The sequence below is a fragment of the Pleurodeles waltl genome, chromosome 1_2 (genome assembly GCF_031143425.1).
Source record: "Pleurodeles waltl isolate 20211129_DDA chromosome 1_2, aPleWal1.hap1.20221129, whole genome shotgun sequence".
NCBI classification, from domain to species: domain Eukaryota; kingdom Metazoa; phylum Chordata; class Amphibia; order Caudata; family Salamandridae; genus Pleurodeles; species Pleurodeles waltl.
In genome coordinates, this window is record NC_090437.1 from 1,210,619,903 (window position 1) to 1,210,691,991 (window position 72,089).

Genomic DNA, 72,089 nt, shown 5'->3' on the forward strand with positions numbered 1-72,089 from the left:
CAATTGTTAGTTTCTACTAAGTTCTTCATATTTTACTCTAAAGATGGCGCCCGCATTGAGGTTTTAGTCCTCTTTTACTTTCAAGTTTTAATAGCGTCAGAGAGGACGCTATAAAAAATGGTCTTCCCAGGCAGCCGATGCTCGTTCTGTCTACTGGATACGGGAGTGCCGCGGAAGTATAAGAACACAGTCTTCAGATTTTTCTGCACTGATAGGTGAGCGATTGTTTCTGTGTTCAGCTAATATAATTAGCTTTGAGCCTAGCGTGTAGCTTGAGACTTTATTAACGTTATCTCATTCCTCTTTTTTTAGTGGACTTTACACACTACGATGTGAATATTTCAGTGGATTATTGGGACGGCACAATATAGGGTATGTTAGGCCTTAGGGCTGCTTAATTTTCAGAGATTATTTACGGAATTACTGACCTTCACGTTTGTTGTGTTAACAAGTGGAGCTTCATGTGGGTTATAATTTTTCTAGATATTCAGATATATTCCGATTGCTTTGGTGATTCAAGTACTTTGAACTATTGTGGAAGGTATGTCTTGAGACACTTCAGGTTATTTTTTATGGTACTGCGGTAGGGATTGGCACTCGGGGTATATTGGCAGCGTTTTCGTCTTTTTCACTTCCTAATTTTACTTGGATATTTGGACACACTTACTTATCGTTTTCCTTTCATGGGAGGACATGCACGCTGGTGTCATGACTATTGATCACATTAAACTTGCTTATTTGTTTTTTCCTAGTTTCAATTTAAGGTGTCACCCTCTTTTGTGAGTTTTTAATACAATATATTTTCTAGGTATTTTGTTGTATGTTATGGACCACAAGTTTGTACAATGGTGGCCTTCTGTTTATGTTTATTTTTATTTTGTGAGTTAACCATTATGTCACGCAAAGTCACAATTTGCGTTAGCTGTCTTGTCACAAAAGTCACGGGGACAAGGGTTGAATTGTACAATGGGATGAATTTACAATACAAATCATAGATACCATTTATTATTTCTTACAGCCCTGATGAAGTCTTTGAGAATATATATCTCATAGGACGAAACACTTGTTGGCTGTTGTTGCATTATGGATATTGTTTCCAAGGATGGCTTTTATTGCCCTGATGGACTTTTCGTTTCAAGATTAAACTGGACCTTAGCTCACTAATCCCGGTTCGATTTATATTTTTTGATTTTGAACCAAACATCAATGCTCTGACAAAAATATACGTGAAGGATTGAGCCTTGATTCACGAGTGCCCTGACATTTGTTTGTTACTGTTTGGTTTCCTTTCGGAAACATTAGAGGAAGGAGGAAGATCTTCTTGCCAGGAGCACCGTGCTATAATAATGTTCTAACTTTGATGTGATGATTCACTGTGAGAGCTGTTTTTCCTATGACTTTCTTCCTTCTTGCATTTTCCTTGTTTCTTCATTGTCCTAGTTATTGCAATCCATACTTTATTATCTAAGATGCAGTTACTTCAATAAAACCTTATTGAACTATACTCTGCCTCTGATTGTCCCGGCATATGTGAGACTAATGTAACTGAGAGAAACGGATGAGATCTGAGTGACCACAATTTCCCTGAGGGGTCAATTGTGTCATGCGCTCGGTTGCCCATTCATCCCTGCTCTTGGGTGGAGATGAGGCAGTGCTAGTTAACCGGAACAAAACCCGGATTAGGCCGACAAGTGTCACCTGTAGTGGGTTCAGACTCAGTCCCCCACAGTGCAAGTGATTCTGCCGCCCAAATCCAATAGTCTCATTAGGATACATCACCATGTACCCCTGTCTAAGGTTGACGAGTCAGAGTACAAAATAATCCAGCTAGCAATTGTCACCACAATAGTTTGTAAACAGTTCAACACCTAGGCACTTGCCCACATCAGGCCTTTTCAACAAAAATATGCTTCTTATAAAAACTCAGTACACGCCAAGGGACAACTGGGAGATCATTCCAGCCAGGATTCCATCCACGCTGCCATTTAATTGCTGACCTCAGCCCTGTCTCTACAACCAACCACCAGAGATGGCAGACCTTCAGGTAATGGAGGTGGCTGCTCCTCTCATGGGCTAAATGCAGACAGATTGGGCTATCACCACTATGCTTCCACTTAGGAGTTAGGGGCTAGGTCAAATTCATCTATGTATGTTATTCCAATATGTTGGGACTGTTTATTTTCTTCTCGGTGGTCACCACCATCCTAATACTGTTATGCCTCATTGCCCTAATAATTGCAGCTCATATATTGTATCATAGATTGAAGTATTTTCAATAAATATATTGAAAACCATCCTGCATCTCCTTCTTTGCCTATATGTGTGTATGAGACATTTTGCTAACCAGAGAAAGGGATTTGTCGAACACAGCTTCCCCTGAGAGGTCACAGAATGGCATGTTTCAGGCTGCCACACATTACCTTCTGTTTCAGGCTTTGGTGAGGTGCTACTAGATAGCCAAAGGAGTTGGGCCGACAGCTGCCAAGACGATGTGTGATTGACTCAGTCACCCACAAACGGTGTTGCTGCCGCCCCTAATCCAGCAGTTTTGTTCTAACAACGGGAGTCTTACGACTCTGATTTCACTAGGAACTTTTAACTTGCTAATGTTTTTGGATCAGGAACTTAAATATATTTATGTCCAGATTTATGTCAGGGTTGCATCATTTTTTTGGTGCAGGCCTAGATGCAAAATCATTTTTGTTATTTACAAAGTTGTGCAAATGTTGCATTGCGCTGCCTTCCTTTACTTTGCGTCAGGTAATCGTTCCATGACTGGTGCATAGGTGTTCACCTCATCCACCCATGGATTTTGACATAAACCCATTTTTGCATAGACACAAATATACAAAGATTTTTTGTCTAGGTTGCGTCACGTTTCTAACATAGCATTACTCAAAATCCTGACGGCTTGCTGTCAAACCTTTCGAAAGTTTTTTATGTTTGAAAAACAAACTTCCAAAGCAGGGGTTTATTTTTGAAAAAAAAAGAATGACCACCACACCAGTTTTCACCAGTGGATTGGAGGTCATTTTTTTTTTTTTTTCCTTTAACGCCAAGGTATGTTCAGTAAAAAAAGAAAAAGCCATCTGAACCATCCACTATAGAAAAGGTAGCAGTCAGTTGGCTTACTTCCGTTGACACCTACTTCTTCGGACCTTCAAAGGATGTTTTACACTGACAGAGTAAATTATACTCTATCAGAGTAAAATTTATGGCCGCATGACTCAAAATCGGGTGAGCGGACCTTGAGTTTGGCAGACAGGGTACTCCATTACCATTGTAACAAAGTGTGCCAAACTCTAAATCAGCCCCAGAGGCCCATCTAATGCAAATCAGTCCTGACACTGCTCCTCATGGGAACAGTGCATCGCAAACCTTGGTCACCTCACACATTCACTCTGTGGCTCACTGCTTTTTAGGTCTTGCCCAAGACAGCATAAACATTTGCTGCATCCCAATTGGCCAGCTCATGCCAGTTTTTCTTCCTCATCTTTATTGTAGGAACTAACTCATGATTTCTTCATTTTGATTAGTGGTATCTGCTTGCACAGCTATTTCTTGCTGTCCATCTCGGATCTTCTGTACTGCTTTTTCCCTCCCACTCTCTATTGTCCGTGTTGCTTCTTCACTCCTACCCCTTTGTCTGTGTTGCCCATTCCTTACCAACTACTCCTGCCATAGAAAACAGACACCTGCAGTGTCCCCTTCATAGTGCTTTTGTCTAGCTTTTAGCCATGCCACACAGCATGGCAAAAAGACATTGACAAAGCAAATAGCTCTTGCATAGGAGAACATTGCTGGCTTTGCCAATGCTTGTTTAATTGAGTATTTTGAAATTCACACCCCCAAATCTCAGTGACTAAGCTATGTCCACGGGTACCTTATAATTAAGTGAGCGTGCAGTAGACATTGGTTCTTGTATTTCAAAGGGCAGTGGCAAAACTTGTATCAAGGATTACCCAACTCACTCATTTCCACACTGGTAATTTATTCCTGATAAGTGCAGGAACAAACCTGTTTCTAAGCTGTGAAGTAAACTGGAAAACCACCAAATTTGATGGAGTGTAAGATAAGACGTTTTCACTGGGCAAGGGTAACAGATAGAGTGTTGGGTAGGAAGTTTTTCAATGGGGAAAATGTTCCTGCACAAAGAGCCATTGTATGAATATGATAAATACAATGGCATTTCCTCAAACACAATTGTATATTATTGCGCACACCTGACCATGTGAAAGTGCATCTGTCTAGTTGCTAATGATAATTCACATCTATTTTCGAAAGTACACCTGGAAATGTTTGACTGTTTCAATACTGTATCACAACAGCACCCTCGGAATGCGCACTGTCTGCAAAGCAGACGGTGCACATTCCAAGGGGGCTGGCAGGGGACCCCTGCACTAAGTTTCTTCTAGCCTTTTCATGACGGGGTCCCCGCCATGAAAAGGCTGGCAGAAACTGGACTTCTGATCAGGACGGCGGCACTGAATTCAGTGATGCCGTGGCTGACCTCAACTTTAACTGCCATCAGCCAGTCAGGAACCATGTTCCTGGCGGGGACGATGGTCCCCTGGTGGTCCGACCGCTACTACGACATTGGCGGTCCTCAGAACGCCAATGTCAAAATGAAGCCCATAGTCCAGAAAAGGATACTTACACATGGCATTACTATTATTGCACACCATTGTAACGTAGGCACTAGTATTACTACGATCACAAACCATTCCTAATGAGGAGGTGTGCTGTGGTAGCAAAGGATAATTTCCATGAAACATCATTTGCAGGCTCGTTTTAAATCTGGGCCAGGTGCTTCACATTTTTGGCACTCAGGAATGGGGTGGATGCTCACATAAGTACTTTTATGCTTGCATGCTATATGACACTGTTTGAAAAACAATCATATATAAAATCCATCTTTTAACATCAAAGAATTTTGTAAACAAAAAGATTAGTGTGTGATTTTTGTACTGCCACATCAGAAAATGCCAAACAATAAACATATATTTATTCAGAACCAACTGATAATTATGGGATAAGCCCACAATATTCTAACACAACATTATTCCTTTCATCATTACACACCATCTCAATGTAGATATTAACATTACACACCATTATCAGAGAGTAGTTGCGGTCCACTACTTATGCTGAAGAGCATTAATCTAACTAATCTAATCCTGGCATTGAAACTGACAACACTGTGTGATTCTTGACACATCAATTATTACCCTACGAGTCAGTTTACTTATCACTTATCAAGTACCTTTCTGTGAACATGATAAGGAAGACGTACCCCTAAGATGTTCAGCAATTCATATATGAATAGACAATCAAAATATATGATAAAGCATTTTAAAATACAAAAGTAGCTACATGCCAATGAATGTATCAAGTCACATCTGAAAATTGTGGAGAAAGCACCCAAAAGGATGGTAATGCAAGATCATGTCCTCAGAAGTGTGGTTCTGTGCATGCGATAAAAAAAGATATATTTGCAAATTTAAAGCAGGATTGTATAGCATTAATTTTTTCTTTACATTTTTCTGGCATTCATACATTTTAATAAGATTTGGAAAACTGTCTGTGCACCCACAAAGGAGGTGTACAGATATAATCCCCACAAGAATGATAAGAATGATAACAATTGTGATTTGGGGGGAAAGATGTGTGACATAACATGCCCAAAAAGATTGCAATGCAACATTGTGGAAAAACATTGAGGTAAAAAATATCTGTGTTTTATACTCTTAGTACAGTAATATGGACTACAAAAATATTGTTGATTAAAATAACCATGTTACATAGGTAAGCATAGCTTTAAAATACATTTAACATTATTGAAACTCTAAAAAACTTATATTTAAAATCTTTATTTAAAAATGTAAAGTATTTTTTTATAAAATGGATAATATAAAAAGTACAAAATAATGTAATCACATGCATAAAAATGTCATTCATACAATTAACACAAACAACAAATTATAAAGTTATAAAGAAGGACATATTACATGTCAATATAATTATTAAATGAAACATACTGTAACTAATTCATAATAAAACAAAATACTAGCATAGATGTACTTATTCAATAAAAAATACAAAATTAAAATATACTATACCATTATTAAGTAATAAAAATCAAAGTTAAAAACATTTTACAAAAACCAAAATTTTGGACCACACCCTAAACCAGATAGTTTATCAATGCCTCTGTCATGCCTGGTGTTGCCCTATACTTATATTCTTGCTGTTACGTGGTGCACAAAATACATGTTTCCCTAGTAACTAAATACTATGATCTGTCCGAGAGTGAAAGGTCATGTAAATTAATTTCTAAAGATTATCCCCATAGAGCTGATTTTATGGATGTTAGCATTTGATTCTACTGGCAAAGTAGGGTGATGTACACAACTTTGAATTTTGCAAAATATATACTTAGAACATCTTTTCCTGATGACCAAATTTTCCCAAGAAACATGAAGTAAGAATAGGTGACGCTTGATAACTTTGTCAATCTGTAATTTTACCTTTCGCTGGTAGTGGGCATTGAGACATTAAACCGAACACAATTATTACATTGTTCCGTGATTATTATAAAACATATTTTGTTATCACTAAACTGTAATGAGTAAGTATGCATGAAAATAAGAACACCCAAATAGCATACATTACTGTGAGTAGTTTCTAATGTGTAGTTAACACAGCCACTGCCTTAAGCGCTCTACCTGAGTAGCTCTCCTGTGTCCAGCCCAGTCTACGAGTATAGAAGCTTTTGCCTTGTTCAATTATTATTTGTATAACAAATGTAAAAAAAACATGTATTTGAGATTTTCAGAACTCACAAGCTGATGTTTGGAGAAAATGGCAAAATTTACAAAATTAATTTAAAGCTATTATTTGAATTGGAGAGAGTTATTACTCATATTGTTACCTTGTTGCCACAGGTACTGCAGCTATGTCTGTTATGTACTACCCACGTAAATGTATTCAAAATAGATAGCACTTTTTTCACTTTACTGCTGTGTGATCACTGTTTACAATCTTGGGTGGGGTAGTTACTGTCATACCACTGTGATTAGTAGCTCTGGATGATCTTTATTGAACATAAGTAGGTCTTATAACAGAAAAGGTTGGAGACCTTTGATCTAAACCCCACAAAAGAAACATCTTAAGGTTCTGAATATTGTCGGTGAGTTTATTTAGCCGTTGCTGCTTCCCGTGCTGACTGCCGCCCGTCACCAGGGCAGGGATCTGTGTTCCAGAGAACCTCTTCCTGCCCTCGCCGGTTGCTCATCCAAGCTCGGGTGTAAGTGGAGGGGGCAACGTCCTCTGTCAAGAAACAGCTGTTTGTTTACATTTAGAGTGACCACTGACCTGTTTTAAGGTTGGGATTCACTCCACACGCCACGCAGCTCCACCAGACTGCGCCCGTGCCCTCTACCCCGCCCTCGCTGCTGCTGCGAGTTCGAGGTCCTCCACCACCCGCAGGCACCCGCCTTGCGCCTCATCCCTAGTGTCTAGTGGTTGCCGTAAGTATTGTGTGTCTGTCTTGTAACTGTCTTTCTTTTGTGCCTTTTCTCTGCTTTATCTCCGTTTTTAGCCTCTTTCCTTCTCTGTTAGCCTTTTTTGCCTTTTCGCTCTTATTCCGCCTGTTTTTGGCTTCTCCTAAGCCATTCTTTCTGCTTGCCCTTTCCCGCCGCTGCGTCCCTGCGTCCCCGCCCCCTCGCACCACAATTCGCCCACTGCTCCCGCCTCCCAGCTGCTCCTCCCTCCCACCTCCCCTTCTTAATGGCGGCTGCTGTGTGGTGCAGAGAGTGACCCCTGACCTGTTTTAAGGTCGGAATTCGCTCCACACGCCACGCAGCTCCACCAGACTGCGCCTGTGCCCTCTACCCCGCCCTCGCTGCTGCTGTGAGTTCAAGGCCCTCCACCACCCGCAGGCACCGACTTTGCGCCTCATCCCTGGTGTCTAGTGGTTGCCGTAAGTACTGTGTGTCTGTCTTGTAACTGTCTTTCTTTTGTGCCTTTTCTCAGCTTTATCTTCGTTTTTTAGCCTCTTTCGTTCTCTGTTAGCCTTTTTTTGCCTTTTTGCTCTTATTCCGCCCGTTTTTGGCTTCTCCTAAGCCATTCTTTATGTTCGCCCTTTCCTGCCGCTGCGTCCCGCGGCTCCGCCCCCCCTTGCGCCACTATTCGCCTACTGCTCCCGCCTCCCAGCTGCTCCTCTCTCCCACCTCCCCTTCGTAATGGCGGCTGCTGTGCGGTGCAGAGAGTGACCCCTGACCTGTTTTAAGGTCGGGATTCGCTCCACGCGCTGCGCAGCTCCACCAGACTGCACCCATGCCCTCTACCCCGCCCTCGCTGCTGCTGTGAGTTTGAGGCCCTCCACTAGCCGCAGGCACTCGCCTGCGCCTCATCCCTGGTGTCTAGTGGTTGCCATAAGTATTGTGTGTCTGTCTTGTAACTGTCTTTCTTTTGTGCCTCTTCTCTGCTTTATCTCCGTTTTTTAGCCTTTTGACTTCTCTGTTAGCCTTTTTTGCTTTTTCGCTCCTATTCCGCCCGTTTTCGGCTTTTCCTAAGTCATTCTTTCTGCTCGCGGTGCAGAGAGTGACCCCTGACCTGTTTTAAGGTCGTGATTCGCTCCACACGCCGTACACCTCCACCAGACTGTGCCCGTGCCCTCTACCCTGCCCTAGCTGCTGCTGCAAGTTCGAGGCCCTCCACCACCCGCAGGCACCCGCCTGCGCCTCATCCCTGGTGTCTAGTGGTTGCCTTAAGTATTGTGTGTCTGTCTTGTAACTTTTTTTCTTTTGTGCCTTTTCTCTGCTTTATCTCTGTTTTTTAGGCTATTTCCTTCTCTGTTAGCCTTTTTTGCTTTTTTGCCTTTTTGTCCTTATTCCGCCCGATTTTGGCTTCTCCTAAGCCGTTCTTTCTGCTCGCCCTTTCCCGCTGCTGCGTCCCTGTGGCCCCGCCCCCCTCACACCCCCTTCGCCCACCGCTACCGCCTCCCAGCTGCTCCTCCCTCCCGTCCGCGCCTGGACCGTGCCCAGTACCAGACCCCCTGCCCCCCGCGTTCCCCACGCCGCCCGACACTGCTACAATGCCAACGACCTCAATGCCCTCGACACAGGCTGCTCTGCCTCCTACTTCCAAGCCACCCCGAAGCTCACCCACGGACCCTTCTCCTGCCGGAACTGCAGCTTCACCTGCCCCCAAGCCACCAAGCATCACGCCAGAACCAAACACAACCACCTCAGCTGCATCCTCCTCAACACCCGCTCCATCCACAAGCACGCCGTTGAACTCTGGGACCTACTCACCTCATCATCCCTGGACGTCGCCTTCCTCACCGAAACTTGGATGAACCCCTCCTCGGAACCCGACATCGCCATAGCCCCCACCATGTCTTCAACAAAGCAAGCCCCATCATCGCCCCCCAACTCCGTATGATCATCAACAGTTTCTTCGAGACCGCAACCTTCACGGAGAGTTGGAAGCACACTGAAGTCAACGCCCTGCCAAAGAACTCCAAAGTGGACCCCGGAGATCTCAAGAACTCCCGGCCCATTTCCCTCCTCCCCTTCCCGGAGAAGGTCATCGAGAAGATCGCCAACAGCCAACTGACCCCCTTCCTGGAAGACAACAACACACTGGGCACCTCTCAATCTGGATTCTGTAGCAACCACAGCACCGGGTCCGCCATCATTGCCGCAACCGACGACATCAGGACCATGCTCGACAAAGGCGACCCTCAACCTCCTAGACCTCTCGGCTGCCTTCGACACTGTCTGTCACCACAACCTTCGCACATGCCTCCATGACGCAGGGACTGGATCACATCCTTCCTCTCCGGCAGAACCCAGAGAGTCTGCCTCCCTCCCTTCCTTTCTGAATCCACCAAGACCATCTGCGACGTTCCCCAAGGATCCTCACTCAGCCCAACCCTTTTTAACATCTACATGGCACTGCTCGCCAACATCGTCCGATCCCACAGCCTCAATGCGCTCGACACAGGCCGCTCTGCCACCTGCTTCCAAGCCACCCCGAAGCTCACCCACGGACCCTTCTCCATCCTCAACATCATCTCCTACGCTGAAGACACCCAGCTGATTCTCTCACTCACCAAGGACCCCGCCACCACCAAAACCAACCTCCACGACAGAATACAGGCCATCGCCAACTGGATGGAGAGGAGCCACCTAAAACTGAACTCAGACAAGACAGAGATCCTCCTCCTCGGCTCCAACTGCTCCGCATGGGACGACTCCTGGTGGCCGGCCAACCTAGGAACCGCACCAACGTCCACCAACCACGCATGCAACTTAAGTTTCATCCTAGACTCAGTGCTCACCATGACCCAGCAAGTCAACGCCGTCTCATCTTCCTGCTTCAACACCCACCGCATGTTCTGAAAGATCTTCAGATGGATCCCCACCGAAACCTGAAGGACGGTCACCCACGCCCTCGTCAGCAGCAGACTGGACTACGGCAACGCTCTCTACGAGGGAACCATGGCCAAGCTCCAGAAAAAACTGCAACGTATACAGAACGCCTCTGCACTCCTCATCCTGAACATCCCACACCGCAACCACCTAAGAGACCTACACTGGCTCCCTGTCAACAAGATGATCACCTTTAAACTCCTCATCCACGCTCACAAAGCACTCCACAACGCTGGCCCTGCCTACCTCAACGAGTGACTCACCTTCCACACTCCCAACTGTCAACTCCGCTCTGCCAACCTCACCCTTGCCACCGCCCCTCGCATCCACCGAACTACAGCCGGCAGCAGATCTTTCTCCCACCTCGCCGCCAAGACCTGGAACTCCCTTCCCGTCCACCTACGACAGACTCAGGACCTGCTGACCTTCAGGAAACACCTTAAAACCTGGCTTTTCAAGCAGTACCACTTTCCCCGCCCCCCCATCAGCGCCTTGAGACCCTAGCGGGTGAGTAGCGCACTCTACAAGTGACTGATTGATCGATTGATTTCTTGAGAAATATAAAGTAACTGAGAGTTCCAAAGCTAGATCTCCAGTAACTCATTATCAGACTTCTACATGTAGACAGCTTAAGGAGCTTCCTCAGCATGAGAAGATTATTCGCCAACCAGAATCATTTGAACGATTCATTGAGTATGAGTTTAGATTGCAGCCAGGCAGTGACAGGTCCTAGCTATTATTTTACATTAATATATAGGCATTTAAATACCACACTGTCACTTCAGAAGCCAGCAGAGAGCCTCTCTTGTAACATGAATACAATCTTCCTTACAAATGTCCCACATATAACTGACAACATAGTTCTGGGCTCTTTGGAGTTAGAGATTTATGATTCTGGAAATATCAAATTGACGACAATCTCACAGTCCAGCCATGAGTTTATAGTGGCCCCAGTGGACGTAGTACAGCTGGTGACTGGAAAAGTTATGTTTTTCAACTGAAACTAAATTAAACCAGGTTAGCCAGTGACATTAGCTTGGTCTCCACTCAACTGTAGACAGCTAACATTCATCCATGCTTTTTCTCTATTCATGGTGGCTAATGGCAGAAAAACCTTTGTCTGAAAGATGATGTATTTTGGCAAATTGTACATACCATCGGCATAGGGATAGAGAACTTAGTTGATAATCATGAATGATGCCCAATAATAGCTAATTACCCACAGATAATCTTGATTACTCCTAGTCCTGTGAGTCCTCATCGTATTCATTACTAATGAGTTGATTTACCTCTCAGTACAGAACCACAAACAGTAAATGCTGCTTGCATGGCCCCTCCCACTTACTGGATGTCGTAAGGACTGACATACCTAGCATTCCTCGTGTCATACCAAGCCATAACATTAAAGTTCAGAACAGGGAGGGTGGGATACAGTTTATGAATTGGACAAGGACACATTGGACTGGGGTAATGAAGATTGCAGTGTGTAATTAGCCACTACGTTCACGTCCTGGGCCCTTGTTCCTCTCATTACTAATGAGTCATGCCAAAGTTCTTGAGCTTGTGATAAGACCATCATTTCCTCCAGATATTCATCATTGCAAACCAGTCTTTATGCTTCACCACAGTTATTTATTTAAAGAGTACCCAAGTGTTATTTGAAGCAATAGAGAATTTAAGACACTCACACTAAAATGTTTTCCTTCATTAAAAACATTTTGCAGTCTGTAATGCTTGACAAAGGCATTCTGATCTGCCAAGGTTACAGCCCTGCACATCATAGACAAAATAATTCATTGACCTCTGCACAAGAGGCTGAGATGGCTCTTGTTGAACATATCTGAAAATCCTCACTCATGGTTACATCTGCTAGAGACTAGTCTAATGCTATTAAAGATCTAATCCATCTACTGATGGACACTGCGGACGCCTTCTTTCCTTGTTCTGAAGAACCAAATATGACAACTAGTCTTTCCGACTTCCTGAAAGCTGAAACTCTCACTAGATTAATTACAAAAGCCCTAGTAAAATCCAATATGTACCACCTGGCTCCTGACAGGGAATAGAAAACAAGATAAAATACTGGAAGAATAACATCCTTCTCTTTACTAAAGTATGTGGACATTTTTTGGAATGTATATATCTAACCTAAGACCTACCCCATCTTCCTTAATAACCAGAAAGGATTCTCCAGTGAGAAGGCCTCAAGTTCCTTAATTACTCTGACTGAGCCACCAAAAACCACTTTCATGGTGAAAAATGTGATGTCTTCTGACGAACTTGGCTGATATGGGGGACCGGTTAAGGATCTCAAAACTAAGGGTGTATCCCATAAAGGAAATTAACTTTTGACTACTTGATATGCTAAGGATAAGCTTTTTAGTGACCTTTTTAATAAATCATCTTCATCATTCTCCCAAGCTCTGACTGCTGCCCACTAGGCTCTTAAAGTCAATATTGAAAGCTTTTGTTCAAACCCATCCCACAAGAACTAGAGAACTGCAACTAGATCCCATTCTAAAGGAAATAATGAATGATCAGTGCACCATGTTGTAAAGTTTCTCCAATGTCTTATTTACAACTTTATTGTCAATGGCCGATGAGACTCTTATATTGCAATAGCTAACCTCAGAATTCTTTTGTTCTGAAACCCCCCCCCCCACTCTCAATTTCCAAACCCGAAAGGTGGACCCTCTTTGGTATTAGAATTAATGAGGTTGTCAATGAAGATGGAGGCAGAGGAATAATCCAACAGAATTTGTCGGTAAATCACTTGAGAATGGAGAACTATGACCTCCTGGGGTAGAATGGAAACACTAAAATTACTTCCTTGCCCTCTTTTTGCAATCTTGCCATCATCCTGGGCTTTAAGGGGAAGGGAGGGAATGCATTACGAGGTTTGTGAGGCCATGGTCCTGAATGAGCACCCACTGCCAATGCCCCTTTCTCCACATTCCTGGAGCAGGACCTGGGAACATGAGCATTGACATATGAGGGAAAGAGATCCAGGGATGGTTTCCAGAACCTTCTGCACATCATTTGGATTGCTTCCTTGGATAGATGCAAATTCCTCAGAAGAAAGAAATATACAACTAAGATTGTCTGCCAGGTCGTTGTCACTTTCTCTTATATGAATAACAGCTTTGGAGAGGAAATTAATTTCTATGAGACTTAGAAGTTGACAAACTACTGAGTTCAGTGTGCCCTCTTGATTGTTTACGTACGCTATTGACACTATATTGTCTGATTTGACTTTGAGATTATGCCCTGCAATCAAATTCTGAAGATGCAGCATTGCTATCTAAGCAGAAGTCAGTTCTCTCTAGATGGATGTTCAGCGTCTTTCTGGAATCAACCATCTTTCTTGGAAAAACTACATACCCAGTGTCAGTACTCACCCAAAGAAGCTTGATTAGGACTAATGTAGGTTTTGGCTACAACTGATTCCCCTGGAACAGAGACTTTGGCTTCAATCACCAGAGGAGCTCCTGCCTTAACATATGAGACATTGTAGCCAGTAGTTTAAAATCTAGAGATGTCAGATCCCAGTGTGCATGAAAGTGATACTAGAGTGGATGCAGAAGAAGTCTTGCCCATGGTACAATAAACTCTGCCACTACCCTATGGCTATAGACTCTCAGCCACTCTCTCCCTGGTTATGATTGCTTGTGAATGATGGTGAATAAAACCTTGCTCAGAAAATCCACTCTTGATGGAGAAAAACTCTGTTGAGATCTGAGCAGAATCTTGTTTCGATAAAAGTTAGGTCCAGATAGGGTTGTAACTGACATTCTGGACTATTCAACATCAAGCAATGATGCCTGAAAGACTTGCACATTGCATTAACTCGATCTTTTGATGGTGTGTGGGGCAGCCAATCATTGAAAAAGGGGTACACATTCCACCTTTGCAGATTAAATGAAGCCACCTGTTTTATATATATATATTGTCATATATAGGCTCACATAGTTATAGTTAGGCTCACATTTTAAACATACAAAACCATAGAAATTCACCTGTCATAGTTAGAGTTATCTCAAGTAACTATAACTCATGCCGTAAGGTAACTATAACTTGCGCCACAGCCATGCACAGTTTTTTCTTAAAAATTACTGCAAATATTACACTGATATTATCAATGATGTTATCAAAGTTGCCATGAGTGCCGTAGTTTGTGGGATAAATGGCAGTGCATGGCAAGTTATATTTACCTTAGTTACCTTAGTTCTATGGTTTTGTATGTTTAAATTAACTATAACGTTCCCGTAACCCTTGTTTTTCTAAGTGAATTTCTATTTTTTTTAACTTAAATTTCCTAAATATAATGTCCCTGTAGCCTTTGTTTTTTTCAGTAAATTTCGATGTTTTTTTTAATGTAAAGTAATTTTTATCACTATACGTTAATCCAAACACTGACATGCATGGTCTTCAGCCACAGTGCACAGCGGCAGTTGGCCGCAGGGCCTGGCCTGTGACCAGGCCTGGCAGCCAAACCCTATAACCACCCAATCTTGCCTTCCTTTGGCTGTGCACACCATGCCTTTGGACATCCACAGTGGGGTTGGCTGCAGGGACTGGCCGTCAGCTAACACCCCTAACCACAAAGCTTCTCCCTGGGCACAGCCTTTGTCCATGCGCAGTGGGAGTTGGCTGCAGGACTGCATGACCCTCCTCCCCTGGCCAATGTTGGCCCCAGGGACCCCTTTGCCTCGGGGCCCAGCCCTCTAAATTTTTTGGGGGAAAATGGGGCCACAAGGCCCCCTACCCCAATATTGGCCCCAGGATCCCATCACTTGGGGCCCAGCATTAATATATTTTTTTTGGGGGGGAAGGGGAACTCTTGGCCCCCCCTCCCAGGCCAATCTTGGCCCCAGGCACCCCATCCGCCTGAGACTGGCCTTCTAAAATGTTTGTTGTTTTGGGGAGGAGGGCCACACAGCCCACCTCCCCTGGCCTTTTTCCGTCCCAGGGACCCCATTTAATGGGGCCTAGGGTTAATATATATAGCAAGCCCCCTTCTCAGGGCCGATCTCAACCCGGGGACCCCTTTTACCAAGGGCCTAAACATTTTATTTTTTGGGAGTCAGGGGGCCATTATCAGCTTCACGAAGGAGGCCGTGCTACCCCCTACAACATTAAAATTAGCCCCAGGTAGGAGGTGGTCTCTGGGGCTGTGGGGGGTTCGGGCCGCTCTCCCACATTTAAATCTATGGAGGGCCCTGGGGAGGTGGCAGTTCACGAGGCTGCAGGGGGGCCGAGTGGCCCCCACATTTAAATCTATCTGAGGCCCCATGGAGGTGGCAGTCACTGAGGCTGGCCCCCGCATTTCATTGTATATGTGGCCCGGGAGGTGGTGATCTCTGGGGCTGTGAGGGGCCAGACAGACCCCCGCATTTAATTCTATGTTTGCCCCAGGGAGGTGGTGGTCACCGGGGTGCAGACCCCCACATGCAATTTAATAATTGCCCCAGGCAGGTGGTGGTCCCCGGGACGTCAGTAAGCCCAAGAGGGGGGCCCCGTGCGCCCCATCGTTATTGTTAACATGTGCATGTCATGACCTGGACCCACCCTGGGGCTTCATTTAAAGAGGCGTGGGAGCCCGCATTTGTTTTTTGTTTTTAATTTTCGCCAGGTCCGCTACAGCCCCGGCTGAAAATTTAAAAAGAAATGTTTTTTTGCTCTGGAGGTGTCCCTCTGGGACTCCAGCACCAGAGCTAAGGGATCAGGGTGTCCCTACCCTCGCCCCCTTTTTTTAATTTAAGCTTTTTCTTCTGGGACTCGGCTGAAACCGAGTTCCAAGATGGCTGCCAACACTTCCTTGCAGAAGTGTTGGCAGCCGATCTAGCACAAGATCAGAACAGTTCATGGAGCTTTCTCGTCCACAGATGCACACATTTGTTTTTTCTTTAATTTCTCAAAAATTGCTTAATGGGTTTACACCAAATAACAAAAAGGGTGCTTTCTGGACCAAGAGCTACCTTCCTGCCAAATTTGGTGTAATTCTGTACAGTGGTTTGGACGCTATTCCTGTTAAAAATCCCTTTGTAAAAAATGTATGGGGATAAAGCATTTTGGGACCCCCCCCTTTTCTAGGCCCCCGCTTGACAAATCACCCCAAATCTTTGCAGCCAGCAGCTGAAGTGAGTGTCATATTTTGTGGAAAAAGTTGTGAAGATTCATCAAACGGCGCCAAAGTTATTAGCAAACTAAGTCCTAACTATAATTAACTAGTAGCGACTGCCACTAGGTAATATATATATATATATATATATATATATTTATATATATATATATATATATATATATATATATATATAGTTAATGATGCACAGTATCATTAAAGACGTTGTACAGTATCATTAAAGGCTTCATACGCCGATGCACACGGCTGCCCATCAGGATATTGACAAAACCGATATGCACTGTATCTTTAAAAGCTGTGAACTCCAGTGCGCATGCTCGCGCATAATCAAAATCTAAAAGGATTCATTGGGAAAAATATCTTTATTCAAGAAAAAAGGAGGAGAAAGAATGTTTGACATTTATGCAGATACATCGTGGACAGCTATTGCATTATTGTGCTTTAAGGTGACTATGGCCCTCATTACGACCCTGGCATACGGGGGAGAAGTGGCGGTAATACCGCCAATAGGCCGGCGGGAAAAAAAACTGGAATTATGACCATGGCGGTTACCGCCATGGTCATCTTCCACTTTTCCACTCTGACCGCCAGGGCGGTGACAACCGCTGTGCTGGAGACTTCGGTTTCCAGCTCGGCGGCTGTCACCAGACTGCCGGCGGTATCAGGACCCTAAATACGGCATGGATTTCGGGTGGTTTGGAAACGCCATAAAATCCATGGCGGTAGGCACTATCCCTGGCACTGATAGGGGTCTCCCCCACCCCCCTGCTACCCCCCAAAGGTCCAAAGGTGGCAGGACCCCCTCCCACCCCTGCCCCCAACATGCACATACACACACCCCTCCCCACCTCCACCCCCAACATGCACATACACACACCCCTACACGCACACATACACTACAACAACACATACCACACACATACAAACAGACATGCACACAGACCGACCTGCTCACATTTCCCATACACACAACACACCCCCCGCATGCATACACCCACTCACACACCTCCACTACATACTCACACGCACACCCTCATGCACGCACACAACAGACAACACCCCCTCACCCCCCTCCCCTAACGGACGATCAACTTACCTTGTCCGTTGATCCTTCGGGAGGGGACGGGATCCATGGGGGCTGCTCCACCGCCAGCACCCCGGCACCAGCACACTGCCACACCGAATCATGGGACGTGAGGGTTGCCAGCAGTCATAATATGCTGCGCGGAAAACCGCCTGCACTGGCGGTCTTCTGCACGGTGGTACCTTGGCGGTCTTTAAAAAAGACCGCTGAGGTCGTAATGAGGGCCTATGTTTTCTGTTACACTTACAAGCCATGCGATTTGAACCTCCTAATATGTTTTTAAAAAGCAATGGTGATCCTCCCATACGTAAGGCACAATGGAAGGAGGAATTTGTAACATGTATGAAGGCCATTGATGGGGAGAAGGTGGGTTCTGAAAGAAAAAAAATCATTTTACTTCATTGTTTAGGCTCAGAAGGGCAACTGACTTTTAGGACTTTACCTCAAGCAGACTCTCAGGGAGAAGGGGATTTTAATGCATTTCAGGAAGCCTTATTGCGAATGGAACAGACGTTTGAACCTGCTTCCAGTGTAGCCTTGAATCGTACCACAAAAAAGTGTAAAAAAAAACAAAAAGGGCCAGGGTAGAGTCACCCTGACCCCTTGGTTCTGGCGATGGAGTCCCAGAGGGTCCCCCAGAGCAAAAACGTTTTTTTTTTTTAAATTATCACCGTGATTCACGGCAGATCCGGGGGCAGAATGTAAAAAAAACAGCACACATTCATTGCTATTCTCAAGCACCCAAGTGGGTCAAGTCCCAGAGGCATCGGTAATTTGAATGTGGGGGGCCGCCCGCCCCCCCACAACTCTGGGGACTGCCACCTCCCCGGGGCTTAAATGCAATGTAAACCTTTGTTTTTTTCAGAGAATTTCTATGTTTTTTTTTAATGGATAACAATTTTCATTAATAACAGTTAATCCAACCACTGTCGTGCACAGCCAGGCCTTGATGGCAACCCCCTAAAAGCACCTAACTATGCACTGTGCATGGTCTTAGCCTGTGCACAGTAGGAGTTTCCTGCAAGGGCTGGCCTCCAGCAAGTTTCTGCGGCCAACCTCCCTAACCACCCAACACCATGCTGTGCATGCTGGGGATGAGAGTGGCTGTGACAGTGTCTGTCTGTGTGTGAGAGTGCGTACATCATTGTTTTAGTTGGTGCGTCAGTGTGTGCGCAGGCCTGTGAGTGGGTGTGTGAGAGTCTGCGTGGGTCTTTGAGTGGGTGCGTGAATGTCTGAGTGGGTCTCTCAGTGGGTGTGTGAGGGTCTGACTGTGGCTGTGAGTGGATGCACAGTGGTCTCAGTGAGTCTGTGAGAGGGTGCATGAGTGTCTGAGTAGGTTTGTGAGTGGATGGGTAAGTGTCTCAATGGGTGTGTAAGTAGGAGAAAGAGAATGTAAGAGAGGAAGAGAGAGAAAGAGAGTGAGAGAGAGATAGAGACTTTTTTAGGCTTTGATGTATGATATACTTAGAATTACATATTTCTCTTAATTTAAAAATGATAATGCAATTCTTATTTTTTTTATTTTTATAAAATCACCTTTTATCTTATATTTAAACATTTGTAGTGTGAAAAAATATAATAAAATAAAAAAAAGGGAAAGGAGTCCAGCTGGACTCGAACCCTCAGTACTTTTTTTTGGTTTCTGCTTGGTTTTTTAGCCCTCATGGGCTCCCCCGCAGTCCCTACATATATATATATATATATATTTTTAAACAAAGCCCTTTATGGGCTATCAGGAACCTCAAAGGAAGCCTCAAAGCCTCCCACACAGTCCCATTGCTTCAGCAATCACGGAGCTGCTATAACAGTAGCTCCCTGCTTGCTGAAGCAAACCTTTCATCTCTGTCACCTCTGCGTGCAGAGCACATAGATGAACGGTCCAGTTTTTGACAGTGTTTGACACCTGTCATGCAGGTCCTGCTGTCATAAAACAGACTGTTTGCTGTGGCTTGGCTGCAGCTGGGCACTCTGGAACGTAGCAGGAGCTACCCCTGGAGGTTGGCGGTCCCCAGGACCATCATTGGCTCCATGAGGGGAGCCACTTGGCCCCCCTCCAACGAATGCATAGTCCCAGGAGGTGGTGATCCCCAGTGCTAATGGGAGTCCAAAACGGGCCCCCTTTACATTATTGAGTATGTGCCCTGGGAAGGTGGTGGTCCCAGAGTGCGGGGAGGGGGCAGCGTGGACCCCTGCTCATATTTCATTGTCGCCCCGGGAAGGTTGTGGTCCCCAGTGCTATTGGGGCAGCCATCAGGCCTCCCCCACATAAGAAAAACACTTTTGCTCTGGGGGTATTTCTTTAATTTCTTTAAAACCACAGAACGGAATTGCACCAAAACATAAAAAAGGTTGCTTTCTGGAAGAAGACTTCCCTTTCTATCAAATTTGGGTGCATGAATGTCTGAGTGGGTCTGTGAGTGGGTCCTAACCATAACTACCTAGTGGCGACTGCCACTAGGTAATTAATATATATATATAGATATATATACAATTACAAAAAAAGGTGTGCTACTTTAAGGAATTGTTTTGTTCCAAATCCCTGTCTCATGCTAGAGCTGATATATACTGGAATGGTGAAGAAGTTGGGATCTGATAGCCTTGACTGTAGGCAGCTACTGTGCAGTTCATGAATACATATTTCAAATACATCTACATGGACTCTTAATATTTCATATTTTACACCACCACTGGTGTAAACATGAGAGGCAGATTTGAAACCAAAAAGAAAGTCTTTGAATTGAAAATGTTCCTCCTGGATGCAGAACATGAGATATCTCTGATGTTCAATGGAAACTGGTACACAGCAATAGGCATACTGTAAATCAACAGTTATTATATAGCTCCCCCTCTGGAATGAGAGGAATTATCTTCAGCAAAGTCTCCATCTTGAAGGGGATGATTGTCTGGCAGAGACGTTCCCTAATCCTCTCATTCTTTTTCTGCAGACCTAGCATTTTCTCCTTCTTATTCCAGATAGGTTATCAATAATAAGTCTCTTTAACCCCATCATTTCAGCTCTTACCTGAAAGGGAAGAGGACAAATTAGTCGAAGTGGAAGATTCCATATGGTGCAATGTCCTAGAGTGTTTACCCATGCTGCTTGCACTCTAATTGCAACACATAGCAGCAATCTCCGACTGGTATAACACTCCCACCACTTACATGCTCATACTATGTCTCTCTCCTGAGTCCCTGCATTGAGCCGGGTGTGAAGCAGACCTCAAACTTTAATACATGCTCTAAAACTAGAACCATCCACATTGTTATGTTATGAGCAGTCTCAGATAGTCCAGACGGTAAATCTAATTAATCCATTGGAAAGCACCAATTTATTAAAACAAACACCAAATTCTTTCAAGCCCTGCAAAAAACAACTACATTTGATCACTCTGTTGTTGCTGATCCAAGCCTGGCAGAGAACCCAATCAGTTACCCATAAGTCTCCATAAACAGGAAAACACAACAAGAAGAACACTAAGTAGGTCAGTCCTTATGACACCCAGTTAGTGGAAAGGACCATCTTCACAGAATGTCTAGTTTTCCTTCTGGTACTCTGAGGTGAATCACCTTGGCAAGTGAAAGTCAGTTTTGACACACTTCTCCGATTGGTGGCCCAAAAGAGTGTGGCTCTTTTCACCAATGATCACTGAGAGATTAAAAGGATCACTATCCACATTCGACTTTTATTTATTAATCATGTCTTGTAAACTGTCCACCACATACAGCCGGGCTGCTTCACTGTGATCTTTAATTCCTGCTTCATACTTAACTCAGATCTTTCAAATGACATGATATATCATCCTCTGAAACCAGACTTTGGCGGTCATTCTGACCGCGGCGGTCGGCGGTCGCCGCCCGCCAAGCGGTTCCCGCCGAAAGACCGCTCTGCGGTCAAAAGACCACGGCGGCCATTCCGGCTTTCCCGCTGGGCCGGCGGGCGACCGCCAGAAGACCGCCGGCCGCCCCTGCGGGAAAGCCCCTTCAACAATGAAGCCGGCTCCGAATGGACCTGGCGGAGTTGCAGGGGTGCGACGGGTGCAGTGGTGCAGACAGTGAAAATCTTTGTGGGGCCCCACGGCACCCGTTCCCGCCATCCTGGTTCTGGTGGTGGACAGCGCCAGAAACAGGCTGGCGGGAAGGGGGACGGAATCCCCATGGCGGTGCTGCAAGCAGCGCCGCCATGGCGGATTCCCTGGGCCAGCGGGAAACCGGCGGGAAACCGCCGGCTCCCCTTTTCTGACCACGGCTTTACCGCCGCGGTCAGAATCGCCCAGAAAGCACCGCCAGCCTGTTGGCGGTGCTTCCGCTGCCCTACGCCATGGCGGTCATGGACCGCCAGGGTCAGAATGACCCCCTTTATGTCTATGAGGAATATCAAAAACTGGTCTATGTTGCAGAAGCTGTACGAAAGAGGAGATGTTGACATAACAGGTTTTTAGTCACCTGGATTATTTATTTCATCATGAAATTAAGTAACTTCAAAGAACGCCTGAGAAGAAAAAGCAAAGATAAAAAGCCTTTGGATTGTAAAGGAGATTGTGTTGGGTGAAACTTTGATTTGGCAGAGTCTTGTGTGCAGCTGATCTGTGAATGTTAAAATTATTATTTCTGTTGTTTATGTAAATATGATTTGTGGATGACTTTGTCCTCTCTCAGTACACTTTTATGTCACTTTTTATTATAATGAATGTTTCTTGTGCTTCATGGCTTTTAGGTAGCTTGTTGTTTATTGAACAACTGCCCTCCAAGATTTGAATCCTAGTCTTTTTTCCTATTGCCAATGTATTTACCAATTGTTTGCATCCCTTGGAAAGCATATTTAAAACTGCTCTTCACAAGGTAGTTTTAAGCATTAAAGTTAAGGGTAGGTAGGGTCTGAAGGATGAAGTAACTTGCTGGACATGCAAGGGGTCCACTGTGGGGTGATCACACTTGGCTTGCAGTTCTGATAGAGCCAGCAGATTCTCAACACATACTTCTCACAGCAATAATTTCATCTTGGATTTCAAATGTAGAACAGAGCTGGCATACTCAACTCATGAGGCATTTTCTATCAAATTGTCCCAAGAGGAGCTTACATGGGGTGCTTGGCTGCTTTGTTTGCTACAATGATCCTGCAATGTATCAACAAGAGGAACTGTCATCCAGATATACACAATTTTATCAAACTTAAGCTTGGTTGCATTATGGAAAAATATATGTACAAAGAAAGAAATGTAATGTATATTTTTGGTAATGTGTCATCCATTTACCTAGCAAAAGTTGCAGGCTAATGATTCACAGATAATGTAATTGGTTTGAAACCTGAATTAATATTCTATTAATATTGAGATAGTGTTTTTTGTTGGTGTGCATTTTTTGTTTCTGCTGCAGCTTAGAATGTATGTTGAGATTATTGTTTCACACCTCTGTGTGCTCCTGATTTGGCAAGCCTGTTAATATGGAGGAGCCGGAACAGGTCTCAAGCTGATCCTGTTAGGCAAGTCTACAATGTGTTCTCCACATATTTGGAATCAAGGATCTGTAAGTGTACTAGACCATGGTGGTCATTACAACCCTGGCGGAAGGCGGAGAACCGGCGGTAAGACCGCCAACAGGCTGGCGGTCTTACTTTGTGGAATTATGACCATGGCAGTTACCGCCATGGTCATCCGCTGGTTCTCCGTTCCGCCCGCCGGGCTGGAGACCAGGGTCTCCAGCCCGGCGGCCGTCACTATACCGCCGGCGGTATTTTGACCCGGCATACCGCCGTGGATTTCCAGTGGTTTGAACCGCCATGAAATCCATGACGGTAAGCACTATCAGTGCCAGGGAATTCCTTCCCTGGCACTGATAGGGTCTCCCCCACCCACCACCCCCTCCCTGACTCCCTCTCCTCCCCCCACCACCCCTGCCACCCCCAAAGGTGGCAGGGCCCCCCTCCCCACCCCGCCCCCAACATCACTTCACCCATACCCACACGACACGCACGCAGGCACCACCTACATACTTACACGCACACATGCCGACATACATGCCTACATCCACACACACAGTCATACACACACACCCACATTCAAACATAGACGCACACATCCATACAGACATACCCACAGACATACACGCACTCATTCCCATACACACAACACCCCCGCAGGCATACATGCACTCACACACCCCCTCTACATACACACACGCACACCCCCATGCACCCACACAACACACAACACCCCCCCCACCCCCCTCCCCTCACGGACGATCGGCTTACCTGGTCCGACGATCCTCCGGGAGGGGACGGGAGCCATGGGGGCAGCTCCGCCGACACCACACCGCCAACAGAACACCGCCACGGCGACTCACAGGACGTGATTCGCTGGGTGGTGTTCTGTTGCCGTGGCGGTGGAGGTGGAGCAACCTCCACTTCCCCGCCTCCCGCCAGTATGGCTGTTGCCGGCTCTCCGTCTGTAAAAGGATGGAGAGCTGCCAACGGTCATAATAGGCCGAGCGGCAAACCGCCACCAATGGCGGTCTTCCGCTCACAGCGGTCCCTCGGCGGTCTTTAAAAAAGACCGCCGAGGTCAAAATGACCCCCCATATCTTGTAATATGCAAGACCCTTGGCACAGATCACTGCAATGTGACAATCTTGAGGATCAGAATTATTAGTTTCTTAACTTAATCCTCAGTGTAATTCACTTGTGTCTCTTCAACATCAGACATCCTCAAGACAGATACCAGGAATCTCTGCTCATTTGCCCACTAGAAACAAGGGGGGGGAGGCATCATAGAACCCTTGTCCCTGCCCATAATTACATTAGTTGGGATTGGAGCATTGTTGCTGCACAAAAGTATGATGGAGAGGGCAGGCATGCCAGCATTGTTGTCATAGTAGCTTACGCAACATTTCATGGTACTGAGTTAGGCAGAGAGGCTGGCTTCTTGTTGTTTCATGGAGCTTGTTGATGGCCCCTGATCACTCAACTAGATCGTTCAGCATATTATCAACAGTGCATGCTATTTTAGAAGTATGGTGCCTTTGATCGAAAATAGGAGTGTTATAGCAGTCGTTTTATCCATATTTCTGACTTAGTGGTGTTGTTAGAGCAGTGCAAATTCTTGTTCTAGCTTATGTTCTAGCAGTGTATCACTGCTAGTGTTCTACCAGTGTTATCCATGTGGTCCCACTGCAGGTGAGACCAAAGACAGTGAGGGAAAATCTATTTTACTGTTTTTGCCACAAATAAACTGAAAATTAAGTATGCATCTAAAAAACTTTAACAAAAACTTCTGCCTAATTTTCTCAATTAATGTATAAAGACTATATATATATATATATATATATATATATATATATATATATATATATTTATTTAAATATTTGCTGTGCTTTCTCGGGTGACAGGCATATTAAAATGACCATAAAATAATGATTAGCAGAATTTCTTAATACCATTTGCATATATAGATAGATAGATAGATAGATAGATAGATAGATAGATAGATAGATAGATAGATAGATAGATAGATAGATAGATAGATATGTTGATGTCCAAATAAACTGCACTTTGCATATGACAACCTTTGTCACGCAGCTACTTCACTCTGGTGAGATGTGTACTCTATCTTTTATCTACTACAAGTCTAGGATAGATAATGCAAATGAGGGAATGTAGAGACAGATAGATATAGTGAGAGAAAATATGCAGTCTGAATGTCTGCTCTTAATTTGGGAAGGGCTACCCCTACCAACTCTGTAAACGTAACCCTCCCTGTCCAAGTCTGCCAAAGCAGCAAAAAACCTACATCTCAGTTTTTTCAACTGCTTCAAAAGTTCCTCTTCACTCCTGTAACTCCCAGGTCTAGAGACAGGCTTCTAAGCATCAGTTCTCTAGTCAGTGTTTCTGCACAGTCTAGTCTATAGTGGTGAGCTTAGCATTCTTGGATTCAGGAGTTCTTTTTTATTTACCTGTATCTGATAACTCAAGGCAAAGAACATGACACTTGGAGACCAGGTCTAGTCCCTGGGTGCCAGCAGGAGTGTGGAATACTGGGGTGCCTTTCTTCTGGCAGCCAGACACAATATCTTTCATACAAGATATTTTGTTTTATAGTCATGGGTTGTTCTGAGGAGGTAGTGGTGATGTACATCTCTTATTCTGTGCACTAGCCACTGATTATGTAATTCCCAACATCCAGTCTTTGGTATTTGCCTCCTTTTCAGCACTTTCTTTCTCATTTTCAAACCTTCCCAGAGTTCTTCAACAAATACGGCCCTAGTCATTTTTCAGCTTGATTACCTCTTTATTGACTTCCCTATAGAGTGGAGGAATCCTCTCCCCTGTCAGTGCTAGAACTGGGGTTTCTCCCTTGCTGGGTTCTCATGCAGAAAGTCTAGGGAGGGAATTTAAATCAATGGTTTTCGATTTTTTACAGCCTCGTGAAGCATTTCCATTCCAGAAAATGCTGTGAAATGGTCCCTCTGTGTTGCCAGCATCTCCTGCCCCCTCACAGATGGCTAACGCCTGCTTAGTGGCTACTGTTTATGCTACTCTTGCCTCCCTGCTGCTACAGACCGAGCCACTGCCTTCCAGGATTAACAAGTTTGCACGGGATGTGTATTCAGTATTTGAAGCAGAAAATATTGCAAACCAGTTCTAAACCAGTTTAGTCTCAAGCAGCACAAAGTAAACTAGCATAAAGTATATTTTCTGAAAATGTCATTAAAATCTGAATTAGAAGTTATAAACAATAATAAACCGTAAAATATTTTTTTTATTTTTCGAAATGAATTTTTTTTTAAAATTAAATGGAAAATAATGTTTGTTTTTGTATACTTCCACTTTATCTTTTCTCCTACGTTTTCCAATTGCAAAGTCTTTGATCAGATCCTCACAACTAATCTCACGTAACACAGCTGCCTCTAAACTTAGTAGAGATAAGTGAAAAATTGCTTGTTATGGCTAATTTAGGATTTCCACATGCCTAAATAGATAAATGTAACTTTATTCGTAATTATACCTGTTCCTCGAAAATGCAAGTTCCTCTACAGAGTGAAAACAGTTGTTTGTAGTCATTCATTGTGAGAGTATTCTTTCCCCCCTGCCTGATATGCCCCTTTCGTATCCTAAGCCCCCCGCACTGTGGGCTTCGAAGGAACACTATGGTTGATTCAGTTAATATAGAAAAACAGGTTTTTCTATATGGCAAAGGCACATTTCACATTTCCTTGCCATATGATTTTCAAAATCTTTTTAATTCTAGCACAATGATGCTTCTTGGAGTTATAGATTTCAGTCACTTATGTGGGTGCTGTTAAACACTCTGTAACCTACACATACAATTTAACTTCCATAGCACTGGTGTCGTTTCTGCACCACCTACCGTGGAATTGCTGAAAGTTAAATAAACCAGTTATATGAAACAATGCACACACAGTACAAGTTTTGTGGGAAAGAAAACACACTTTGCTATTGCTTAGCAGTGGCAAAGAGTACACTAGAGCCAACAGAACAGACAGAAAAAGTGGCACACCATGACAAAAATTATGTTTTTTCATACAATAACTATCTCCTTCAAATTACAATTGTAGGTTATGGAAAGAGAAATATAAATAGGAAGTAACATAGAGAAAAGTTGATTATGGGGGTATAAAGAGAGAACTTATGCGATAAGGAGAAGAGAGAGTTGGTCCACAAAATATTGTTTCTCTCTAATGGGCACTGCTAGCAGCTACCACAGTTACGGGACTATAGCCCGATGAAATCAATGGAACATGTTACTCTAAAGTTTGAAAATGAAGTCATCGGGGATATTGTGATCATTAGAACTTGCATACAAGGAGTTTCGAAAAATGGATTTAGTCAAAATAGTTTTTTATTATAGAAACGTGAGAGCACACTGATTGCATCTTGTTAATTCTTCTCATCTCCCTAGACAAATCGTTACCCACAGTGATTTGTTGTAAATGATCTCCCTGTCTAGACACTCACATCCCTTGAAATCATATTGTTGTTATTGTGACTTCTAAATCACACGCTCCTCCCTTACAGTAGTTGGAGAATACTTGCAAGCCACAGAAACATTGCAACATGAATTGGCAACTGAGCCGAGTGTACCATGTAAAGAGCCTCTTTGGGTATTGTGCAGGTAAAGCCCAGGTGATCAGATACAGAATTATTTCCTGCATCACTGGAGCAGGAATAGTGGGATTTTGCTCTCACAAAATTAATTTACTCACATGGAAATTCTACCAGAATGATGGCATGGCTGTGTGAGCTACTGTGGTCACATTTGTTGTGTGTGCCCAATGGTGGGGCAAATTGTATAAATTGGTGGGTAAACACCCATGAAGCCGTAGATTGACAATCGGTTTGCTGGCAGCAGGGCAGAATTAAGACCTTTAGAGGCCCTGGCACTTAAAGGAATGTGGTGCCCCCACATATATATATAATTCAAAATATAAACAATAATAAACTGGAAAATAAAATAAAAGTTTATTTTTCAAAATGAAACAAAACTTACTCTAAAGGTGTAAAATAATGTTTATTTTTGTATACGTCCACATCATTCATATTTGAAAAGTTTTCTCCTACTTTTTCCAATTGCAAAGTCTTTGATCAAATTCTCAAAACTAATCTCATGTAACACATCGGCCTCTAAACTTAGTAGAGATAAGGCACCCAGCCTGCCTTGTTGCATTGTTGTTCTGTTGGGATTTTTAATATACTTCAACTGAGAAAATGAATGCTTAGCATAGAAATTTGTGACCATTAATGTTAAAAAATATATAAAGCAAATGTCTACATTTGGAAAGGAACACTCAATATTGTCTTCTACAAATTTGTTTTAAAGTTCAGCATGACTGAATATTGTTTTTACATTTTTTCTTGCACTGAACTTATCACGCACATATGAGTGAAACTGCTGAAGCTCAGCTGAGAAATTAGGGGCTAGTTTAATAAAAGTGGTGCTTCACCCAATGCAGCGCCACTTTTCTTGCACCCCTTACCGCCCTACTACTGCCACCATGTGTGTGTCACATTTAAAATACGACGCACCTTGGCGCAGGGTAGGGGGCAATATCGTCAGAATTTTTGACACTATTGATGTACTGTTCAGGGTTAGCGCCAAAATATTGGCGCTAACCCTGACCAGTACCTAGGAGCCCATTGTAGCCAATGGTGTGCCCACTTTGAACGCCTGCTCTGAGCAGGCATTAAAAGCGCAGAAAAGAATAATGTAAAGAAATATTTTAGATTTCTTTGCAACATTTTTCAGACCCCTAACGAGGGTATACCCCCTTGCATACATTGTGCACAGGCATAATGTGGCACAAGAGGTTACAAAGTTGCACAATGCATGCATCAAAAAATGATGCTAATGTGGCAATATTTTGGCACAAGGGGCTTTTATATCTGCCCCTCAGTGTTCAAGTTCCCTAGGTAAGCATCAATCAGCTTTTGACAACACTGAGAATACCTTTCAATTTCAGTAGATTATGAAGTGACATTATGTGGCACATCACTTAAAAAAGAAAATCTATCTGCTATTTCTTTGTATATCTTTTCTCTTCTTCTCATCTAAGTTTCAAGTTTGTCAACAATTGTGTAAAAGGTGGTGATACGAATGTTATCTCAGGCATTCAGGTATACATCTGGTGCAGCATCTCCGTCATAGTGTAGCTTCTTTCTGATACATTTGTGAGTTTGAGGTGCCTGTAATCAACATCTGGTAGCATTTCCTTTGTAGCAGCTTCATGTCTTTCACATAAATCTTGTGGAGTGCACAGTTAGTCAGCTAATGATCCATTCAGATCTGCACATGTCCTTAAGTTCACACTGTGCGTCAGTTACCAGGTTCTAATTTTGTTGTATTCTCAAGATTAATGTATATCATTAACCTCTATTATTATTATTTTATTATTTTTATTATTATATATTATGTAATGTTTTCATTTATTGTGGGAGTCCCTTTTTGTGGAAGCTGGTTCAGCGGCACCATTTATAGTTTTGCACCATATGGTCCATGGTAAATCCGGTAATGGAACATATCTGGTAAATGGTTAATCCAGCCTTGGCTGGTAGTTTCCAAGCTAAGAAAACATTTATAGGTTTTGTCTTGGAAAGGCCAGGAGTAAGCCCATTTTGAGAGTGAGAACAAGGAGTTTAAAAAAAGGGACCTTTTTTACTTGCTCTAGCTAAAAAGTGTAAATGACCATCATTGTCACATTTCTGGGTGCACAAAATATATGCATGCACTTTTCAGTGTAAGAAAATGAACATGAAATGCCTAGGAGATGTCATTAAATCTCTGAAACTTCAAAGCTTTGTTGTATGGGCCTATAGTAGAGGCAAGTAATTGACGACTAACTGGATTTGTATTCAGCTTGTAGTGATTAGAGGATAATTAAAACAAATGATAAATAATTCTTCAATAATAATTTAAGATTTGTCTCTTTAACCTCATGAGCTGTTGAAATGATATGGCATCAAGTTGTCACCATGCCACGCTCTTCTGCCATGCTTTCCCTTCTTGGCAAACATGAGTATAACAAACATCAACATGAATGTATAGTGCATAATGGTCTTTTGCAGTGACCAATCAACAGATGAAGTCACCTGAGTGAAGGAGCATACATGAAAATATAAAATATGTGCATTTGTAAAGTGTGCACTCACCACAAGTCACTTCTTAGAGCTACTAACAGACAATTAAGTGATTCCTACCCAAATCAACAGTATTACTTTTATTGACCATTGGAGGATGAATGTCTGAGAAGATTTACCATATTCCCAACTTCGACCACGGGGTCAAGCACTGATGTCTAAAGGAGATGCAGTAATCTTTGTCATCAGACCTAGTGAGTGGCAACTAAAAAACAAAAGACTGATCAATACACATTTTACATGTGGATTCCAGCCAGAAGGAGAAGAAAGACATGGTCAAAAATAGGCAAAACAACAAATTACTGAAATAGGTGTCATATGTACAAAGCATTTTTGTGGTCAGAAATGGCAGATCGGGCTGTTTCTGACCGCAAAAATGCTTTTACATGCGTTCAAAGCACAAATTGTGGTTAGTAATACTTTACATAATCACAATTTATGTTGACGATTCGATATTTAGAAGGAGTGTGATTTGGGCATCCCTTCCAAATACTGAATCTGACTGGGATGTACTAATATTTTGCAACCAAATTCCGACAAACTCACAGCTCAGTCAGGTTTGATAGCTCTGAAAACCTGAGGAAGTGTTCCCATTTTAGCGCGTGAGTTGTCTCTACTGCTCACCAGGGCTAAAACTGCTTCTCAGGTTTTTATGGATCATCAAGACCAGCCCTGTATTCTAAAAGGATCATCATTGTTGAGTCTGCCAGATGAGGGTTGCACTTTACTCTTAGGCCCAGATTTAAGAAAAGTTAGCGCTGCGTTGCCCCATTTTTTATACGCAAAAGCTAACTTAACGCCATATTTATATTTTGTCGCTAGAGCAGTCTAGCATCAACATTTTTGACTTAGAATAATTTTTTGGGAGCACCACCTCACCTTTCTTTGTTTAATGACAATGATATGCAAGGTAGGTATTCTCTGCTAAAAAAAGACGCTAGGCCGCTAGCATCCAAATTTAAACCATACCGAAAAATGACCCATGCAAAGGACCGGCTCCACAAAATTATGCTAAATCTGATTAACGTAAAATTTTTAATGCCTGGTCAGACCAGGTGTTAAAATGAGACCCACACACTACTACATAAGGGAAACACGCAGAAGGAGCATTGGAAAGCAACAGGACACCATGGAAGTGTTAATCCTACAGCTTGGCACCCATAGGAGATGACAGCGACTACGTCAAGTGCTATCAGCACCACTGCAGCAACTGCAAACACCACCACAGCAGCCACAGACACAGCATAGAAGGTGGGAGAGGATGTCTCGCCAGCATGCAAGCATCCTGGCCCTTGGGGAAGAAGAGATGTTCAGACTCTACCGTCTGAGGTGGGAGCCCATAGTACACCTGCTACACCACATAGCGCCACACATCAGAGTGCGGAGTCACACAGCAATTCCACCCATGACCAAACTCCTGGCTGTCCTCCACTTGCTGGCATCAGGTTCAATCCAGACAGCTGCCACACAAGTGGGTGGGATCTCACAAACATCCCTTTCTGCCTTCCTTACAAAGGTTCTGGATGCCATTATCAGACTCACACCCCACCACATCTGCTTCCCCAACACCCAAGACCTGCAGCAGGAGACCACCCTCACATACGCCTATATCTACAAGTCCCTGGCACCATCTGAATAACACATCACTGGACAGACAGGTGGAGCAAAGTCCTCCATGAATACAAAAACTGTACTCAGACAAATACACGTGTCCACAAGTTCACAATAAAACACAGATATAACACATATAAAACACTTACCAACAAATCACTCTGCTATGTGATTTGCATTGGACATTCAAACGTCAAACAACACACATATTGGCACTGCTCCACACTAACCATGCTTTAGAAGTCTCAGACAGCACTGATATATAGTGCCACCCGAGTAGTCCCATCACCATCTACTTATCACCTAAATATGATTTGTCTACTCATTGTGTACAACTTTCCTTTGTGTGGTGCATAGTACAGCACACAATGAAATACAGCATCACAATCAATGAAAGATCATGTGCAAGAATTGACACCTCACAGCACACCAACAAACAGACCGGTAAATCCCACATCTCCATACCATGATACAAGGGTACTAACAATGGACTGTGCCAGATGTACTATTGAAAATGTACAGGGAGAGGCCAGAAATGCACATGAATCAGGATACATGGAACTTAGCAGGGTTGGACTCCTGATGCAGGACACTTTTGAAAAGCACAGCAGGCCCTATCCTGTCCCTCAGCTGTCTGATAAATCATGCATACATCACAATACATCACATACCACCGTCCCGCACTGGGCATGTGAACCTCATGCACATATGTATGCCAGCCAGCAACACTTTGTTCAAGGGAGGTATTCCTAGGTCCAAAGGGTGGGATTCACATGCAGCACACAGGGCCTTACACCTGGTACACGGTACACAACACACAAAATAGGAATAGATGCTACTACGTCACTCTTCTGCAGATCTAAAGTTTAGGCAAGTTGGACAGCATCTAAAGCAGTGCTACCTCACTTGGGCACCTTAGTGCCCCCTTACACCCAGCATGTGTGTGCCCTAGTCAATACATGGCGCACCATGGCGTGTAGTAGGTGCAATAGTGTCAGCATGATGGATACCATCCATGAACTGTGAAGGATAACTGCCAAATGTATGGTGCAAATCCTGCACAGTACATAGGTCCACATGTAAAGCAATGGTGTACCCCATTTTTATTCGTGCTCTGTGCAAGCTTTAAAAGTACCGGATAAAATAAATTCATTGGAACCTCTTCTATACCTCTGCACCATTTTAGCTTTAGCACAATGGGGGAACACACTCTGTGCATACCTGATGCTTTGCACAGGCATAATGGGTTGCTACGGTACACTAAGGCCCTCAGTGGAAAGCAGACTGGCATATTAGGACAACGGTGGTGAACCCAACGAAACACATCCAACTTACTGCCACTGAGGTCAGACCACCATCAGCAGCAGTAGCCATCTTCAAGCTGGTGGGAACCAATTTACCGCCCACCATATTATGAGTCACCATACTGCCAGGATTTCTGGTGCGGACCAACCGCTACCAAAAGCCTGGCGGAAACAGAAAGTATAAAAGGAGACACTCACCTCCAGGAACAAAGACGTATCCGCGGCTGCCAGGGGCAAACAAACTGTCGAAAAGTCTTCCCAGTATTTTATCTCGCCATACACATTCTGGACCAGCGATGACGACGAAGATGACAACCGTGAGTACCCCCGCCTAGCACAGACTGAAGGGAAGGGCAGTTATACAAACCCACACACAACACATACACACGGCACGAACAGCTAAGGCCACACACAAACATGCAAATAAATGTACCGTCCCAGCACACACATCTACACACACACACACAAAATACAAAAAAGCCAATTACCCAGTATACACACAATGCCAAACATACATGTGCCAAACATACAGCCCAACACACACAAACACCACCAATGCAGTCATACACATCCATAGTCAACACACCATAATCACACAACAACAACTACACCACAAACATTTCAATGCAGTCATAGACAGGCACATTGGGACATACCACACAAACAAAAAGCTGTATGCACTAACAACACACAATCAATATCACCAAACAGACATCCAAAACAATGACAGGTGAGACGCCACATAGAAGCAACATACAAAGGAATACACAGATACAGCATCATTCACAAGGACATACACACCACACCATACAATCCCACAAGCCAGCATTCCGACACATCACAACATGCACATGGCACAAGTCATCTACCCAGCTGATGCAAGAACATAGACACAACATATACACAAACATCACACATCGTTGCGCACAGATGTCACACCACCATATAGAGGGAAACCAGGACAAGTGTATCATCTTGCCAACCATAGCAATGTTGGCAGATGTATTCATAAACATCTATATAAATAAATTAACAATAGAGAAAAAGTGCCAAATGGCACGTCTAATGTGCAGAAAGCACAAAGTCCACATGTAAGAGCCCCAACTTCTCTCCTGAGAGCCAATAGGTCTCCACGTTATGGGTCATCAATGGGGCAGGCATCTAAGGGGTGTGGGAGTGGGGGCAGTTGGAGGGCTTGGGTTTGGAAGGGGGGTGTTTCTTTTTGGGGTTGGGAGGGGGGACTTTGGCTCTGGGAGAGGTGGACTTCTTACTGGGTGGACGAGCAAGAGCAACACCAGGGGGTGCAGTGGAGGAATGGGAGGCGGAAGGGCCAGGTAGGGGCAGGAGGACATGACGTTTAGGGTTAACACGGGGTGGGATGGGAGTAGGTAACAGGTCAAGGGAAGCAAGAAAGATGTTTTTAGGAACACAGGGCAGTCACATGAAAAAGGGATGGGAGTACAGGTAGTGGGAGTGCTCGTATGATGTGTTGGTGTGTTGTATCTGGATGCTGGTGTCTGCAATGTGTGCATGTTGGGTGGGTGCATTTGTGTCTCTTGAGAGGAGGGGAAAGAGACGCAGGGAGAGGGAATGGAAGATGTGTGAGTGAAGTTTGGGGTGGTGTGTGCAAGTGAGGTGGATGTGCTGCAGGTGGAAGTAAAGGTGGTCGTGGTGAGTGCAGATGTGATCTGTGAGTCTGCTGTTGTGGTGACTGAGGATATGACAGGACTAGTGACAGGATCAGGATGTGATGATGCAGTGACAGCAGGTGTGATTGGTGGTGCGACTGTAAGGGAGGAGGTGGTGGGGCAGGCAGTGTAGAAAGTATCTGTTGTTGTGTATGCAGATGTGTGTTGTGTGTGTGCTTGCTTATGGGTTTGTATGTGGTGCTTGTGTCTGTCTTTGCAAACCTTGTCTTTTGTAGTAGGTGTGTGCTGGTCTGTAGGTGTGCTCTGGATGGGTGAAGGGAGAGGATTTGTGGATTTGGAACAGGTAGCTGGAGGGGGGATGGAAGATGAAGGGACATTGGCTGCCATTAACGAGGAGGCCAGAGCCTGAAACGATCTCTGTAGGCCAGACAAGGCACTGTGAATGCCTTCCAGGTAGGCATTACTTTGTTGCATCTGGGATGCCAGTCTCTAGATGGCATTCACAATGGTTGACTGCCCCACAGAGATGGACCTCCGGAGGTCAATATCCTCCTCCTTGAGGGCAGAAGGGCTGACTGGGGCAGAGGCAGAGGTGCATGCAGCGAAGGAGACACCCACCCTCCTGGGTAAGCGGGCACGGGCAACTGGGTGGGGATCTATAAAGAGGGCGGTGCTGGTAAGGGGGGTGGCAAACAAGGAGGGTGCTGGTTTGGTCCTAGATGGGTCCACCACCACCAGGGAGCTTCCATCGGAGGAGGAATTGAAAGAAGTTGTCATGGTAGGTCCAGTCTCCCCCGTGGTGCTCCTCTTGCCTTCTGTCCCACTCGTCCCCTCGGCTCCGCTGGTGCCAGCCTCACATAGACAGAGGTGGAGAGAGAAGGAGGGTGGTAGAGAAAGAAAGGGTAAATACCTACCCATCTAGTACACGTTAACAAGAAACCTAATTGCCCCTGTCGTGACAACTAGAGCCCATAATACAGTTATGAACAATTGAGTCCCAGAAGCCATTTCCAAACTTATTACCTATTACCTCAACTCTTCAGCCTAGAAACATGATTGAACATCCTACATGCCTGTCAACTATCTAACTCACTTCCCTATAGGTTTCATCCATGAACATACTCACCTACATGTCAATCATGACAGGATGGAAGAAGTTTGACTACAGAAGTATTGTGTACATAAACGTTGTGACAAGTATGTGTGGAATACATTCCGTACAGATGTCCAGTGATATGGAAATTCTACCACTTTCAATGTACACTACACATACTTGTCATTACTAAAATACAGTGTCAACAAGATCACTTTGGGCGAGTGCAGTGGACTTAGGGATAGAGTATGGAGGCAGTAGTATACCTCAACTTTGGAGTAACTCACATTTACAATAGCAAATGTGGTATTGTACCACCACATCATTTCCTGCATGGCTTTACATGGTTAACGTACTACAGTGCAACATATTCGGAAGGATAACCAGGACTGTAGACTCCCCAAATACCATCAGACCTCATCAATACCTAAGTCCAGTAAGCTGTGCTGCCCTCAAGCACCCATTCAACTCTGGGTAGGCTACCGCCAGTATGTGGACCATTAGGGGAGGTCAGGGTCCGACGAACACTCCTTCCATGTTGGGATGCTGTCCAAAGCTGGGTCTCTGCGGTCTTCCGGGCCCAGTGTCTCAGGTCCCCTCACCGCTTCCTGCAGGGGGTGCTCCGCCAGATATGGACCCCCAGGGTCCGCAATTATTTGGCAATGGCTCTCCATAACCCTTTCTTTTGGTGGGCACTAACCTGCCTGGGAAACATTGAGACAAAGGAGAACATAATGTAGATTATACCTATACAGCTGCAACAATTTGCGACAATGAACATGCACGGCCCATGCACATAGCCAATACTCCATGCTCCACATACTTCATGTGCAGGCAATTCTCCAATTCAGATATACCATGTCAATGTGCACACACTTGCGCTGTCAAACCCCACCCGAAATGCAAGTTAATGAATGTTGTACTGACCTGTTGCTCTAGAGCCCCATACAACCTCCCATACAGGGGCGGGACCCCTTCCACCAGTTTATGCAGCTCTGCCGAAGCGAAGGCTGGGACCCTATCCCCTGCAGTGCATGCCATCGTGGCTCCAAGGTACAGAATACAGCAGCACACAAAGTGGAGGTCATTCTTGCCCGATTGCCAGGAGTTGATGTGCTGGGCTAAACAAAATGGCAGTCACAACCGCTGCGGTCATGACCGTCTCCACCAGCGTTGATCGTCATTGGCCCCAGTTTCCCATAGACATCACTGTTGACCAATGAGGAGTTGCACAGCGGTTCCGACCGCCCTCTGCCATGACGACTCCCGCCGGTGGAATGAGATCACTTCCATCTGTCCTCTGCATACAGGACAGGCGGCTGCCATTTTACACATATACATAATTTACCTGTGTTCCCACTGCGTCAGTATATGCATATCATCACAATTTGCTCGATTATGGGTTACAACATATCAACACACACATATGTAATGGGTGTCAGCCGACATTACTACAGTTGTTTGTACATATGTCTGTATTGACATTCTGTATAGTGGAACATGTGGAGAGGCTATTTTTGTACATCACTACATGTCCTGTTCATGTCCCTTGTCACAGCTATGGCAATATGAGGTATTGCCATCATGTCTGGATAGGAATGGTGTGGTGAAATGTGTCTTTCTACAACATGACAGACAACTTACATGACCAATACTTCCTGATTGTCATATGTCATAATTAGGACATTACATTGCGAGATGTGTCCTGAATATTGTTTGTATCCCTGCCTAGGTACTGCCAAATTCGAGTGATGAGGAGTGCACCAGTTTACTGGCCCCTAGTGGACCTTGAAACCATGGAAGAGAGGCACATCATGATGACCTATCGACTGAACCGTCAGACCATCAGGGAACTGGTTGCCCACTTGGAGCCAGAACTCCTGCCAGCTTTGAGTATCCCCATGCCATCTCTCCAATAGTCCAGGTCTTGTCTGTCCTGCATTTTGTGGCCAGTGGCTCATTTCAGTGGACTGTGGGACTGGCTGCAGGGATGTCACAGCCGATGTTTAGTACGGTGTTACAGGATGCCCTGGAAGCCCTGCTGAAGCATTTGGACAGGTACCTATGGTTCCCACTACGTCCAGATTTGAACACTGTTAAGGCAGCTTTTTACAACATTGCAAATGTCCTACAAGTAATAGGGGCCATATATGGGGCTCACATTGCCGTGGTACCTCTGAAGGCCAATGAACAGGTGGACAGGAACTGGGAGAGTACATATTTGATCAATGTACAAATGGTGTGTCTTGCAGACCAGTACATCTCAAATGTGACAGCGAAATTACCTGGTTCGGTACATGATTCCTACGTCCTGAGGAACAGCAGTGTCCCTGCCTAGATGTTACAGCTACAGTAAGAAAGGGCCTGACTCATAGGTATGTGTACTGCTGTCCATGTCAGATGTTTGATTTACCTCCCTACACAGTCTGTACTATGCCTATCAATGTTTCCTATTGTAATGTTCCCATTTCCACACAGGTGACTCCGGATACCCCAACCTGCCCTGGCTCATGATACCTATAGGACATCCACATACAGATGGTGAGAACAGGTACAATGAGGCACACGGCTGGACGAGGCAGGTGATAGAGAGGAGTTTCGGCCTCTTGAAAGCTAGATTCTGTTGCCACCATGTCTCCGGTGGACCCCTACAGTACCGACCAGGGAAAGTCTGCAAGATCATTGTTGCATGCTGCATGCTATATAATCTGGCTCTCAGAAGGCACATCCCACTGTTGGAGGAGGAGGACATAGCTGCAAGAGCTGTGGCTGAGGCTGGTGACCCTGATACTGAAGAGGAGGCAAACGAGAAGGAGGCAGATGACAAGAGGACTGACCTGATTTGCCAATACTTTCAATGAATCTCAGGTAAGTGTGATTTTAATGTAGTGTGCACTTGGACCATGTATTGGAGATGCATGTTGGTACATTAATGTTGCATGTATCAAGGTGTGTGTGGAGACTGCTGCCTTCCATCTTGATTTCCAAACCAGACAGGTTGCTGCCTTAACATGAGGGGAAGTGGAAATGCATTGCTGCCAACAACTTGTGAATAGTGCTGGTGCCATCACAATTCATCCCTATAGATGTACCCAAGATTGATGGTCCTAAGTCTGAATAGAAAGGAAAGCGCGTTTTTTAGTTTTTGCTGCATTTAAGGTTTGTGTGGTGACATCTGATCTTTATAACTACTGTGGCTTTTTATGTATTACATTTTAGTATTTTAAATAGAAAGAGGAAAATAGAAAAGAAAAAAAATATATAAGGAAAACGTTTTTTAATCAATGTGTGTGTTTTTTAAATTTAGCAATTTTAAATCGTGCACAAGCTATTTCTGATTATTTTTACTGTTCTGGGGTTTCGGGGAAGAGGAGTTTAGTTAAAATAGCCCGTGGAGGGAGTGGAAATCGATTTTACTTGTAGTACACAGGAAGTGAGGGTCAGTAAGAGCCATCCTTCCTGTTGGGACCGCAAGTTAGTGGTCTAGTGTTAGGGAGTCGATTTTGGGCTGGGCCTCGTTCCTGCAGGCATAAATGTGCCGGAACGAGCGACCGCGCAGCGGGCGCGCCGCTGCTGTGCCAAAGGCTCACCAAAGGCAAGCCCGTCTGCGCCCGTCCGCGCCCGACCGGGCCCCGGGGCCAGAAATGCTGCCTTTTTTCACAGCTGTGCAGTATCCAGGGGAGATGAAGAATATAGTAAACCATTGCCTAAACCTACTAATAATGTAGTATCTAAGCCTTTAAGGAAGGGTGGACCTATTTGGACCTGTGAAACTTGTAATTGGGATATTCAAGTCCCCATAGAGGCAACAAAGCTAAGAAATCAAGACATTAAGCCGGCAGGGTTGGGAGAGAAAAAAATGAAACAGAAGGCATTTTATAATTACAGCTTTCAGTATGCCTTAATAAATACTAGGTACCTTCCCAAACATAAAGAGGAAATCTGCGAAATGATCGATAATTGGCAGATTGATTGTCTATTTATTACTGAAACCTGGGGTAAAGTAGAATCGGACCCAGATTTTATTGTCGCCTCTCCACCAGGTTTTACCTTCTACAGACTTGATAGACCTCAGAACAGGGGGGGTGGTCTGGCCATTATCTATAGGTCTACATTGGCCTGTACATGCATTAGTTCCTCTACAGAATCGTGTGAGGCAATGACATTTATAATTTCTCAAAACAGTGGGGTACTACTAGAGGGTCCGTTGATATATCGCCCACCAGGACCGACTAAAAATGTTCTATAGTCTTGGCCTAAGCTAATAGAACCGATTGTTCTGTCTTCAAAAGCTGTGATATTGGGCGATTTTAACATGCACTTTGATGAGACGTCAACTCCTAAGATCCGTGAATTCATTGACTTTATGGAGGCCCTGGATTGGACCTCCAGAGTCTCGTCAGCCACATATATTGCAGGGCATATTCTAGATGAGGTGTTTGCACGAGCTACTCAACAGGTGGAGGTAACCATGATACAGTTGAGTTGGATGGATCATCATCTGCTGAAATTTAAATTCGCCTCAAAGGATGTTGGGGCTGCTAACGTGGAAACGAACAAGATAGTCAGGTTATGGAAACAGGTTAAAGTAGAGGAATTAGGCCCAGCTTTAGAAGCTGGCTGGGATAAGGCTAAAGCTATGGCCTTACCCCTGATTGACAGCTTTCTGAAAGGAGTGGAAATGACCATGGAGAAATGGTACCTCCTGTAATTAGAAGATCCAATTGTCAGAAGAAACCAGGTCACCCTTGGTTTACAAAAGACCTCAAACTCCTTCAAAGAATGTACCGACAGCAGGAAAGGCGGTGGAAACTTAATCCAGTACCCGAGGAAAGGGTGGCCCTTAAGTCCACCCTAAATGCTTATAAAGCAGCACAATTTATGGCTAAATCTAAATTTCATACTACCAAAGTAAAGGAGGCAATTAATGCCCCCAGGGAACTTTTTAAGACTATTAAGGCCCTAACTGTGCCCATGAAGCCAGCTGGCCTAGAAAACTCTCAGGATTTCTGTGACAAAGTGGCTTCTCATTTTGAAAATAAGATATGGCAAATACATAGCAACTTTGATACCCAGATCATTCCCGAAGTATTACCCCCCACGATAACAGAGAGTGCTACAGCAGATGGCCAGTCACTAATGTCATATTTCCAACCCCCTTCCATCGATACTATCAAAAAGAAGATTCTTGAAATTAAATCTGACTCTCCTCTTGATCCGTGTCCTCCTTCTATTTTTCACTTGGTTCCGGATTTAATGGCACGGATGTTGGTTCCCATTTTCCAAGAGGTAGCTATGTCTGGGAAGTACCCATCTATCTGGAAAGAAACAATAGTAGTACCACTCAAGAAAAAACTAGAGGGGGATAATCAGGACATAAGTAACTTGCGGCCAATAGCGCGTCTCCCGTTTTTGGCAAAGATTTTAGAAAATTTTTTGAAGTCTGAATTGATTGAGTTTTTAACAAAAGCAGAGGCTCTTGATATCTCCCAAGACGGGTTCAGAAAAGGGCATAGCACTGAAACTGCCCTAATCTCTTCCTCTGATACTATTGGAAGGATGGTTGATGAAGGCAAGGCGGCCGTTTTGGTTCTTTTGGATTTATCTGCAGCCTTCGATACTATCTCTCCCACATTATTAATGTCCCGTTTGCATCAGGTGGGGTTGAGGGACCAGGCGCTTAAACTTTTGAAGTCTTTTCTTACAAATAGATGGACCACAGTTAGTTGTGGTGATTTTAAATCTATGCCTTATCTTCTGCCGTGTGGGATTCCTCAGGGATCTTCCCTCAGCCCCACATTGTTTAATGTGTATGTAGCGCCTTTGGCTAGTCTAATTCGTACTCTTGGCTTCATTCCATCTTCTTATGCTGACGACTCCCAGCTTATTATTCCTATTAATCAGCCATGGGAGGAGGTTGCAGATCGGTTCAGTAATTGTATGTTGGCAGTGAGTAAATGGATGAAGACCAATTGGCTAAAAATGAATGCCACCAAAACAGAATTTTTATGTTTTGGCCCTGGAAAGAATTTATGGAACTCACGGTGGTGGCCCTCTGAATGTGGTAACTGCCCTGTGCCCACTACTGTTACCAGAAACCTAGGCATCTTGTTCGACAACATCTGTCTTTAAAAAAACAGATTAATCATGTGGTAAACATCAGTTTATGGTCAATTAAAATGCTCAGAAAAATCTTCCCCTATCTGTTACATGAATGGAGAGTTTCTGCTATCCTGGCATTGGTGATGTCCAAGATAGACTACTGTAATGCAATGTTCCTTAATTCGGATAAGGGGCTGATTAAAAGACTCCAATTAGTTCAGAATTCCGCTGTCAGAGCGGTCCTTAATCTCCTGTGATGTATATCAGCTAGAGAGAGACTCAGGAAATTACATTGGTTACCAGTGGCGCAGCGTATCCAGTTTAAGTCGCTCTGTCTTACTTTTAAGGCAGTTCATGGAACAGGACCACGGTACTTGACTTCCAGACTCCTCTTGCATGTACCTAAAAGAAGGTTGAGGTCTTCCCAAGCTCACTTGATTCAGGTCCCTCATACACATAAAGCCAAATGGGGAGACAAAGCTTTTACAGTAGTGTAGTGTGGTTAGTTTTACGTATCCTTTGTGCATTAGCTTCAGGCTTTAGGCCTTTGTGCACTTTGCCCTGGATGTATTTTATTAATTTGCTTGCAGCTTAGAGCCTCTGTGCACTTTGCTCTAAATGCTTTTTATTAGGCTTCGTACTGTTATTTTTCAAATAGCCAGTTCTACGGTCTTGTTTTTTATTCATATCACACTGTTTAGCCTACTTCAGCACTGGAGTTCTCTATAACACATTCCTGTTCACTCTGTGCTTCAGTCAAGGATACAGTCTGGTACATTGCCGATAGACGTGGTAGGAGTTTAGTCTTTGGCATTCCTGCGTAGGGACATTTTGTGATCACGCTGACATGTTAGTTATAAAAACACTTCCTTGTCCCAATACACGCAAGAGGGAGATTCCGACCAGGTAACCACAACTAGACGCTTGCTGCCTCGTTGCAGATGCTGAACCAAGATCACAGGCCTTTGCTCAGGTATGAGGGCTGATGTCTCCCCAGGGATTCAGAAAGGCAAGTTAGAAGCTTAACATGCTGTGCTCGAAATAGACCAAGCAGAGGGAGAGTAGAAACTATTAGACACCATGATAGCTTTGTTCTTATGTTTTACTCTCCTGGTGACTATTTCAATCCTACTGTGTTGTATGGTTCTGGTTATTGCTGCTCACGCCTTATTATCTAAAATGCAGTCGTTTTATTAAAACATTATATAAAACTTATACTGCCTTTGTCATTTGTATATGAGATCATACTGTAAATGAGAGAGTTGGTTTGGATCTGAGTGACCACGACTTCCCTGAGAAGTTCCAAAGATGTCATGCGCTTGGCTGCCCAATCATCTCTTCCCTTTGGGAGAAATGAGGCACTGCTAGTTAGCCGGAGCAAAAACCGGATTTAGCGTGACAGAGTTCCTTACACGTGGGTCCGACTCAGTCCCCCACACCGTGATCGATCCTGCTGCCTAGAAATCCAGTAGTCTCATTTAGGATAATGAGAGCCCACGCGACATGGCGCCGCCAACGATTGGTCTGGCTCTAATATTTAGGTCCGGCTGACTCTCTCGGTCTCATATATATTTTGACTCCTCGGTTCCGTAAGTGGAGACGTCCGTGGGGCTGAGGGTTTCCGCCACCACGGGATAGGTACATCCTATTACTTAGTGGTTGGTTGTTCAAGCTTGAACTTTAAAAGGAAAACCCGACATTGGTGGGCCTTCTCTGACCTAGTGCTGTTTTTTACAAATGGCGAATCCTAATGTAGTGAATATAGCAATCAATATGCGACAACCGCTCACAGGACATCTGGTGGCACATGGCCTGACAGTCCAGGGGGGTCCGGTCACTTTTGTGGTGGACGCCCATGCAGCCTATAGAACAGAACTTTTTTATTCTTGGGTCGTATTTCCAGCAGTTGATGGGGGTACAAACACTTTTCACGAATACACTGTTGCGAATGTCCCTGGACAGTACAGGGCTTATGCATACTTAGAGATACCTTTATCTTATCAAGAACACCATAATTGGCTTGATGGCGCCCTCCCACACACAGTAGCACAGGTAAGGTTAGGTCCACTGAGTAATGATGGTCCGACCCGGCCTTTATTGGCTACTTACACACCATATCCTGCGGTTGCTAACTTGGCAGTGGCTGACGTTTGTCGTTTATATATAGACTTGGCAACTACATACAGAAGACTGGTTCAGTTTGTAATGCAGGCATTAAATACTAATGCAGCGCGTGCTGCTCCGGCGCACCCACAGGCTGTGGTTCCGGGTATCAATCCGGCCACTGTACACTCAGTTATGGGTAAGGTACCGGCTAAACGTGATGAAACTCCATTTTGGCTGGCGCAAAAAATTTATACGCTGGATGCAGTATTTCCCCATACGGGACCTCAGGATAAACATAGAATATTGACAATGTGTTTGCCGTATGGGATGGTTCCTCCGGTGGACCTTTGTAATACCTGGGGCATGGTGTTTGCCGCGCTCTACACTACGGCACACGGTACACCGACATTAGCTAATTTACCGGAAGTGCTTAAACAAATTCAAGATGAATATGGGGCTGCCCCTGCCTTAGATTTGGGCATGCAGTTGATGGGCAATTTTGCAGCGGTTTCTTCTATTATTTTGAGTAATCTCAAGGGAGAGGCAGTAGCGCCAGCAATGCGAATGCGTCTTCGGGACGTTCCGCAGATTAATCAAGAGCGGGAACTCCCGAGAATAATTGCAGAAACATATTCTAGTATTGGTCGTGATAGCCTAGGGGCTAGACCACAAAAACAACAATTACAGGGTAAAAATAATAAAGACAATGCTAAACAACAGCAACCTGAGGGTACTAAAAAGCGCTGGGATAAAAAACAACAGCAAACACCTAAGAAAGATGGGGGACAGTCTCCGCAACCGGAGACCCCGCAGAATAGGTATAATCTCAGGAATAGGGATCATTTGAAGGCGCCTGAAAGATATCAATATACTGATACACGCCAATCTCGTTCCTTTCAGGACTCCTCAGAGAAGAGAAGTGAGAGAGGTGGGCGGTCAGAGCGGAGAACGGAGTACGTGAAACCAAGACAGGATTCACAACGCTCAACAGAGGTTTCTATTAAATAAGAAGAGAAACCACTGCAACAAAAACAGCAATTTAAAAAGAAGAAAGTGGCAGCAGTCTCAGTTAGACATGCCGCTCAAGAAGAGAGTTCTCTTGACGAACAAGACATGGGCGTTGGCACTGTTAGACAGCGCGGCAGAGGTCACAATAGTTCGCCAGAGTCTTCTAGAGCATCTGGAGGTGAAAGCAACTGATTACTTCATACAAGTCGAAACGGCGGATATGCGAGTCTCTGATCCTGATAGAGTATATCAAGTGACTCTGCAATTAGAAGGGGACATTGACCGCATTTTACACGCCATCTTTTGGGACCATGTGGTACAATCATACGATGTTCTGCTGGACGAACAAGATTGGCTGCCTGACTTTGTTCGCGACTGTCCAGTGGGGGAAGAGGTTATTACACCTTCCTTCTCACCACTTGTTCCGAGAGAACTAGCGGAGTCTTATAGTAAATTATGGGCTCTTGCACAGGCCCCTGCTCTATAGAGAAATAATGTGGGGTGGGATAGACAATCACCTTATCATGTAATTCCAATAAAGGGCGAACCTCAGTCGCAGCCGCAGTATCCTATCAAATTTTAAGCCAGGGCATCGGTTAGGAATATTCTTACACAATTGGAGTACCAGGGTGTAATTGAGCCCTGTGTCTCACCAATGAATAATCCCTTATTTCCGGTTGCTAAACCGGACCATTCATATAGGATAGTGGTGGATTACAGACATTTAAATGGTCATACACGCATATATGCAATACAGAATTTACATAGCGCAGCGCTTATGAATAATATAGTGCGTAAAAAATACAAAACAACGTTAGATATCTCGAATGGATTTTTCTGCCAAAATATAGTGCCCGAAAGTCGGGACTATACCAGTTTCAGTGCGTTTGGCTCTCAGAAAAAGTTTTGTTGTTTGCCTCAGGGGTATAAGAATAGCCCAGGACTGTTTTCGGCTTGTGTAACAGAAATTCTGCACGAGTTGGACCCTGAAGCGTTATCATATGTTGATGACATATATTTGACAGACGATGAGATTCTGCAACATCTAAGGCGTGTGGCACGCATTGTTGTGGGGTTTGCTGAAATTTACTATAAGTTTACTTTTAAGAAATCGAAGATTGCCTTCCTCAGCGTCATTTTCCTGGGATATGAGTTGTCGAGTGAGGGCAAGAGCTTAGCGCCACATTTTTTTGAGAAATTTGCTCAATTGCAGCCTCCTAGTATGGTTCGGAAGCTCCAGTCATTGTTGGGGTTTCTGAATTTTGGCAGAACTTACATTCCTGAATATGCTACACGTATAAAACCCTTATACGAGTTGATTTGTCCGAATTTTTCGAGTAGATTTTGGACGATTGAGCATACACATATCCTACGAGGTTTGCATACTGATCTCTTAGCAGTTAAACACTTACACACACGGGACAATAAGACACATTTAGTCATCAGGGTGATACCTGGGGCTGTTGGGTTTACATATGTCACCTTTAATGAGGGTGAGACAGTCCCGATTGCATACAAGTCCCACTTGTATTCTGCTGCAGAACAACGATTTGCGCAAACTGAGAAAATACTCACTGCCGTACAGATGGCTGTGATTAAAGAAAGACCTCTTGCCCAGGGCCAACGCATTATTGTCGTTTCCCCAATTCCGGCCTTAGAGGCTGTTACAAAAGCGAGTGTCCCTAATTCGAAAGCTTTACACCCGTGATGGATACAATAGGATACGTCTTTGACAGCCACTGATGTAGATTACATATTTGACCCTAAACTGCAGACTCAAGAATTTCTTCAATATGAAATGGAGTACCCAGTTCCTGCTGGCACATTGCCTATTGACCAATATCAGGTGGTCTTGTATACCGATGGCTCTGCGCAACCAGCGGGTTGGGACTAAACAACAGTATTCTGCTGCATGTGCGATGGTGAGCGGCACTATGGAGGGGGAAGTGTTCTGCCCCCGACATACTTATACTAAAACCTTGGGAGATTGCACGGCACAGCTGGCTGAGCTCAAAGCTCTATTGTTAGCGTTGGAGCACGCGGATCCGGCGATTTTAACCTTGCTGGTCTGTGACTCCTACTACTGTGTTCAGTCTTTCAATGAATATCTACACTATTGGAAGTTGAATGGGTTCAGAGATTCTAAGGGCAACACCATTAAACACAAATTGTTGTGGGGTAAGGTTGCGGATCTGAAAGAGACGCTTCCTAAGGTCCATGTTGTGCATACACTTGGACACCAGTGCGTTGGGATACACGTTGCTGGGAATACTTTGGCTGATGAAGCCGCGAAGTCGGCAGTGGCTGTTGCCACTGTGGCCGCAGTGACTCGTTCGAGTTCCAAACCAGACACAGAGATTTCGGCTGCCATAAGGGCTACGGCTGATGGCACGCCCTTTCCTAAAGGATTTCCTTCTAAATATAGTTACTGCTTGAGTAGTGCGTTCAATGCTGTTGTTAATATTCCAGGCATTGGTGTACGTGATTTACCAAATAAAATTCAGAGACCTCGATTAATTTCTGCAGCACATGAGGGGGCGGCATCTGCACATGCTGGTGTGGCTGCCACTATTTCGCTTTTACAGGCTCGTTACTGGTGGCCTGGTCTCTATAAAGAGACAAAGCAATATGTCCTTTGTTGTAATGTTTGTCAACAAATTAAAGGTTCATCGGCTAGACGCCCGCAGCAGACGCCCCTTCTAATTTCAAACAAACCTTCACAGTGTGTGTACTTGGATCATTGTGGTCCGCTAACACCAGATAGTGCATACAAATATATATTGGTAGCTGTAGATTCGTGCTCCAGATTTGTGTGGGTCTGGCCACAGCGCTCGGCTGACGCTCGGACTGTTATTAAAGATTTGCGCATCTTTGTCGATACATTTGCAGTTGCGGCTTTTCATTCGGACCAGGGCCCTGCTTTTGCCTCCAAGGCATTCAGGGACACCATGGCTTCGTTGGGGGTCCAACTCCAATTCTCATCTCCATTTCATCCCGAGGGAAATTCTGTCGTGGAGCGTTTAATTTGTGATTTAAAGCAATCCTTAACGGCCAGAGTTATAGGTACGGGTCGTAGTTGGCTAGCCCACCTGTATGGAGTACAGAGAGCACTTAATAACTTGCCTAGAAGGTCACTGGGGGGTCGTACTTCATATGAGTGCCTGTTTGGAACACAAATGTATGTTCCTGATCTAGATGGTCCTGGTGTGGAGGCGGCAGATACGCCCTTTGACATAAATGATCGTGTCACTGTTTTGCAGGATTAACAACAATTCCGTGAAGATAACTCTTCTGCAAGTGCTGCCTCCTCAGGAATTAAGGATGAGCCAGTAACTCCTACTGGTTGGATACCCAGGATTGGGGATCTAGTGCGTGAAAAGGTTGCAGTAAAGAAAGAATTTGGTCCTTCTTATCGAGCACCTGTCCCTGTGTTAGTGGTTAGCGGCACGAGAACTGTGATTTTACCGCCGCTGCAAGGGGCCAAAGGAAATCGCTTTGTTTCCATTGATAATGTCAAGTTACAACATGTGGCCGATTCTGCACAGCAGACCAAGAGGGACACCCAGTAGTTCCGGAATCCCTCTCACTACTGGCGAAGAAGTCCCGCTGCAGGTGATTTACACCGACGCTGTTTCCTCTCCGAGCTTGGGGAGGGTGGAAGATGATCTTGCGATTGTTCCACAGACAACGATTAATTTGGAATCTTTTGATCACGTTGCTGTACGTTCTACTGATGTTTCTGAACATGTGGTTTATAGTGTGCCAAGGCGAAAGCCTCCATCTGCTTCTTTGTTCACAGTTGCACCTTTTGCAAGAGCTGCGTCTGGCTGCTTCAACTACACTGATGAAGCAGTGTCCGGCTCCTCGTCCTCAATGTCTTCAGTCCGAGGTCCACGTAAGCTGCTGTGTTGGCTTAAACGCACATATTTTGTTTTTCCTTGGAACTATTTGTGGCTTTTTATGGCTGTTATGACTCTTTTTTTGTGGTTGGGATTTGTGGTTACTTTTTTTCTAGTAATACATGGTCATTTTCTTCCTGAACGATCTGACATTGAGCACGTGGAGACTGTGTTAAAACCACATTTTTCGTCTCATATGGTTCGAAGAGACTTGTCCAATGTAAACATTTCTGCAATACCGATTCCAGATGGGATTGTGTGAGATAAAGTAATGTTTGATATATATGGTCCCACTGAATTGATTCAAATACCGTATGTCCTCAAGTTATCACTGAATGATATTGTTATACCAGGCATTGTTTCTGATGATTGGGATGTGAAGACAGTAGATTCTATGCTGACAGACTTGCAATATTATACTGTCTATGACGATGAAGATGTTTACCTATTTAGAGATAATCATGGTGACATGTTTTGCTACAACTATTATGGACACCACTTTATTTATAAAGCAAGTAGCCCTAAGTCCATATTTGATTATGTGCAATGGGAACATTCCTCAACTCCTCCACAGGGGAGTTCAAAAACCTATTATGATAAATTTGCATAGTTTTCTGGGCATAATCAACAAAATGCTAAGTCTTACTATTTTAAAGTTACTCCGTATGCTAATAAGCAAATGTTATTGACCGATACTAAATTACTATATTCAAATTTGTTTGTGTCTAAACTTTCGGTTGAGGGGTATGAATATTGGTTTAAGACTGTTGATTTGAAAAGTCTCTGGGGAACAAAAAATTGGCAAATGCAGGGCAGGGACACATTATTTAGAGCATGTATTATCCCTGTGCAGATGATTTTCCTCAATGACACGGTACAACAGACTAGCTGTTTGGCCTTGGCAACGATTAGAGAGTTAAATTTGCCTAGTATACCTGTCCCTTCCAAATTGAACAATTGGCAGCGATATGTTAATGTTACGTTTAGTGAGTTTACACACTGGGTCCAGAATGGTACGCTTAACACTTCATTGGTACATCCGGGCGGGTGGTTATTATGGCCTGTAGACACTAATAAGTGTCATCAACGTTTTGTCACCTCTTCAGGGGGGTTCAGGACTAGTAGGGCAGACCCTTGTTACATTTCACCAGAACATGCTGATATCATAACTACATACAGCGTGGGAAAGCTTTGTCAGCAATGGTTGAAGTCGTCCACGCTGGATGCAGTTAAATCAGATCTCATGTTACTGTCTAATGATACTGACTTACAAGATTTTTTGTCAGGACCTAAGGCACCACGGAAGAAACTATTTTTATACGAAGTATATAATGAGATTTGAAAGCTTTCACAGCAGGAGGCAGCGGCCCGGTTGAGGCAAATTGATCAGGAAAACCTGATGCAGGCTTTGTCTGTTGTAGATAATGGCATGCATACCCTTTCTGACCGTGTTTACACAATTGACAGCATCGTTTCCTCTGCTATAGACATTATTAAATCAGATATGTCTTCTTTATATCATGGGCAGAGTCAGACGCGGTCCATCATGCAGCTGGGTTGGACTCTTCAGACCTTGAAGGCAGGTCGCGTTCCTTGGCAGCACATTCGTGCCAGAGAGATCTTTGTCTCCTTTAATTTAACTCGTCAACAACAGCTGATGGCTAAAAAGGAAGCGACGTATGTCATGTTGAATATTGAAAAATTGGAAAAACTGCCTTTCACGTTTGCTGAGATTCCGTCAGCTGAGTGGTTGATTCATGGGGTAATTAATCTGCCTATCTCCACTCTGCAATTTACTTCTTGTTTGAAGCACATTCCGGTGGGTAGATATGAACGGTTGGGAGACAGTTACATACACGAGGTTTGGGAGCTTCCCTTTCTATACAGATGTATTAATGGTTTGAGGGAGGTTTTTCTTAGCGGTAGTGAATGCAAAACTTCTGTCAGCCATTCCATGGTTTGTAAACAGCTGTCCTTGCACGGAGCGTGTAACGCTTTCGATTGCTAACTTAGCTTGTTATCTGAAGGGAGTTCCAGTCCTGGTAATTAAAAACACTTTCCAGGTGCTTTCTAACGGCAGTTACATTGTTCTTAACAGAGAACGCTGCTGTGGCGTGCGTGCCGGTATAGTTTACGTTGTCAATGTCACCAAGGCCGTTACGTGCTGCGGGAATGTGTTGTTTCCCCCCACTCAAATTAGGGAGGTAGCGGACATCTGGCCTCATATTGCTACTTCCAAGGTTAATTTCGACAAGTTGAGTCGACTGAAGGCTTTATTGTTTCAAAAGCATGTGGCCCTTACATCTGCTAGCGAGACCTACGCACTACAGGTGGCAAGGTCATCAGCGGAAATACAGTCCCTTTTGAATACTAACTTTCCGAGTCACTTTAGTGAACTTGTGGGACGTATATTTAATGCGTCCAGCACTGCTGGAATTGCACATTTTTTCAAAGCCGTTGGTGTTGGTTTTGCTCACACCTTCTCTTCCATATTCGGTTTAATACCTTCGGCTATACACTCTATTTTCGGAAGCATTTTTGGGGGTTTCCCGATTACTTTGGCTTTATTGGCTGGAGTCTTGTTATTGCTGCTGTTCTTCCGCAATGGCTGTCCCGCCACAACGAGATCCTATATTGCTGCTCCCGTCAGCGCAACTGTGTCGTGAACGCATGATGCAGTCTTTTGGAGCAACACTCCTGGGACAATTGGAGTGTGACTGGTCGCTGTCATTCCGACCAGTTTTGGATTGTGTGCAACCCGTGTTTCGGTGACTTTGGTGCTCTTTTGAACATGCACTGGCTTTCTGTCTCTCACTGCAGCGCCCTCCAGTGGTCGATACTCATCTGTTAATGTTCCCGATTAGGGCTCATTCCCAGACTTGTGCACTACGGTTGCGTTTGCTTCGTGAGGCAGTTTATGAGATTCCCTTCCTGGAGGAAAATGGTATTGTCTCATTCATAGGCCCTGCCCGGCGTGCTGCCCTGAATGGTTTTGGGGCTTCGGAACACACCTGCTCCATGGTACTTTGTGGCGTGGATCTTCCGATATTGACATATATCGAAGTGGAGGAGCTCCTGCTGTCTATTGCTTCTGTCTGACAATTGGATTTTTTTTTTTCCCCTCGAAAATTGACATTATATTGTATTTGGCTTTATCGTCACATGCTTCCCAAATTTATGACTTTGTTGTCCTCTGACCTTGTCGAAATATATATATTTTTAGGTATTGTTTATATCTGGGACATACTTTTATATTATTGGAACCACTTGCTACCGACAAGGGGAGGGTGTAGTGTGGTTAGTTTTACGTATCCTTTGCGCATTAGCTTCAGGCTTTAGGCCTTTGTGTACTTTGCCCTGGATGTATTTTATTCATTTGCTTGCAGCTTAGAGCCTCTGTGCACTTTGCTCTAAATGCTTTTTATTAGGCTTCGTACTGTTATTTTTCAAATAGCCAGTTCTACGGTCTTGTTTTTTATTCATATCACACTGTTTAGCCTACTTCAGCACTGGAGTTCTCCATAACACATTCCTGTTCACTCTGTGCTTCAGTCAAGGATACAGTCTGGTACATTGCCGATAGACCTGGTAGGAGTTTAGTCTTTGGCATTCCTGCGTAGGGACATTTTGTGATCACGCTGACATGTTAGTTATTAAAACACTTCCTTGTCCCAATACACGCAAGAGGGAGATTCCGACCAGGGAACCACAACTAGACGCTGACTGCCTCGTTGCAGATGCTGAACCAAGATCACAGGCCTTTGCTCAGGTATGAGGGCTGATGTCTCCCCAGGGATTCAGAAAGGCAAGTTAGAAGCTTAACATGCTGTGCTCGAAATAGACCAAGCAGAGGGAGAGTAGAAACTATTAGACACCATGATAGCTTTGTTCTTATGTTTTACTCTCCTGGTGACTATTTCAATCCTACTGTGTCGTATGGTTCTGGTTATTGCGGCTCACGCCTTATTATCTAAAATGCAGTCATTTTATTAAAACAGTATATAAAACTTATACTGCCATTTGTATATGAGATCATACTGTAAATGAGAGAGTTGGTTTGGATCTGAGTGACCACGACTTCCCTGAGAAGTTCCAAAGATGTCATGTGCTCGGCTGCCCAATCATCTCTTCCCCTTGGGAGAAATGAGGCACTGCTAGTTAGCTGGAGCAAAAACCGGATTTAGGGTGACAGAGTTCCTTACACGTGGGTCCGACTCAGTCCCCCACACCGTGATTGATCCTGCTGCCTAGAAATCCAGTAGTCTCATTTAGGATAATGAGAGCCCAAGCGACAGTAGCTGCTGCCAGAGGATGGAACTCTCTCCCTCAGAATATTAGGCAAGAACCAGGTTATATGAAATTTTTGAAAATGGTAAAAACTTGGCTTTTTCCTTGTTAACGTTTTTGGTACATCAAGGTCAGGGTTTTTTATTTATTTTGTTTCTGTTTCTTTTTTTGGATGTTTTTCTATCTCTCTTATTCCTGTTATTTTCTTATTCTCTTTTTATTTTTTACCACGTGCTTTCTTCCCAGCGCTTCGATGAGCTTTGAGTAGGAACGCGCTCTATAAATCTCGAATTACATTACATTTACAATAGCTGGGTAAATGTAAGGTACACTTATCGGACTTGTCATGTTCTGTAGGCCTATCATGTTGTATTGTGAGTTGCTGTATGGCGTTTCCCTTTTTCTGGCTACGCAAGGTGTTGTTATGTCGAGGATGTCATTTATAAGGAATTATGCATTCACTACACATGTATGACTGAAAATCCTGCCCTATACACATGTGGTATCATACCCTCTGCAGCAATTATCATGTGTATGTGAATACTGCTGTTGATGTATTGTAATGGCCTACATGGCTGACTACATTGAGCCTTATCCCATGTTTTTTTCTTCTGCAGGTCACATGTCTGTTTGTAATCTGCTTTCTGTAAAACCTGTTGGCACCCTTGCCATTGAATGTTACTACCAAATGGATGTGCTTTCACACCTACTGGAGATTCCTGCAACATCTGTCACTCTGGCATTCTTGTTGTCCAGATATTTGTATTTGAGTGTTGCTTATTCATAGAGAAGTCACTTTAAACAATGACCACACATACACCATTACTTGTGCTCATTGGTGTTTATTGAGTGTTTCACATCACAGTTCTGAGGAGTGAGGACATGGTTTCTGTGATCATCACAGTGGGCAGTCCAGCTGTTTGTTCCACAGGTCCTGTATTCATTAACCTTGCGATGATGGGAATTAGGCATTGAACAGTCTGCAGGGTGTATGAGTGGCACACAAGGGTGACAGTTCAGGAGAGGGATCACTTCATGGTGGTGTGTTTTGTCTTGGCCTCAGTCATGCAGGATGTCTGGATGGTTGACCTCTTTTACTACAGGGTAAAGGGGACAGGCTACAGGGGTAGGGGGTGCTGGTAGCCTGTGGGTCCCTTTCCAGTAGCAGGTGCAGATGTTGAGAGCACAGGTGTTGTGTGACTACTGGATGGGGCCTGCTGTTGGGTGGAGGACAGCCAAAGGTGGTGTGTTCTTTGAGCACCCCTAACAAGGAGACCATGGTAGCATTGTGTGCCTACCACTGCTGCATGGCCTCCTGGTGGTATTCCCTCTGTAACCTTTGGTTCTCCTGCAGAGTGGTGAGTATCTGGCCCATCGTGTCCTAGGTTTGCTGGTAGACTCCCAGGACTCTGGAGATGGCCTCCTGGCCAGTCGTGTCCTGTTGCTGCCTCATTCCTTGGCCCACGATTGCCATCCCACTGGCCCTTGCCCCCGTGGCTGTGCCCCTGGCGCAGTGTGCCCCTTCCCACTGACACCAGGACCTTAATTTTCTTGGGTTTGGAGGGCTGACTCATGGCCCCATACTGTGGGGTTCACTGATGTTTGATCTGTCCTTGGGACACAGGTTGGGGAAGGTGGGCTCTGCTGTGCAATGGATGCCACAAGGGAGGGGATTCTGTCGTGGGCAGGGTGAGACTGGTGGTGGTGTATTGACCAGTCATGCTTGATGGGCCAGGTAACTCATCCCTATCCAGACATCCAGGGTAGCCCTCCTCTATTGAACCTACTTCCAGGGCTTGGCTTTCTGTCTCTGGCACCCTCTGCTGTGTGGCAGTCCTTGAGATACCTGAGTAATGAAAGGTATTGTGTTACATGATGGTATTGTACTGGTGGTATACATGGTTGTTTGCCATCATTGTCTGGAATTGTAGAGCAGTAATGCCATTGACAGTTTCTTGATAACTGCTTGTTTGTGCATCAATTTAAAGATGCTATGGTACAATTTGGCTCTATATTTGGTTTGGGTCCTGCCTACTGTCATTGCCATTAACTGTTGTGCATTCCAATTTCTTGTTGGTGAAGGGGGGGTGACATGGTTAACTGTGCAGGTGCTCAAATGTGTAGTAGAATTTGCATTCATTCATGGGTAGGGAGTGTTGCATGGTGGTAGTTGTAGTACTTGCTGCAGTGTGGGAAATACATGCACTAGGTGGGCCTATGAGGGAATGGTGTTAGTAGGGAGATGTGGCATGCAGGGAAGGGTATTGGGTCCATGGTGATTTAGTGCACTTGACGGTGGTGTGAGGTGGTGACAGGGCGGTGTGGGTACATGCCGTGCAGGGGTACATGGTGACAGGAAAGTGTTGTTGGCTTAACAGAGTCAAGTCTTTCCTGGTATTCCCTCCATCCCCTCTGGGTGTAGGATGGCCAAGACCTTCTCCTCCCACAATGGGAGCTGTAGGGGAGATAATGGGGGCCCACCGCCAGTCTTCATGACAGCGATTTGATGTTGGGATGCCATGGCCTATACCTTGCCCCATAGGTCATTCCACCTCTTCCTGATGCTGTCCCTTCTGCGTGGATGGTTTCCCACTGCGTTCACCCTGACGACGATCCTCTGCCATAACTCAGTTTTCCGGGCTATGGATGTCTGCTGGATCTTTGCTCCAAAGAGTTGTGGCTCCACACTGGTGGTTGTATTGTGGGTGGTGGGGTGTGTGGTGTACAGGGTTGGTGGTTGTGCTGTTTATTGGCATGAGGTTGAGTGTTATGGTGTGCGTGTGGTTTGTATTGTTTCTGTGCAGTGGTGATGTGCGTGTTGTGTTGCTCTTGATGTTGTGTGTTGTGTGATGCGTGTTCATTGTGATGGTGGCTGTGGTTTCCAGGTGCAGTGCCTTCTGTCAGTGTGGCCTTGCCTCGCTATGTCAGACTTTCTGGGTGCAAAGGATTATGGGTATGTGTGCATTTGTGTTGTATGGTGCTGTGATCAGCTGTGTGGTGTGTGTATGTGTATCAGTTGTGGGGTATGGTATTGTCCAATGTAGTGGAGGTGCATTTTTTACCATGGCGGTTCGGACTGCCAATGGACTACCGCCGTGCAAAGACTGCAGTGTTGATTTGTGAGTCGTAATTTGGAGGGGGGACTGCTGTCGGCGTGGCGGTGCTGGTGGTGGAACCACCTCTCTCCCGCCGTCGATCAGGCAGTATTGTGTTAGTGACTCGTAATACGGCAGTCTTCGAAAAAGACTGCCAAACTCGTAATGAGCACCTCAGTGTTGCACAACATGGGTATTGGCACTTTCTAAACAAAGCACTGTGACTATTTGCCTAGTTGGCCCACAATAGTGCCAACAAAAATGAGGCTAATATGGTGCAAGGGGGTTCCAGAGCCTTGTAACTTTGGTCCCCTGGCACAAATATAGAAAACACTGCACACATTTGGCATGGGTGAACTGTCAGACTAAAATTCCACTCACAATCACCATGTACCTAAGCCACAACCCATGATCTGAAAGTGCACTACCACGACCAATGCAACCATACATCCAAACAGGAATACATACAATCCCAGACGTTAGCCTGATACACCACTCCACTCAAAACAAATATCGGCCATGGCACCTAGCAACTGACTAATGTGCATGATTGATACATGTTCTCACATTACTTTGCAGCTGACCGAGGTTACGGTATCCAGCCATGGGTCATGACACCTATTGGAAATCCTACAATGGATGCACAGCGGGCCTACAATGAAGCCCACATAAAGACCAGAAATGTTGTGGCGCGGACACTTGGCCTACTCAAATCTAGGTTCAGGTGCCTACATCTTACAGGAGGAGGACAGTTATATGCCCCAGCCCTTGTGTGCAAAATCATTCTTTTGTGTGCCATTTTGCACAACATTTATGTATGCACACATATCCCCTGGGGTGACCAAGTAGATGTCCCCAATGAGGGGGATGAAAACAATGGTGTACAACTGAAGGAGGGGGAGTAACAAAATGCTGCTGCTGCTAGAGTACGCAGAAGAGAATTAATAGTGCAAAACTTTTTTAACATAGAGCTGTACCCCAAGAATCACTGTGTAAATAAACAAACAAAATCATGGAGACTCAGAATGTACATGGCGTGCTCTTTTACACCATCACATACCAATTATAACTTGCACATATCTCAGACAGCATGACTACACCACAGTTGTAAATAACTTTGGGACATAGGCCCTGATTTAGGAGGGCCTAGTGCATCCTTGTGCAACATTAGTGTCAAATATCTTATGCTAATGTTGCCCAATGATGAAAATATCTAAGCAGAGCAAGTCAGGCATTGTGCCATTTTGTAACATCTTGTACCACAAAGTGCCTGCCACAGGTATTAAGTACGCAAGGGGGGTGTAAAGTTGGTGGGGGGAGACAAAACGGTGCAGTGGAATCTAACAAAAACAACTTGCCATATATTGATGCTACTTTTGACACCTGCTCAGAGCAGCTGTTTAAATGGGGCACACCATTGGTACCAATGGGACCCTGAGTACTGTTCATGGTAAGGGCCTAAATCTTAGCTCAGAGCCTGAGCAGTACATCAATTATGTCAAATACCTTATATGCTATTGCCCTCTGGTGTGGAGTCAGTAAAATACAATGCACACATGGTTGTGGTAGGGGGATACTAAGGGAGGAAAGAAAAGTGTCCCTGCACTGGCTTCTGCGCCACTTTACTTTAATCTGCCTCATTGTCAGGAAGGATAAACATCTCCTAAATAATTCACTACCACATGAATGTGTTGGTGGAATGTAGGCACTGTCTCTAGCTAATACAATTTACATTGTCACACACATATTACACAAGTGTGTTGGCTTAACATATGCCTATAGCAATCCAGGAAATATATGTGAAGACTGCAGTACAGATGTATGGGCTAGGTAGGAAAAGACTAGCAAGTACCTACAATGGCAGGTTTGTGTCTGGTAGGTAACCTAGCTAAGTCTGAATGATATCACGCGTGAGTACTGACAACAAACTTCTCAGTGCCAATCACATGTATTAGCAAGAGAGTGACATACAGGGATCGATGCACACAAATGTCTAGGCGTATTACACGCAATCAACTCTGAATGTGCATGTGAGTCAAGCAATGTACTAACAAGTCACAGACCCTTGCCAAATTGTATGCGTGAAGAATGACATGGAAAGCTTGATTGTGTCATTCCCTCTATTCATAAATGAAATGAGTAATCATAGTACCAATATACACTCATTGGGAATGTTACATAGGTTGTAGAAAGCAAATGTGAGCATGTGGCCATGTATGGAAAAACAGTTGTGAGAGAAGTTGTAGGACTTGGAGGGCTAGTCCCGCTGAAATGATCTATGGACACCAGTGGTACATCAAAATACCAAGGGTCTAGCCATGGACCTGTTTGTGGATGCTCCCATCCTGAAACAGATCAAACATGTGGACTACCAAAAACCTTTTAGTTGGAGGGAGCCCACTGCATCCCAGGTGCACCATGAAAACCTGAAGCACACCCTTGGCCCATCATAGCCAGACTCATAAATGTACGATACCGGGACGTGAGTCACCAAGCAGCTCACTGTGCCCCTCTATTGCATATAGATAAAGCTTGGGTTACCTCCGTCTTTGGGTCCAGAGGCTGTGTTACAGTGTCCTCTAGGTGAAGAAGGCTCTGAGGGAACGGGATCACAAGTATACAATGACTTTTCTGGCACAGCTTTCATTAATCACTGCGTGCAAAACTCACTTTTTAGCAAGCCTAGAAGCTGGTCATGATTGGCTGGATTGAATGGCAGCTGGCAGGGGGGTCAAGTCACTGCAGCCGCCTTAAGAGGCTCTAGGGTGATGGCATGCCAAAGGAGTATAGTGAAAAACTTGAAGTAGAGGTGCGGATCCCAAGATATTGCACCTTGCCTTGGGGATTGTCCAGATCACCCAAACAGATCTTGGGACCCATGGGGAGATGAGAGGGATTTGTGGGATTGTAAATGTGGCACTGGATATGTACCCAAAGCGTCTTGTGGGTGGGCTGGGAGCAGGCTACGATGGTCCTAAATTGGAAACTGGCAGCAAGATTGAGACAGAGGATATGAGACACCACTGTGGTGAAGACATTCCACTGAGGGGCTGGGTGGGGGCCAGAAGGCAATAGTGGTGCATTCTAGTTAGCAGTGTGTTTGTTTGGGCCACCAGGCGCTGTGCACAATTGGAGGTGGACAGTTAGGAATCTGCAGCGCAGTGTAGCAGGGAGGGGGAGTGATGATTGCAGAGGGTTAATTGGATAGTTGTTGTAGTTGATGTTCAAGCAAGATAGATACGGCCAGTCAACATCGCTGAGGCACACAGGATAATCACTCACACAGTCTGAACCACAAACAGCTTAGGGCCAGCACCCCCCATGTGTGGTCTTTTAACCATGCAGTTGGATGTCCAAAGTTAGTACGCTAACTCTAAGGATAGTATCCTGTGATGTCAATGGCGTACCCAACAAAGTCAAATGGGGAATGTTGCCCCAGTACATCATTACAGATACCCCTGAGATGGTTCTCCTACAAGAGACTCACCTCCTAGGCAATATGAGTAATTCCCTTCACCACTGGGGAAATAATAAGGCAGCTATTGTGGGCCATACCACCGCCTCGAGAAGAGTAGTAATGTTTGTGAAGAAAATGCTGCCCCAGGTCATTTTGGAAATATGGCCGAGCCGCTGAGTCTCTATGTGGTAGTCTCTGGGACCTAGCGGGGAGGGCATCTTACACATACCTTCAGTATATATCACAACATGACTTCACGACTCCGTACTACCAGCCCTGACCACTCTGCTACACAGTCTTCCAGGTGGGAAAGTGATCATGTGAGGGGACCTCAACACAACACTGAGTAACAGCATGCACATCCCCAGGCCCCTAGACTCAGTCAGATGACCATTAGCAGACTTCCTCACTGCTCAGGGACTGACATATGTATGGTGTACCCTTAACCCAGCAAGCCAGCACTGCATCTTTTTACTTGGTGGGTGCACAATAGTCTTTCCTGAATTAATCACTTTCTCATGCCAGTAACAACTCACCAGTTGTTAAAAGTCAGTGAGGCAACTAACTTAACCAGGGGTATTTCTGACTATTCTCCCCCGTGGCTGGTGGATAGGACAAACAGTACGCGTATCATGTAGAGGCCTTGGCACCTTAAAGAGCCAAAAAAAGAGCCAAAAAGTTGAGAATGTATGACCATCATTTACAGGGAAATGGTGCATCAGTTTAGTCTCCTCTCACGTTGTGGGTGGCCTATGTAACAGAAGTCAAGGGGGGGTCTCACCATGATGGCACAAGGGAACCAACTAAAAAGTGACAAATTGAAGGTTCTTGAACGTAATGCTGAGACGTGGCCCAGGAAGCTGCAAATATGCATTATAGGGAAACACAGCACAACCTCAATGTAATGGGGGACACAACATGAAGAATATTGGCCTGGCTGGACAGGTATGAGGCGGCGGATCCTTGACACATTCAGGGGCCTGCTGATTGTGCACAATGAACTGAGCTGAGGTGACATCAGTCAACTGGAGTTCATACATGCAACAATGGCCCTGTATGGACATTCGAATTGCAAATTGATTGCTAGGATGCCATCATTGCAGGAGAGCACCCCTGCCATACAGATTATATTCAATTTCATCAATGTGCCAATAGCATATATGTTTGAGTAATTGAACTTATGAAATGTATGTTGTTAACACAACATACCTAAAAGTATCCACACATGTCCCAGCAAGGTGGACCAGGCTATTGCTGTCAATTTGTGTGCAATTAACTTAATTAAATGTGTACATGTCACATGATTACTTACAACTGATCATGACCATTACAAATGTCCCCCATTGTGAAAAGTGTGTTACACAGATTTGAGTAGACAGCTTTGGAACAATGGCCTACATATAAGATAGCTGTATTTGAGATTTGGTATGTGGCCAATCCCTAAACACACCACTGTATCATGCAGCACTTATCAGACATGACACATATATTATCACACATAATACATGTCACATATATTGCTACAATCACATGCCAGCACACCATCGCCAACATTTTGCATGCATGGGGAACCATACTTTACATGTGTTGCTCTGCATCAATAACTCTGCTCCTTACAATACACCTGAGTGTGCACATATGTGCACTCACATTGAGATGGGTGACAGGATCTTATGCCAGCCTTAGACAACAGCATTCTTTGTGAAAGCTTTGTTAAGGGTATGATATGACAGAACATGTATTGCTCATGGGCCGTCCCCTCTTATGTTGGGTATAGTAAAGTACAGTCGAAATCCTAACATGACAATGTGGTAGGCCCACAACATGAGTAGCATCCCACATGTACACTCAGTACACATGTGTAAACGTATGTGTCTAAGAGTCTTCATACACAGCCACATTTGCAAACTGTATCAGTCCTCACAAGCATCACACACACATACATACATATGGTAGCACATTCCTATATTACCGGTAAACAATAAAATGTACATGCACACACATGTAGCCATACCATACAAAATACATAGATGCAGAGCCACTGTAGCAAGGAATGTGAATGTGGGTGCACTGTCAGCCTTTCCAAATAAATTCACGCATAGATGTTATGGCCCGTATTTATACTTTTTTTAGCGCCGCATTTGCGTCGTTTTTTGACGCAAAAACGGCGCAAACTTGCAAAATACCATTGTATTTTGTAGGTTTGCGCCGTTAGCCGTCAAAAAGCGGCGCAAATGCGGCGCTAAAAAAAGTATAAATACGGGCCTATGTGTCCAAAATTTTTATGCATATAGTACATCTCAATACAGCGCAAATAACTAAAATGATGCCTGGCATCATGCATGTCTGAACTGTCTTCCTGTCTCAGCCTTCACTCCCACAAAAATCTATGCATGCTCAGTATGCACCAAAAAATAAATTTGATGCATACCATTGTCCTACAAAATTGCAAATTAAAAAAATTACATCTGGTCTCTTCACATCGATTGCAAGTCGATAGATAGGCCTTGTCAGCTTTCATGGTAAAAATCCATGCATGGCTGTCATGCATCAAAAAAACAATACATATCAGGAAATGTGACGCTTACCCCTAGGAAGTGTTGTAACAGGATTTTCTTGCTGCTCACATGGTAAAGTGAATTTACTTTCACTTTTACTTTACAGTCTTTACAGTCTTTTCTGTCTGTGGTTAAAAGAGGTTGTGTGGAGCTGGTGCTGGTTTAGGAGTGGTGGTTGGTGAGAGTTTTGAGGTGTGTTGCTGGTCAGTCCTTTTTGTTTTATTTGTGAGTTTTGTGAGTGTAATTGTCCTGTCACTGTACTAGTATTGTTGGGTGTTCGTCTTAGGGTAGTGTAGTTTGTTGGGGTATTTGGGGTTAGGTGGGCACATTTTTGGGGGGAGTCATTGGTTGCAGTGGAGGAAGACAGCAGGACGTCTGGCAAGGGAAGGGCTCAGCACATGACTCCAGAAGAACTGGGGGGCTTCATTTGGTTAGTGTGCCACTATCTCCTCAACATGTTGAGAACGGGTGGCCATGTGAACATGGACTACCCTACCGATGCCAGGAAGCTGCGCAGGATAAAGGTCCTGTTCCAGCTGCACAGGATCTTCAAGGTGGACTTCAAGGTGGACTTCACAGACTACCAGATCAAACACTGGCGGAAATACCGCATTGCCAGGGAAGGCGATTTCCTGGATCACCTGGTGGTTCAGGTTGGCGGACCTGTTGGTAAGTAAAAGTGTAACATTGCGACGTCCTCCTTTGCATATGCATGACAGTAGGGCATAAGGAAAATAATAGCAGTTCATGAGAAAGGTGAGGACATCAAGGGACAGAAGTAAGGAGACTGTTGCTGCACATAGTGCAGCACCAATTTCCTTGCACCCTTTAGATTCCCACTACCGCCATTATGTGTACGTTGTATCTAAGATACATCGCACACATGGTGGCAGTAAGGGGGTGCTAAGAAACACACGCAAAGTGTTGTTGCACTGGGTGCAGCAACACTTCCCTATTATCCGCCCCTAATCTTTGCACAATTAACAGTGTCCTGTCCCCCAGTAGTATGATGTATGAATCAGAGACATGTATTTATGGGTGAGTCACATTGCTATATATGTTTTTGGTGCTACCTACGTATGTGTGACTGACATGTTGTAGATGCCAGTGGATCATTCTGCGTGCAGGAAAGACAGATACAAACTCTGCTTTCTGCCAGGGAGATCTGTTTGACAGCTCTCTCTTGCAGAAGGCGGACTTTGTTTGCTTTTGCTTCGTGGGAGCTGTCAAAGGTGGCAGTCCCCATGGCTGTGGGGGGGGCTGCATGGCCCAACAGCATTTGATATGAATGTGTGCCCCGAGGAGGTGGTGGTCCCCAAGGTTGTGGTGGGGGGGGCACGAGTTATAGTTACCTGAGGGCATGAGTTATAGTAACTTGAAATAACTCTAACTATATCTGCTAAATTTAGAAGGTTTTGTACAAACAAATGAAAAAACAAACTATAACGTCCCTAGTGAATATATATATATATATATATATATATATATATATATATATATATATATATATATACATATATAATATATATATCTACATATATATGTATTTGATTTACTTCATTCAATCTGTATTACATATTGTTTTTAATACATTTATAATAAATTATTTATTACATCAAATTTAGGAGCTTTTGCTATTAATATAATTGTTTATATTTTCTTAGTTTCTTATAATGGTTTGTCATATTTAATGTGTGATTAAAAAATGTTCTCATTGAATTAGTAATTTTTATTTTAAATAGTGGTTTGTTGGGTTTGTAGGAGAATAGGATGTGAAGCTATTTACATGATAAGTTATTGTTTTTTTATTTAAATTATTTTTATGGTAAATACATATTTAATTGGTGGTTAATGGTGTAGAACATTTATTAGATCACTTGTTATTTTATTATTTTATTGCAGTTTATCATTCTTTTTTGCATTTTTTTATTGTGTTGTTTAATTACTATTTTTTAATTTAGTAGCAGGTTATTGGGTTTGTATAGGGTAGGAAGTTATTTAAATGATAAATGTTGTTTTTTACAAATTAAGTTTGCTAATTACTTGTTTAAATTAATTACTTGAATGTGAAGGGGGAGATTTAAAGGTTGTCTTCATGTCTTGTCCCCAAAGAAGTCAAACCCTTTCTTGCACTGTTTACAGATTACAATAGGAGTTCTGTTAATTGTCACCTCGAAAAGGATTTTGAATATACTTGTCATTTGCTCTTTATGCTTCTGGTGAGGTAGGCATTGTTTGACATCTGATTTTCTTTCTAATTACCCCTCATGGCAGATTTCAAGAGGTTCCATCCATGTCCTACAAGCTATCCTAGTTCTTTTCTGTCATTGCAGTTTAGATAGTCAACATTCTGCGTACCTCAAGATTTGGCTACATCCCATATTTCTGAATGCCAATGACATAACTAGGGTGCCATGGGCCCCAATCACTTTAAAGGCAAATGCCCTCACCTTTCTAAATCAGTTGTAAATGACATCAAAAACTGGTGAGCTGCGACTGCACTATTGAAAGTTATGCTCCTACTGAACACTTCTGGATAGTGAGCAATCTGGCACTGGTATCGGAACATATCATTCACAGAGATCTGCAATAATCTAAATCTTTAGACTGTTAATATTAAAAATAAGATAATTATCACCCCTGTAATTCCACTCAATGACTGCTGAATGTCAGAGACCTCTTAGTGATTGTTTTGGGTAGTGCTGAATTTAATTCCACTAATCTTACAAACTGAAAGGATTAGAAAACTAAATATTAGATCTCATGCTATATGACCCAGTCATCACCGGTATCCACTATCATCATTAGATTGATTTCCCATTTCAAAATGTCAGAATGTTTCTCATCATTTTACATAGTCCAAGCAGACTTTAATTACTTTCATGAATTACTCATCTCATGATCCAACAGTTGCTACTCATGATTAGAATTTTTTTTGGATTAGGTGTAATACTTCCTGTAGCAATATAGTTGTTTTAGATCATAGCGCAGTAAGCAGGAGGAGATATGTTTTAATTTAGCTCATACTTTGGAGTAATTTGAGGGATATTCACATTCATTTGCAATGATTTTGTACACTCATTATGTGTCTAGAGATATTTTAAGAAGACAAGAAATGTGGATCAGTGCCCAAGAAACAGATATTATTGCATGATGTGTAAGTAAGGAGATTTCTGCACATGGAAAAAAAACTTCTATGTGAAAAAACAGCATAATTGCTAAATTTACTTAACTCTACATAAGATATATATTTGTGTGTGTGGTGGGATGGTGAAATCTGCGCGTATGTCCTGTGAAACTGGTCCCCTTCTGAAACAGGACATACTTGATTTGACTTCTGGTGCTGACTTAAGCTGGATGTCACCTCAAAATCTTATAAAACACTTGGTAAAAGCCAGACAAAACACACAAACTCATGGCCAGGTTTTAATAGCTGCTCCCTGGCTTCCTGCACCATATAGACCATAACTAATACTTTAATGGGACTTTAAAGAGTATCTCTGCACCAGCCCAAAAAAAAAATCAACATGGTCCCTGGAGGTTGCTGTTCACTAGGCCAGGAACAGGAATAGACCTTGCTCCTGTGACCAACCAACTAAGAAGTAAATCTGAATTACTTTGCATGAGAACAGGAACTAGCCTCTGACCAGGACCAGCTAACAAGATCTGCATTATTTAACATCTGTATGCCCAGAAGAAGTCAAGGACCCACAGAGGCGCATTTTGAAAAATGTGAATATGTTGATCATGTATCATCCGTGTTCCACACAGTACCATTTTTTACTTTAAGCCATCCTGATTCACCCTATTTCCATCACTTAAGAGAACAGTGTCCAATTGGCTATAGCGGGTTATGCTATTTTGTTTACTGTTTGAAGAGTCCCATTATCCCTTACCATAGGTAGTAATGCCATTTGAAGGTAAGGTTGTCTGCTGGACCTAAAACCTACTTCCTAAATGGTTGTGTGTGTTGATCATGTCAACAACACATCACTTTAACATTTGATCCCCACTGGCTAGTTACAACATTCATCCCTCTGAGGTTTGGTGCAACTTGATGACATCCTTACATACCTTTCAGTATCCAATTGAAGCAGTATCCAATCCTCTAGTGAATTGAGACCAGTAGAGCTTCTAAGTGGTCTCTACTTTGAGCTTTACCTCATGTGGCTATTGACTTTAGCCCTCATTTTGAGTGGAATGTGAATTTTCATGGGACCTATAACAGCAGTGTTTTGAGAGTTAAAGAGTTTGAATACAGTTGCTGGCAAAGTCTCTGGGCAGAATACAGTGGCAGAAAATGTGGGAATCATGGGCGTACATTGACACAAGCAGCCCATGTGGCACAGATGGATCCCCAATACTTGAAGGAGCCACAAGCCCTGCAAGGGGATCTAATTTATCCCAAAGCCAATGAATGACTGTGCGGTATAGGAGGCTCAGGGGACTTTCATTACATTTCCCTGGGGAGCCCCATCATTTTGCTTTATGCTACTTGCAGGAATTGGCACAGTAAATCCAATTCCCATACGTTATGCACTGGATACTTTAATCCCCATTTTTTAACCACTCCTGGAATTACCAAGACACCCAGTGATAGTCACTCCAGGTGAGGGAAATGCATTTGTAGAACTGGGTGGGAGCACTGATACAGTTCTCTATAGAGGATTTTAGGTCTTTAAGGGAAAGCCAGCCTACCAGGCTCATACCTGCTGAGTTGCTTAGTCAGACTTTCGGTACTCTTCTTGCTACTTTAAATGCTTTTGCCTGGCACAGTGATCCTAATAACATCGGTCTCTACACAGGATGTTAACACCTCTAGCAAATGTTGCACCTATGAGCTAGTAATAACAATGCATGAAGTAGATTACACAGCTCATCAATAGACTATAGGGCCGTGTGCCATTTGATTTTGTTGCACCTATTCATAAATGCTAGATCAGTACATAGGTTGTATTCTGATTTATACTTTTAACCAAAGATTCCTCCCTTTACTTTTTGAATTCCCCAAGGCACCCAACTAGCTCGCATGAGCTAATAGATGTTGTCACTGAGCTCTGCAATATCTTTGTCCTGCTTGAGATCCACTTCCAAACTTTGTTGGTGCTTTACCAATGTCGAAACTGACTTTTCTCTGCAGAGAGTGTGCAAAAGATGTCTCATCTGAAAACTATAGGCTCCAAGCCATGCTGCACCCACAGGAAACAAATGTCAGTCATGGAACAACACAATGCCTGTGTTTGATGTCCTGTATGCAAGAATGTTTTAAAATTGTGTGACAACTACTCCCTGATGCATCTGAAGGCCATCAGGGAATGAGAGGTGAAGTTTTACATTACTAAGCATTAGAAGCTGCCCAATCACACTCCAAATCATGGGCCCTGTATTGGGAGACTGCTCCAGCTCGAAGTCCTGATCTCCATCTATGGCTAATTTGAAGGAGAAGTCTAGGGTCAACTGCAGATGGAGACACGAATGCCCAGATGAGAGTTCTCACTCTGGGGATATTGAGGGGGTAACACAGTCAACAATCTTAGGTCATGATTCTGCAAAGATTGTCCAAATTCAACCCTATTCCTCCATGTTTCTTGGACCAAACATGACTCCACAGCAGGTAAAAACCTTCAAGAAGGAAATTATGCAAATGTTCCGAACGAGTCCTGCCACCTTAGAGTGCCCCATGCATCTGTCATGGCTCCTATCAAACTTTCACCAGTAGGCACTTCCCTGATGCCAAATGACTCTGCTGGGCCTTTGTCCAGTCTTGCACCTACCAGGCTCTACTTCCACAGCACCGCTGAAGTCCACATTGATGCCTGCAGTGCTTGCTTAAGAGATGTCAATCAGATCTAACCTTGAATCAGATCCAGAGCAAAGTTCTACTAGATGCACACTAGCATTTCACTTTGAAATCAACAAGGTTTAGCCAGTAGTGCTTGAGGATACTCTGGCAGTACCTTCACACTGACAATGGAATCTTGAGCATGTTGAAACCTTATCTGGCTCTGACTCAGATGCACAGGAGATTTATAGAACTCATGGAGAAGATGAATAAGGGCCTGACATCCTGTGCTGTGCAATGCTGCTGATGGATTTTATCAAAATCTCCAAAGTGTACGTTTTCTTGATACCTCACCTACGATGCAACTGGATTTCCCATTATTGCCCCCTGCTGAGAAAGGTGTTTCCTTTGTTATAATTGTATTTGGGGCTGCAGATGTTTCCGAAATATTATTGCCTACTATTGACAATAAAGCAAATTTTCTGACTGACATTTTGCAATCTCACCCTTAATCTTCAGAGCCTTTACGTCTTTTCAGTGAGACCCTGGCAGATGCCTTGGCTGCAGCATATGCAAATCCCTCCTCAATGCCACTGGCAAGTTGCCCCATGGCAAGGCAGCAAGCTGGGCTCTGGGTTGTCTCTCCTTTTTAAATTATCAATCTTCACTGGAAAGTCTTCTTCTGTTGGCTGCAGCCAGAAAGGTAAACTCAAGAGCCTTTTCTGCTGCTCTGCCTTATAGAAAATGTAAGGATATTCATGCACTTGTCAAGAAGACATTTTTCTCTGCCAGCTTGGCCTTATGCTCCTTGAATACAGTCTGTCTATTAGGCACATACACCCACACAATCTGGGATTTAGCAAATGAGATCTTGCCGACTGTCATGCAAAGTTCTCTGACACTTCCACCCAGACAGCCCATGATGGGCAGGTCGCAAAGTATATCTTACAGGCCTGTCTGGATATAACAAAGCACATTGTTTACACTATAGGAGCCAGTGTGGCAATTTGTCACCATGCCTAGATGTACATCACCGGTTTTTTCAGGGCATGCAGGCATCCCTCATTGCCGTTGCTCAAAACAGTTTAGAGATAAGACAAATCAATCTCAATCGCTCTTCAAAGATACCATACTGATGGACTGCTTCTTGTGCTTGCTAGTACTGACCTCCAGATGCACCAGCAATTGTGAAAGGTCCTGGGTTACTCCCAGGTCCTGATTTTTCACTAAAGGCACCCTGCACAGCCATCCAGCAGTTTGATAAACCTTTTAAGGGCTCATGAGGACATGGTGGTGGTACAGGGTGGGGCCAAAAGCAGTATGGCTAGTCCTCGTCTTCCTACTCCCTTGCTGCCACCACTGCGAAACCACTATGATTCACCTTAGGGAGTCACTTAGGACCAATGAGGGAAGAATATGTTTTTATTTTCCCAACTGGCATTAAATTACCTCACACTATTAAGTCTTCCAGGTTGTCAGTTAAGACTACGCCCTACCCTTTTTGTCAATCCCCATTCTCTCCAGTTCCTTTTGCTTTATCCAAACTTTAGCAGAACATGCCTTCTTTCTTTCCAGACAGGTTTAACCACTACTGGTCAAAAGGGCAATAAAGAAAGCGCCCATGGAGGAGAGAGTGAGCAGGTATTATTCCTGCTATTTCTTAATATACAGGAAGGAAAACGGCCTCAACCTAATTTTGTTTTTTTAAGCTTGAATGCTTTCCTTTGAAGCACAAATTCAGAGAGCTGATAATGGCCCAGTACGTATCTCCTCTGGACCAAAGGGAATCAATAGTGTCTTTGGGCATGCTGGGCATGTACTTTCATGCATTTATCCTGCAGTCCTACAGGGGTTTCTTCATATATGTCATAGGGAATGAGCACTCTTAGTTCGCTGTTCTGTCCCTTCAGCACACCTTGACCCCCCAGGTATTCACAAAGGTGACAGTGGCATTCACAAATCTTCTTTGCAAGTCAGGAGTGCACGTCTTGAAGTACTTTAATGACTGACTGTTAAAGGCAGCCTCTTCACAGTCAGTTGCACAGAACTTAGGAACCATCATCTCGCTGCTTCTATCCCTGGGTTCACAATCAGCAAGCTGAAATCACTCCTCTGACCAGCCAGAGGATTCTCTTGATAGTGAAAGTTCTGGACAGGGTGGTGTTGAGAGCCTTTCCATCCCCACACTGAGGATGGGACATTCAGGATATGATGTTTATGTTTCAGGCTTGAACTTGGGTTCTAGTCAGGATGCTTTTAAGGCTTCTTAATCTCCTGGACTTGTGTTCCTGCTGGTACCTCAAGCCCATTGGCACATGCGGGTGCTCTAGTGGAACTGTCACTTTAAATTACCTCTGCCCTGTGGTTACCTGACAAACAACACCCACATGTCAAATGATGCAACAAAGGACCTTGAGTGATGTTTGACAGAGACCAAGCTGACGTTTGGTAGGGCATTCTCCCTACCCCACCGGAGCTCACAGTTGCTATAGGCTAAGAAGAGAGCAGAGCCTAGTATCTCCATTATGACAGCAGTAACATATGAATCTTTTGCAGTTGCGTGGCATCCGGTTGAGTCTCAAGGCCTTTCTGTCTTCCATCAAGGGCAGCTCTGTGCAAGTTGTGATAGAGAACATGACCACCAGGTGGTACTACGACAAGGAAAGCAGTGTTGGGTTGTGGGGGCTGTGCCAGGAGACACTGAGTCTGTGGTGCTGGGTGGATCTTCAAGGTAAACTATTTGGTAGGATCCCTGAATGCCAGGGTGGACACGCTCAATAGATGTCATCTAACTGACGAGCTCCAGAGGCACTTCAAGGTGTCTTTGACAAGTGAGGCATGCCTTGGAAGGAGCTTTTCAGTACTGCAGAGCACCCCCACTGTCAAACCTTTGGTGGTCTAGATTTTGCGCCTCAAAACTCATTGGCAGATGTGTTCTACCTTCAATAGGACTCCAGTATCCCACCTTTGCTGCTACTTTCAGAAGTACTGAAGACAGTCAGGAAAGACCATGCTCAAATCATCCTAAAAGCTTGGTTCTTAGGGCCAGATGTAGCAAGTTCCAATTTTGCAAATCAGAAATTGCGAGTCAGTGCGACTCGCAATTTCCGATTCGCAAAATCGGATGCAGAATGGTGTCTCAGATACCATCTGCGATTTGCTATGGGGTAGCAAAGACCCACCTCATTAATATTAATGAGGTGGGTCGCATTTTGCGACCCCATAGCGAGTCCCTGCACTCACAGGGATGGTGGCCTGCTGAAGACAGCAGACCTCCATGTCTGTGACTGCTTTTTAAATAAAGCAGTTTTTTATTTTATTTTGCAGCCCGTTTTCCTTAAAGGAAAACGAGTTGCAAAATAAAAAAATAACGAAACCATTTGGTTTCGTTTTTTCAGAGTAGGCAGTGGTCCGCTGGACCACTGCCTGCTCTGAAAAAACCTTTTTGCAACATTCACAAAGGGGAAGTGGTCCCATGGGGACCCCTTCCCTTTTGCGAATTGGTTACCACCAGTGTGACACTGGTGGTAACTGTGAATTGCTTTGCGACCGCATTCGCGGTCACAAAGCAATTTAGCATAGCGATGCAAGTCGCAAATAGGAAGGGAACACCCCTTCCTATTTGCGAGTCGCATTCACAATTTGTGAGTCGATACTGACTAGCAAATTGTGAATGAGCATCGCGATGAGCATTTTGCATGGCGCAAACTGTGATTTTCGCAGTTTGCACCATGCAAAATGCTTCCTACATCTGGCCCTTAGAGTGTAGTACTCAGAGCATCTGAGTCTGAACATTTGCTCTCCCCTCATTAGGAGGACCTACCCTCCCA